This window comes from Haemaphysalis longicornis, unplaced genomic scaffold, assembly GCF_048455015.1.
Source record: "Haemaphysalis longicornis isolate Haplotype H1 unplaced genomic scaffold, Haemaphysalis longicornis Haplotype H1 scaffold_8, whole genome shotgun sequence".
In the NCBI taxonomy this organism is placed as follows: domain Eukaryota; kingdom Metazoa; phylum Arthropoda; class Arachnida; order Ixodida; family Ixodidae; genus Haemaphysalis; species Haemaphysalis longicornis.
The window spans coordinates 136,682,690-136,754,778 of NW_027526445.1; the positions used below are offsets into that span (position 1 = coordinate 136,682,690).

Here is a 72,089-nt window from a genome sequence, read left to right on the forward strand (position 1 = left end):
CGATTCGGCCCGCATTGAGAAGGCGTGCGACGTCGTCCATCCTGGCGAAGCTTCTTCTTCACTTTAGGAATGACACGCACGTTCCGAGGGTGATTGGCCGGGGCTCTGTGGAAAACCAAACTAACCATCCACAAACTCTTCCCATACCTTTTCGCGAGATCACGTCCCCTTGTGGCTGCAAACTCGGCATTTAAAATGTGCAGCTATACCAATCCACTGCTTCTCTGGGAACACTGTGTACATTCTTTTACGGAAATGCTAAAAGAGATCCGCCGCTCAAAGATAACTAAGCTAAAAAACTACTATGACGAAAATGATTTTAAGCATGTTTGGAGGTATTTCTTGCACAGGTGTGTAGTATTTCCTCGTGGTAGTGGGAATTGTAGTGACGGGTTTGTTCGCCGAATTCCAGATAACCTGTTTTGCCTTCTATATTTAGTGTCATCATGTGTAAGTAGGTATTGTATAAATTTTTCCTGCTATTTCAATAAACTACCATGGAAGAAAAAGAGGAAAAGGTAGTGTAGGTATCGTGGGGTTTGGAACGAGCTTCCTGGGTTCGATCCTCGGGAATGCCAACTTTTTTTTTAGATCGTGATTTATTTCACCCCTTCCGGCTCCAGCAGGCCACCTTGCGTTTACCGGAGTTTTATTCAAGGGGGCTTCCTTTGCGCAATTCTGCAGAATATTTTACTAAGAAATTCTAGTGAGTATTTTCAAAGTCCGCTTATTGCGAGAAGGAGGGGCCTCTCACAAGGTTTCGTTAAAGCTCAGCATCACACCGGAAGTGCTCGGGGTACACAGACTTCGAAACAGAATGCTGCGATGACGCCTCTAGAATGCAGTGGTAAAGACGAAGGTTCCAGTTCGCAAGAATTGAACTAACCAAATAAGGATTAGGACCAACTAACTGGAATATTCTTCAATGCTTGTAGTGTAGAGTAAAAAATGGTTACATCCCTTTTGTTCATTAAGTGTTTACAGAGTTTGTTATATGTTCTTCCGTTTTACTCTTTTTTTTTATTACCATCACCACTATGTTTCCATTCTAGAAGGGGGGTTCCGGCTAGTTGGTAGTCTATAATGCTCACATCCCAAAATCAATTAGATCAAGGGCTAAGTAAATAGCCACACAAACAAGCGCTGACTTTTAACTTGTACTGAAAGAGACACGTTCCGAAATATACATTAAAACAAAGCCACCTAACTAGGCGGCAAACAAAAATTGAACAAAACGGAACCACTATGCCCTTACCAGCATGGCCTAGTGTGATTTTTTTTGTTTCAATGTATATTCAGGTGGTAGTCTTTCCGAATAAAAGTAAGTTGTAAGTCACCCATGGTGTGTCACTGTTCACTTCCTCCGTTGCCTGCGTCTGCGCTTTGGGTATTGCGTTTCTAAAGTTAATAAAATGACGAAAACCATATTTTAAAGCGCCCTTCAAAAATCTGGGCTTATTTTTACCGAAAAACTGTGCATCAACGACCTTTTTCTTGGTGCAGAACCATTCACCGCGCAAACTGCGCCAACTGAATTCTAAAAGTGGCAACCGGGGTTTTCCTTTTGTCCCTGTAAGTACTTCTCGTATAACAGTGTAATGAAGCGACCCGTGGGCGGTTAACTGGCTTTTTTTTCGTTGAGATGTTGGAAGCCAGAATAGCACAATAATCTCGGTTGCGAAAAATACCTTTATGAACTCCATCAGCAATTTTCTCGTCCCATGTTATGCAATGCTACGTGGTTCCATGATAAATTGATTTGTACTCACAATGTCGTTCCAGCGTGCGTATGTGCCTTAGCCAGTCGAAATTGTAACAACCTTGCCGCAATTCTTAGCCGTGTTTTCGTGAAACCTTGTGCAGCATCACTTAGGGTGTCGAAGGCGAACGAGAAATTCAACGTGGCTAGTACGTTGTGCACAGCTGGAAACAGAAACTACGAAAATGTAAAAAGGCAGGATACATTTGGCGGGGCTGTTTTAAATAGTGAAGCACTCTTCGTGGTTCTGAGAATTATTTTATATTATCTCACAGGCCCCCACGTATAAGTAGCCGTAGATAATGACTGGAAAAAAACTCTGATATCTGTGTGTGTGCAGATATATGTTCCAAGGTGAGTACAAGCCCGGTTTTTTTTCGTGCCATGCAAAACGTTAATTCCATTTTTTGACATGCAGCACCCCCTTCCTTACTGATTTCTTTGGTAACAAACAACATTAATTGCGGATATTGTGCGTAGACTGAGATAAACTAAAAATGAAGACTAAAAAACAGCACCAAGAACATTGGCCAAGCTTGCACTGTTGTTACGAAGCTCTGGAGAAAGTGTAGCTGGCAGCCCCTCTCCCTCCTTCGGAGACCCGGCTGTTGCACCTGACATTTATTCCCGAATTTTCCACTGAATGTTACCTTTGACTGCCAGCCGAGGATCGTTTCTCCCACATGCTTTTACATCTGTCTCAAAGTGATGGCGTTAGCACGAGCTGGAACCCAATGCCCAATCTAAAGCGGGAGCCCGCGCTACGAACCCAGAGGAAATTCTGTGCGCCCGGAATTACGTGATAAGCATGCCGAGCCCTCGATCAAAGAAGTATTAACTTTGAGAAACTGTGGCATTTGCAAGTGTTGTGTATAATTTTTTTGATCCGACACCTGACTGATTTCCCCTATTTGGCGTTTTTGTGTGTTCGCCTCAATCATACCCAGCTTTCTCGCTCAAAATTACAACCTCTCGGGAACCTATAAAAACCACTTTAGTAAAATGGTATTTGGCATAACGCTAGAGGTCAACGTGGAGATTAAAACGCTAAAAGAATATTTCAGGTTTCTGAATGTTTTTGTGTGTACTTTGCTGTCAAATCTAACTCCCAATGCATTTCTATTGGATAGTTCTCATGGCTCAGGAACACAGTCGCGCAACGTGCGCGACTTGAAACTGTAGCCAAAGCAAGTATTCACCTAAAATATTAGCTGTGCAAAAGAACATTTTAATTTCGCTAAAAAATTGCAAAGTAATCACTGTTGAAAGGACTGCCATGAGCGGGAAAGCTGCACATGTTATGCTTTAAAAGTGTTCTTCTAACTTCAGTGTATTGTATTGATTGCTTGACTATGTTGTCTCATCGTACGGCCATGTTTGAGCGCATTCTCCTATAAACTTCAAAGACAAAGCGATGATAGTTTCATCGTAAAGACGCCGGTTTTATAACGCAAGAAACCCAGGTTTGATTTCGGCCAGAAGAAATGATTTATTATTTTCGTTCGATCGGCTGCAGATGCTATTGATCGCCGCCGCTGATAACGCCGTAACCCTCGGCCTTTGGGATATAAATTTGGGTTGGTTGCCTGTTCCACGACGTAGAGGTCCCGGGTTCTATCCCTGAGACCTCCCTTATAACATTCTTTTCAGTGTTGTAGGTTGTTGGGTAGAATGAAGGAACACAGCTCGGGCTAAACAGCTCTTCTGATTTGAGATCATCAACTACATCACTGTCGAAACGGCAACAATGGAGGCGGGCGGCAAGAAGCTTTCCGAAATCAAGTCAAACACCAAATGAATCAACCCGGAAGCAAGCGGACGCTAACAACGATCAACTGCCTTATTCCGTCGACAGTGCCGGCATGGCATAATTGAATATACGTCGGGTTTATAACCTGAGGGAAACATCTTAGATTCTGACCATGAAAACAGTTTGAAATTTTTGTCACTTAACGCACTACCATCACCATCGTCAGCGAAAGTTGGCCGTCCAACAGTGTGTTTTCGGTGGACAACAGGCGATTTCAGTGATAACCTGGAAGTTTCGACTTAAAATTCAGCTATGGCGACTGTCGAACACGGGCTGTTCGTTCCAAAACCCACGATTCTACACCGAGGCTACTGACACCGAAAACGAAGCTTTTTTTACCAGTTCTATAACAGAATAGATGGAGTGCTCCAGGGGCAGCCGTAGTTGACGGTGGCTGCGGAAGACACACTCGGGGCTCATACAATAACCATAACTCAAAGCAACCTGCCGTAAAGAGTGAAGGCAGAAGCAGTCACCTCTGGGGCCTTGGAACTGCTGTTGCACCTAAGAATTAGTCTTTATCCCCTGTTTCCTTCTCTCCTCTTCCGTTTTCCTACAAAGTTTGTTCAGTCAGTCAAATGCTGAACTTGTACACACAAGGGAACTGAATCCCGCGTGTACGTGTGGTTTTGGCTGCGTGCGAAAGGCAACTTTGATACAATAGAGCACACGGTATGAGATATCACGACCACAGAGACCGGTGGATGTGCCCTACTTGTTAGGGGCTATACTCCTCGGGGAGCTGGGGTGTTGGTGTCTCGTGTCGTCGTCGTCGTCGTCGTTGCCGCTATCGTCGTTCGCTTCATGTAGTCGCGGTACTAAAACACCGGGAAGCTCGTTTTCGCCTCCCGCTGGAAGGTATAGTGCACTAAAAAAACACAGGGACACTCGTTTACGACTCCCGCTGGAGAGCTTCGTCCTTGAATGACAAGAGGCTTTTACAGCAAATTCGCTTGCCTGTACCCTGGAACAGTTTTATCTCCATTGGCAAAAAAGCCAAGGCGCAAACAATACACTGATCCCCTTTATGCATCGCCCCTAAACAGGTTATACAATAGTGGAGATGGAACGTAATTTTTTCTAGCGTCACAAAGCATGCTTTTTGCCGCCGAACCATGCCAGGGTAGTCGAACGTAACACAACCGAAAAAGAGATTGACAATCAATCGCGACGCGCATACATTGCTAGATTAATCTCAATTGTGTTTTAGAAACTGAAAAAACTGCTCCAACCACGCAACCAACTTCGCAAGCATAACAAAAATCGCCTCTGGGATTTTGAAAAGAGTACACAAATCCTGCCTGACGCGTGCCAACAAAGAATCCTCCCCTTCTTGAGCGCTTCCATTATTTCTGGCTTGTTAAAAGAGCAGGTGCTGCATTCCCATTGCCGAAAAACTCTTTGGACGAAAGCTCAACTTCTTATTTCTCGGTAGATCGAGCTTTCCTCTTTTATTTAGGGCTGTGCCAACAAACCTGTAATGAACGTTGAATAATTTATACGCTCCGACCTAAAGATCCTCTCAGTGCTGCTTCTTACAGTCTCCAAATTCTCACAATCAGCATGCACAATCGCCTCATCGTTGCTTTGTTCAGCTAGCTACTAAATCATCATCAGCTCTATTATCATCAACAGCAGCGAGCTGCAGATCTGCTGCATGGCAAAGGCCTTTCCCGCTGACTTCCAACCGCTCCTGTGCTGCGATGCTCGAGTCCACTGTCGGCCATCAAAATTCTTATTTTATTCCCATATGTACGAAGCATAGTTTGATATCCACATCAACTTTGCTTTGTTGAAGGTTACGCCACCTTGGGTTTATTGCCTAAATCTGGTCGATTATCCCCTGCATCATGTTACTGCCTTTTTCTTCCTCTTAGTGTTTACTCTGTCATCGTAATGTTCCACCGGTTGTCTTATGGTCTTATTACATGGCCAACCCCAAGATGTTTCTTTGTTTACTTGAACTACGACATCATATACTCGATTTTGTTCCCTGATCCAGGAACTCGCTTCCTGTCCCCAAGTTTTACAATTATCATTACGCGGTTGATGGCCTGTGAGTCGATCAAATTATGCTTTCAAGTTTTAGGCGAAGCGTTAGTGTTCGCACTGGTCTCGTTGTACACCAATCCACACTACAAGAAACCGAACTTCCTCTGTCGATGAGGATGAATGATCGTGGGTGAATGGAAATAGAAGGCGCTTCCCGTTGCCAGAATTGAACCTAGGTGCCTCTCTTCATGAAGCCGGCGTTTATCCGGCTGCTGCATTTCGACATGGTCTAACCAAACCCCAAGCAACTGGTACCCATTTACGCCATAGACCCCAAAAAAATCAAACACTATGCTACGGTGTGTACACAAAAGAGTTGCTGTGGGTTTTTTAGAAAAGCGTGAGTACATCCAGGGCCGCATATACTCGCAGAATGGAATTGCCCAACCAAAGAATCCATCACGATAAAGCTTTGAGTTCAACCATCGTCGTCGTAGGGCTGGGGATGTTGAGCAAAAGCATTTTAATACGGCGCCATTTCAGCTTCGTCTGTCATCACTGGCTGTTTGCACTGGTTGTGTAATATTTTTTTAGTGATTTAGATAACTTACATTTCAATATTGGAGGGTGCTTGCCGTGTGCTTTCCAGCGCAAACCGATTCGGCGCTGGCTTTCCGTCTCGTGTTTGAGTATTCACGGACTGCGGTAGTTATTTTCTTGCTTTTTCTGGCGTTTCATTTCTTAGGCTGAAGAGGGCGATTTGCATGCGTATCACTCATTCCTTTAAATTTATTCATATTTATTTGTAGCACCACGACCATAGTTTCAGACTGTAGTTCCATAGCTACTAAGCTATTATTTATTCCAGGCCATATATCCATGAATGACTTTGGCTTCCAGAGAAAAAGACGGCATCACCGCCCTGATCCATAGAGTTTCATACTAATATATACTAGAGGGAAATCTGGCGCTGCATTCGCGTGCCGCCGCGGGCGGCGCCATTGCAGCTAGCGACGTTCCTCGCCTCCTTGGCTTGGTTAGCCACGCGGCTTCTTTTTCGTCTTGAAGCCAAATCCACAAAAACTGGTAACATTGATTTTTTTATTCAGCTTGCATGAACCTTCTAAATAATCCCTGGCGAATACATCTTTCTGGAGGTTTAACTTTATAATGATAAAACAAATTCGATTAATCTACTGCCGTAATATTGTTGCATTTTTGCAGCCAGAGGCAACTTTTCAGCCTGTTCGTGAGCCATGCCAAGGACAAGTGGAACGTGCCTGCCCGGTACATGACAGAACGCTCGCCGAAGCGCGGCTCCACTAGACGGTGGCGCGAGATTTCCCTCTAGTGTATATTAGTATGAAACTCTATGCCCTGATCACCCCTTCATGCCTGACAGGCTGGGTCTTCTCGGCCTCTGGACAAGTTAAGTACCCTATTGATCGTTTAGGGTTGACTCTATCTGTTCCACTTTATAGAAGCAACAAATTTGGGGTATGCAAAAAGGGCTACACATAATTGCATTCGACATTTTTTTGTGCTTCGGGTCGCATAGATTTCTGAAGGGTACTAATGATTGGATTTGTAATCATAAAAAACTTTCACTTTACCACCATTGTCTTTCAATAGATAAACTAGTATTTTGAGGGCCTCATGAATTACAGTACGGTATTCAGCCCTGGCCAATCCCCCTTGAGGGTACGGGGCAAAACATTGAGGGCATCATCATCATAATCATCACGGGCTCTCGAGTCACATTACCTTGGTATCTTACGTGTCGTGTGAGCTTCCTTCTGGTATTAGTATTAGCATTGTCATTCTTATTTTAAAGGCAAACCATAACGAGTTCTCGGCTTCCTCAAAAATCAGCACGCTCTCTGTTCTTCGGTGGATCCCTCGCAGGACCTTCCCTGCAGTCTCGCACAATCGCTAGCTTTCTTAGGTAAGCGTTTTCAGCAACGTGCCGGCCCACACCAGATACCTACTTGGTAGTCGTGTTCTTATGGTGCTTTTGCGACCAGCCGCTGCTGGGTTATCGCTGTGTATGTCCAAAGTAACAGGCTCTAGCACAGTTGTTTGTCAGAGAGAAACATCTTCGTTATGAAGACACGTGTTTGTTTATAACAGCTTATGCACTAACTGATTTACTTCCTTCCTTCGAGTTCTGGACTTTCTTGTCACCTCCTTAATGTTGCTAGCTGAGTTAGAAACGCTTTTTCACCGGCAAAGTGCATTAAGCCGCCGAAAGTTAGTTGGCAGATGCCGTCCAGAAGTATGGGGGGATAAATTTGTCGCAGTTCGCACAGGACCGGCATATTTGGAGATCTATGACAGTAGCCTTGCCCTTGCAGTGAACGTATACAGATAATGATGATGATGCTGTCGATGGAAGTGTTTTCTTTCGTGCCTCCTTGCATGCTTTTACATCGCCTTGATTAACATGTCCTTGCTCGGAAACAGCGAGAACGTGACGAGTTATAAATTTTGGGAAAATGTCACGATGTCGAACGTTCACTGATTTATACACCTCTAGTCACGCCAACTCTGTCGCTTTGTATCCGCAACGAGTTAAAAGCGCAGTGTTTGCCCCTTCTTCCGTATTTCTGTCATCCATTGTTCGATTTTCTGCCTGATCTCAGCATACATCATTTTCTGCACTTCCAGGTTTTTTTCCCGGTAGATACCTCATTTTTCCTCCACTATCGTCTCTTCCATAACAGTTGTTTTTTTCTATGTTCTCTCGACGCCTTTTTTCACTGGTCAATATTCTCTTTTATTTCTTGATTCCTCCAGCTTCTCGGCTTTCTCTTCCCTTTCCATAGGCTTCGTTGCTCGGCTTCATTCATCTTATGATTTAAAAACGCCATCATTTCGTCGTACTCCCAATGTTTGTCCGGACACCGATTGATTATACCTTCCATCATATCAACGACGATCTCTAAATGTTCATTGTTCAATTTAGTTTCTCAGGTTACAGCGATTTTTATGTTTGTACGGGTTGCGCCACCAATGTGCGAAATAATCCGCTTATGGTCGCTACCTAAGCTGTCTGTTCCATTTTGATCTATTTTCATTTCCTTCACCCAACGTATACTGTTTCGGAGACTAGACTATAGTCTATGGTGGGCGGTCTGTTACCGCTTTCCCACGTTGTTTGTCCGTCACACTTTTTTCTGTGTTTACTATTACAACCCGGCTTCTCTAATATAGATCTATTACTTGAGAACTACTGTGATCTGTGTATCCATCCAAATCTTCTATGTGGGCATTGATATCTCCAACTAAAGTTATTTCACCAGAATCGCTGAACTAATATTTTTATATCTTTTCTCAAACAGTGCACCATTTCCTCCTTTTCCTATGTGAGCTCGGTTTCTGGTACACAGATACAGAACTCCTAACTATGTATTTCTCAGCTATGGTGCCTCTAACGCATATATGCTCTTTAGAGCTTTCATGTACTCTCTGCCAGTCGTTCCTTGTTTATTAGGCAAGCCAACGCCTCCCTCTCTCCATTTCTGTGGCCCTGTTGCATCGTTCCGTAACGTAATTTTCTATCACAGGTGGGGCTTCTAGGTCTGGTTGGAGGGCCTTGGCTAAAGCGTACACGCCTATTTCTTCCTGTTCAAGCTGATTTTGAATTCCCACCCACTTATCAGGCATTCTGCCTCCGTGCATATCTATGTACCTGAATAAATATTTATTGCATTTGTTTCCCCCCTAGCTTTACGCTTACGGGGTCTGTTTTTGAAACTCACAATATTGCCCGCACTATTGTTTCCACTTTATTCCCCTTTGGCTACGATATCAGCCACGCCTATCTGTTCTTCTCAGCCACGCCCTCACCCACGCCTATATCTCTTCTCATACAGTTCACGATTTCTACTTCTTCCTCGCTACGTCTGCTTCCGGTCCAGAGATACACAACCTCTAACCATGCATTTTTCGCGTTATGGTGCCTCTTACCCATAAATGGTCCATAGCGGTTTCAGGCGCTCTGTGCCAGTTGGTTCCTTGTATAATAAGCATGCCAACGCCTCTCCCTTCCTTCATTCCTGTGGTTCTGTTGCGTCCTTTTTATCACAGGAGGCTGTTCTAGGTTTCGGTTGTGATTCTCGGGTAAAGCGTACACAAATATTTCTTTCTGTCCAAGTTGATTTTAAATTTCTACCCACTTTACAGGCTTTCTGCTTCCCTGCAAATTTTTGTACCTGATTAAATATTTATCGCATTTGTTTTTTCCTCTCACTTTCCGCTTACGGGGTGTATTTTTGTCTTTTATAAAGCTGTCCGCTCTATTGGTTCACTTAAATTCCCTCTGGCTACGTTCTCGGCCACGCCTGTATGTTATTCGAAAAGCTCTAGACTTGATTGGCTCTCAGCGTTCAGTGCAATTACTTCATTCGCTTCCCCTTTGTCGCCTACTTTACCTTCCTTAGTTTCGCCGGGCCCTTAAAAAAGCTACTTCGCTCCCACCTAAGCGCCACCCATCCTTGTGTTCTAGCCTGGGGCTGAATTGAATCCCGTCCCACTGAAAAGCTAGCCTATGGCAAATGGTACCCCCTACCTTGTTCACGTATATCACTTCAAACCCAGGTTCTCTGCCTCGCTTTTTGATCTCGCCATTAGCAGCGACTACTGCTCGTTCGGTGTGCACGCCCTGATTCGTCACCTCCGGCACAGTGCAGACTGCAATGAGTTCATTTGGGGCTGTCACTCACAAATCATTTACTGCTTTCGCTATTTCCTAACCAAGTTTTAACTCTCCCCCTTAAGAACATCGTTAAGCCCGGCGGCAATCACGAGAAGATTTGTAGCTTTACTGCACAGCGCCAACTGCCCCTTCGCTTTTGTCACCACCGTCTGCATCGTTTGACCGGAGGAACACCCAACATTCACGCGCTTACATCCCTGTACCCTCTACACTATAGCAGCGCTGCTCCTATTTACATTAGAATGTCCCGCTATGATTACCGTGCTATCTTAACTTAGCCGTCTTAACTTATCTTTGCTATCTTAACTTGGTTTTGTGGCGCCATCTGTCGTTTGCCAAACCGAGCTTGCAGCATGTTCAGAACCGTGGGAATAGTGCAAGATAGTTTGAGAATTTATGCGATTAGTCCCTGTAAAGTGGACTTTTAGTTCGTTTCTGCTTATAAAATATACGCTGTGCTTGGTTGCGCATAGACCGGCGTTAATAATTTGCCTCCTGTTTTAGTTAAACATCCCAATGTTGGTGCGGCCGTGAGTTTGAGTGGAAAACTTGCTGCGGAGGCTCAGTGGGTAAGGCGTTGCGCTGATGTGCCCGAGGACGCGGTTTCGATTCCAGCCAGCGGTAGCCGTTTTCCTGATGGAAGAAAACAACAAGAATGCCTGTGTCCAAATTTCCGCAGATGTTGAAGATTCTAAGATGGTTTAAATTATTCCTTAGACTTCCACTTCGGCGCGCCTCCCAGCCAGCGTGTCTCTTCAGGGCATGAATTGGTGAAATTTGTATTCTTTGATCTTCTGGTGGAAACATGCTTTTCTGTGATAGCGTAAGTTCCAGACACGGCTAGCGACCGTGTCTGCCAAGCATACTATCGCCAGCGGTGCATAGATCAGACTTCACCACGCAGGCGCGGCACCTGCTGAAAATGCGAGTCCTTTCTTTTGTCTCGGCCGTGGTATCCTTGTCCTTTCCTCTGTTTAGTTGCCGCGGCGCGACATTCCAGATTTGGCGGAACCCTCGATTCTTGTATCCCCAGTCGCAGCTTCCCGGTTGTACCGGCGATGTATTTCTGTGGACGCCTGGTGAGCACGGCTGATCGCGAACCACTAGGAGCGACAGGAAAATGTAAAAATTGAGCCTAATAACGCTGTCGCGTTAAACACTAGCGAATTGCCGAAAGCGTGACCGTGAGCGCAGGCTTTCCGGCGGCCGCCGAGCGTCATCGGCGCGCGTTTGTCAATCCAAACGTACTCACTCAGTGAGATTGGCCAAGATTGTCGTAAAACGCCAGCGTTACCGTAGTCGTTGCAACACTTTTTTTTTAATTGCGATAGTATGTTCTTTGGCATAGGGTCCTACAGGTAAAAGTTTGCTTCCGTTTCCCGGAGAAAACAACGGTGGAGGTGGCCCCACAGCCGTCGCTGAAGATCGGCTGGTCTCCCGGGCTGCAGGCCTGTGCCGCGAAGGTGTGGGATCTGGCGGCACTCAGGGAAGGGCATGTCCATAGCAGGTGATTTTCGTCAGCGTCTTCGGCATTAGGTGTACAGAAGGGGCAGTTGTTGGTAAACGGGGCGTGGTATCGTGGTGGCCACGCCCGGGTTACCGCAGGAGAGAGGCCCCCCCCCCCCCCCCCCCCCCCCAACTCGAAGTCTACGCAGCAGGACCTCCTCCCAGCGGGGAGCCCACTGGGGCAGTCTGTTGCACACAGTGGGATGAGAGCGCGTGTGGCGCGACGTAGATCTTCCTTTATTTGGAGAAAGTGTTCATGTGGCTCAGTTGGTACCAAGGGCAGGGGCCGTGGAACCGACGTAAGGCGACAGGAACTATCCGCCGCAATATGAGCGGTGATAGTATTACGCCGGATCCACGACAGTCGGAGAGGGCAGGGGTACGAGTCCAGAAGGTTATGAAAGTCTCTTAAGACCGACGAGTTATAGGCAGACGAGTTAGAGGCAGACGAGAGCAGACTTGAGACAGCTGAGTTAGCCTCTGCCATTGAAGGACCACGTCGACATTTTTTCACCATAAAATCATCCTTTTCAGGTAAGCTTCATTACGCCTAACCGCCTGCTCCAATACTGGCCGTTCAAACCTTTTAGCTACGGCCACTTTTGGGCAAAGAACAAATCGAGGCTGATTCATTACTTCATTTTCGTTTTTGGTTTTATCTCATAATTTTGCGACTAATTTTCTGGTTCTACCTGGCCCTGCCTAATGATGTTGACCCGCTAGCCTACGGCATACCTTTTTTTTCGATAAAAATTACGCTTTTTACGACACTTTACTCAATATAAGCGTAGTTAGGTTACATTAACTGAAAGCGCCCGTTTTAGTTTTAGTTTTGCCTAATGAATCGGCTCGTCAACTCCACACCGAGAAGCTAGATGTTCCACGCATAAAAATGAACCAGCAGAAAACTGCAGCATGCACCATATGTATTTACTCTGTTAGTTTAAAAATGAAGATTTTAATTGAACATATCTACAGATTGAAGAAACAAGAGCACATGTTTCTCCCGAATAAACGAATGTTCGGGCACCCAATGACAGCCAAATAATACAAACAGACAGGAAAGCTTGGCACAGACGTCACTCTGCCGCAAATTATTGCAAGTGAAGCAAGGGAACTCGGGAGAAATATTTGTAGTATACATCGGCGATGTCTATTCTCGCGGAAGCCGGCTCAATTTCTGAAAATAATTTATTCCGACAGTCACCTCATATTGGCTATCAGAAGTAACATGACAAGCTACATTAAATCTCTTCTGCCGAACGCTGGCGGCCCGTATAGCGTCGGTAATTTAATTCCCTCCCATAAGTATAGCTGGTGATTAAGGTCTTAGAATTTTAGCCATGATTTGTGCACTGCAAGGGACAGCCAAGGAATAACGTGCGTGACGATAGGCTGTCCCGCAATCGCTCGTTCCATCAGACGCTAGGGAACCAATGTACGAGCGTAGCTTTAGAAGTTCACCGATTAACGCCGTTGAATAGCTGAAAATGTGTTTTTATTTATGGGCCCTGTGTAGGGGTATTGTAACATGATTATTCAGAAATATCAATGGCATGATAATACATGAACGGGGGCGAGGTGTTCTGATTGATGGATAGTAGGATTTAACACGCCAACGCAACGGAGGCGGAGGCGCGCTGTAGTGGAGGGCTCCGGATTAATTTGGACCACCTGGGTATCGTCAACGTGCGCCAAAATCTCGTACACACGGGCGTATTTGCTTTTCGCCTTCATTAGAAAAGTGGCCTACACGGCCGGGAATCGAACCCGCGACCTTGTGCTCGAGCCCGCTCGTCGCGAACGTTTGCCATTTCAGCAAAACATCCCAAGGATTTCGCGCAAAATTAGTTGGTGTAGAGGCCACGTGAAACTGACCTCCCCAGAGGGCTCGCTCGCTGGGAGGAGATCTTGCCGCGGAGGCTTCTAGTTGTGGTGGCGTTATTCCCAGCAGTTACTCAAGCTTGGCCTGCCCGTAACTACACCCCGTTTGCGGACACCTGCCCCTTCTGTGTGACTCCTGTGCCAGAGGCAGACCATGAACACCTCTTGTGGAGTTGTTCAGGTATTAGAAACCCCAGAATCCAACACCTCCGAGGCACAGGCCTCCATCCTGGGAGACCCCTCGATCTTAAGCGTTGGATATGGGGACCCCAGTACCGGTCTCTACTGGGCTTTCTGCGTGCAACTGGTGCAATGTTGTACCTATAAACTCCTCTGTTATGCCGTAGGGCAATCTGTCGCATTAAAAATAGAAAAAAAAACCATCACTAGGTATTTAGTTCGCTAATTGGATAACACAATATGTGCTGATTATGCTCTCTTCGTCTGGTTGGTTGCATTCTCAAAAGAGGGAACGAGCCAAATTTAAAGACGAAGTCCTGCAAGCCAATTAGCAACCTTTGCCATTCCGACAACTGCGACACTGAATATGACCTTTGGCGTAAGCAATTGAGAAACACGGACTTCGGCGGAAACCTGATCGATATTCTGGCATTCGCTGGATTTATCCCTCTATCACTCGCTCTCTGTACACGGCCATAATATTCCTCGTAACGGCGTGGTGTCCCTAAAGCGGGATTCACACGACGGAGAAACCCTCTGTTTCTGGCACGCGGGACCCGCTCACGTGACCGGTTTTCGGCTCCGACCCTCGGTGGGGATCACCCGCCGATGCGCCGGGAAACAAAATGCCTCCGCATGTTTTCGCTCGATGGTGGTGGCCCTCGGCGGGGAATGGAACCTCTTCCCCGGCGCTGTCGTCCGCTAGTCACTCCGCGTAGCTCCGCACGTGTGGATGCGCCGCCAAGCTGAATAATCCGGTCACGGGCTGCTGACGTAAGATATCCGTCCGCCTCCACGCGCCTCTTCCTCCCTCGTGTGAATCCCGATTATCGAGCGTTCGGTTACGCGATTCGCAAATTGGCCTGAATTCGGAATTCGCCATTGGCCTGAATTCGGCAGGCCGCCACTGCATTGGAAAAATGCAAACAAGGAAGGGCAAGGAGTGTTCCCGCAGATAACTTGCAACGCGCGTGCCTCTAGACGCATGGTGATTTAATCAGGTGACTGCGTGCAAGGGTGGGTTTTGCGAAGCAAACGAATCTTAGTTGTCCTGCTCGTCACATTATTTAACTTTACATGGTTTTTAGGTCGGCGCAAGACTGTGTCTTTGATCGTGGTTGTATAAAAGGTTGCCGTTATGTATTGAGGTAGTTTTGTTAATAAATATTTTGAAACGGGCTACCCTTCAACGCAGAAAAGTGCTGTCTGTGCTGTTCCATATGATAACCCTTAAATGCTGTGAATGGATTTTTTATATTATTTTAACGCCCTCCCTCCCCGCCTTCCCGGCCCACCTCCAGCCGACTCTCATGCTCTGGCGATGGCGATGGATCACACCCCACCCGTGATTATTGTCGGAGTGTGATCCAGCGCCAGTGAGAAAAAGTGCGTTCGCATGAAGCACTCGAATTCAGATTTGGGTACATTCGATGAGATGTAGATTAAAAATTAAGATTCCATCGTTTCTGCACAACCTCAGTCGACTTTGCCTGATTGCAGTTAAAATGCCTATCGCGCGGTTGCCAACTCGCTTCGCACACACTATTCCAGTGTATCCGTTCACATTGTACTACGCATCCGACCACGTTTGCGAATGACGCAACAAATGCACCTCGTTAAGGAGGAAGTCGTAAGTCAGATCCCTCGAGTGCAAAACTAAGGATGGAAAATTGAAAGTAGCAAGTGCAATCCATTGCTTTTCTGGCGGAACGATGCGTCTCACACGGTTATTATTAGGACCAATACGTACTACCTGGCAGTATCTTATCAGTTGTGCGAGAATACTATCAGAATCTTGAGTTCATCCTACCCTCTATAGTATCACTAGTGAAAGGTTGAATGAATTAAAGTTGAGTTCGTCGTCAGGCACACCACGGAATCTGTGCTCTTCTTTACAGGTACAATTCTTGAACGGAGTGTAACAGAAGGGGTGGACAAAATCCATTCCTTCTAGAGAACGTCGTTGATGAGTTCTTGACACAGTCCCCCAGTGTACTTTCTATGGGTGATTTTGTAGTGACATTCTCTTTAAGCAGACTGGCGAGCTGGCATCGTCGTGAGTTTGCGCACCTGGATAATAGGCGTGCGAACCTGAGTTCGAAAATCTAAGCGCCGGTTCTTTTGTTAAAGTTGTTTTTTTATTGTGGATGTGGTTTTATTTGAAATAGCGTACCTTGCTAACACGGATATTTATTTATGAAATCGCTGTGGATTATAAATGTGATTTTGGCTTGTTTTGCTTTCTTAAGACAGTTTCAGCTATCGTTTTTCGGCGCCTTCGTGGGCTTTTTAAGGGAAGAGAACAGTACCGGCTGTTTACATGTCAGCAGTTTGTGCTGGCCGACCTAGATTCGGTAAGCACATGTGAACGTTAATTTCCTTCCAATAAAATCAGTAAGAATCCTTTTCGTCTGCGCATATTGTTGTCGCTTTCAACCCAGTTGACCACATCGCCAAAATACAGAGAGAAATAGATGTGGGTGGAACATTTCGCTCTTCTTGTAAGTTGTCTTTCATCCGTATAGCATGATTTCCCACACTCGATACGCCACACATCAGGAATGGTACCTTGAGGACATTCCCTCTCAAAGGATGTCTGCAGATCGAATGAAGGCATAAAACAGCGCTGCTGGTGTACAACAGCATCTTTGACGAAAAATCTGGTAGCTACTAGGTAGTCTATTGGGGACCTACCAGAATGAAAACGTGCCTGTCGATTTCCAACGCTGCCATGGCACTACGAAATATCCGAGAAGATGATTAATCCTCTTATTACAGAATTCACGTGAAAATGATAACTGACATTGGCCAAAGTCTTCTTGCAAGCATCGGCTCTTTCCCTTAGGTTTAAGTATGCTATTACAAAGCTTCTTTCCTGGGAGTTGTAAACTGCCCGGCACTTCATATCAACTTAAACGGAAGCGAACACAAAACTAAGGAAACATCCTAATTCTAAAGAAATCAACGTACACATATCCTTACAGAATCTAGCTCAGCCAGCACCAATTGCTTACATTTGTTCACACCTCGTACTGATCCCCCTCCTAAAATGGAGACGAAGGCGTAGAAAAACAAAAGCTCAAACTGCCCAAGGAGAACAAGACAACCCAAAACAACGTTTGTAATATTCAAGGTTCCCCAAATAGGATATTCGCGGTACCAAAATATGGTACTTTGAATAAAAGAACAACGATAACAACAACAAAAGGAACAATAACAAAATTCGGCATTTATTGATTTCGTATTAAGCTTCGCACACCCAGTAGCCACGGACGCATCCTCTCACCACGACGCCTGAGAGCAAGTTCGCGAAAAACAGTGTCACAAATGTCACAAGGGAACCGCTCCCTTACCGGACACGCTGTGTCACTCGGCTGGGCGCAGTCACAAGCATTATACGTGACTAGGCGCTTGTTCGCTATTCATATGCCATAGAGGAACGTGCGTGGCTTTGGGCGCGCTTAACAAAAGAAGCTATTAAAGCAGGTAAAGAGCACCCGTGGTGTAAAAACCAACCTAAGAGACAACAAAAAAAACTAAAACAAGCAAAAAAACTCCAATTAGGAAAAAGAACAATCAAACATATATGGCTACCGCATCTAGCCTTGCTGATACCATTGACACCGACATTAAAATGACAAGACCAACCAACTTGCTAAAAGACGTTTTAAAACACTCCACAAGAATTGCCCATAGCAGCATAAAAGAACCCGACGACAAAATTGTGCACAAAGACCTAATATAGACGGGGCTACAAAGGCAGACACCACCGCTGTAGCCAGGCCGTTCGTCGGCGGAAAGAAAACAGAGGAGGGTCTTTCGAAGGTGGAGACAGCGGAACCAAACCATCATATGTGCTGGCTCGGGGCTACACAACCGCGCGACAGAAGCGCAGACTCAAAAACAATTCGGCATGTGAGCTTAGTGATTCCCATATATACCGATTTAAACTACTTAGCTTTGGAAGTTCGAGAATTGCGAGAAAGCTACGGGAATTTTCGTAATCGCTATTGATCAGATCCACTTGGTCCTTTCGCATTTTGTAAATCCTCATAAAACACATCCGCATTGGTATTCACCAATTTAAAAACGGAGTCCCCTTCATGACAATCAGTGCGCAGAAGGTTGCGTTTCTTTAGCTGCCAGATGCCTGTATTTGGTCTCTGCATTTTGTTTTCCTGCCCTGCAAACCAATCCTTAACGTATCTTTGCCGTATGCTCACTTAATTTCGTAGGGTCCGCGTTGCCGAGCAGGTGCTGTCAAAAAAGTTAATCAAGCCATGCGAATAAAGCGAGCAGTGGACGCGAAGAAGCGCCAAAACAGGCCTCAAACATCTGTCGCTAAAGCAAGAAGGACCATCGAGAAAAGCCTGCACAGCAACAACGACCATTGTGTGTACATATTTGGTGTTGTGAATTGGAAGAAATTTTGTTTTGTAACTAAACATTTTGGAACCCTAAAGGTGAGGCCCTGTTGCATCGAAGCATGACAACATAGCACGTATGCATACAGCTCCCTCGCTTCAGTGCTTGATTCAGAAACTTCAAAAAGGAATGTAACAACCTGAATTTCATAGCTGTTTACCTGGGTACAAGTTTTAGAATACCTCCTTTCACTCTTGAAAATTGAAAAGGTTGCTGCCTGCCGGCTCCCTATCATTGTTGCCAGCAGGGTGTCGAACCGGAACCGGAACCGAACCGAAAACCGGAACCGAACCCGAATTTTTGCCCGGAACCGGAACTGAACCGGAACAGTATTCTTTCCGCCATTTTAGAACTGAACCCGAACCGGAACGAAAAGGAGGAACCGTTCCGAACCGGTTCCGGGGCCTCAAAAATATGATTTATAGTTTTCCATTACGGTACCCTACCTTTATCACTCACCAGACACAACCATGAAATATTTTGCATAGTCTGCAGTTCCCAAGGCCCGTCATGTTCTCTTCTTACTATTTCCCTCAATTTAATGTAAAGTTGTCCGTATATACTATCAGTTTGCGTTAGGTACTGCCCATCTCTCCCAATTCTCTTTTACATTAAGCATAACCTAAGTTAGAACGCATATTCCGAGGCAACATATCATGGAATATTCTCCATGGTTTCTATCTGCATGGTATTTAAAATCGTGTAAAGTTTTTAATGTGTTGTTAATTGGCATGCATCCCTGTCCGCCTGTGAAGGCCTTCAGGGACACCGTCAACAATAAATTCATATATTCCACTTATTTTAGTTTGAATGGACAGTTATATACAAACAGCACTGAGACACAAACACTCGTAGTTCTCAAAATTAACGTCACTTCTTGTATACAGTGCCGTTGTGTCATTTGGTTACTGCTATAAGAGAACATGAGATATAAAAAATGGGGGATCCTAATTTCCACTTTTAAAGTATATTTGATAGCATTTTCATATTATCCCTTAAACTTTAAAGGCGGATGGATTAAAGTCGATTACTGCGCATGTTAGCGGGTAGACTGGGGTGGATTAGTTAGGTGAGTGAATGAGCTAATCTGAATTAGTTGGACTGGTGTGTTGATTAATTTGGATTACAGGAATTAGCGAGTCAGTTAAGGCAGATTAGACGGTGGGACCACTCATGATATCTTTGGGGTCCTTGGCATATGGAAATTTTGCAGCATTCTCTTTCTCGACCAATCACGAAATTTTGTCAAGCACAAAGTAACCGCAAAGTTATGTGACGACTACCTGAACGCTATAAAAGTTCTTTCTTTATGCCCGTATTGCGCTGTTATGTTGTTTCTATATTAAAATTAACATCTCGCACTAAAGTTAATAATATAATTACCTAATGCATATTGTATATTCATCAAAGGGTATTCAAAACGTGTATATATATGAGGTGAGACATTTGGAAAGAAACTACACTGAAAGAAAAAAAGGGAGGAATGACCAACTGGTTTGATGCAAGAGACGCCCGATAGCATGCTTCAATACCTTCTCTTTCTTTGTGCTACCGTTCTGCAGCCTCCCACAGATGTAGCATCTGAAACCCCGAACACAGCCCCCTTCAAGCTGAGGAAGCGGCGCCAAAACTCTCATAACAGACTCTTTGCAGGCGTGGCCCAACTTTGCCAACGATCGATTGCATCTTACAGCACTTCCAATGATCAATCGGAGACCCCCAACGAGACAGTCACGATTATATGGGCACCAGCTCATACTGGCATTTCCGGCAAACAAGATCAACAACCTAGTGGCTCGAGATTTGACCCGCTTAGCCAGCGCTGTTGAAGCCGGGCCCGAGTGCATGCATCCTGCAGTCACAGACCAGGAAGTTACTCAGAACTATAGCCTCTTTCGTAGAACGTAATCCTACTCCGCGCCCTGCGGGCATACAACTTCCCACAAACCACCAGACTCCACCTCTTTGACGGGACACAACACTTTCCATTTCGTCGCTTCTGTGGAGAGCCTGGGAACCTCATACACATAGTAGGCGGCTCTGACAAGTGTACCGTAGATCCACCCAACCTCCATGTTTCCATAGAGATTTGGGAGACAGCCATGGCCAGTTCCGGCCTTCAAGATCAGTTGCTCTTGGAAACGGCCGTCGATTCGGCCTCCTCGAATGAGGACGCCTCTCTGAACCTTTGCCTCGATTTAATTAAACTTCATTTCTCTCTCTCTCTCTCTCTCTCTCTCTCTCTCTCTCTCTCTCTCTCTCTCTCTCTCTCTCTCTCTCTACAAGTGGTCATTACTGCTGCTTGTGACTTCATTTGGCTATCATCTTTCCTAGAGCCCAATCGCTGTCACCGGCCGCTGAAGGGCCATTAGAAAGTTCCTATCTCCGGTGGTTCCCTATCCAATGCCGTCCTATACACGCAGTCCAATGAGCCTATATAGCCCTTCTTTCTTTCCAACAGCTCTGTTAGCAGATAAAAGATGAGCAGAAAGAAATTGCTCTAAATGCCACCTGCCAGGCTTGGCAGTCGGAAATTAACGCCAACGCCGGACTGTTTTCTACTTCTAGCACTGCTAATCATTTTGTGTTAAAGCTAAAGCACCGTTGAAACTTGGTATAAATGAAAAGCGTAGCAGGCCAACCGATTTATTTACAATGCACATTTTTTGCCTCATTGTGCGAAAATAGGGGTGCATGCGTGCGTGCGTGCGTGCGTGCGTGCGTGCGTGCGTAACATTTGATCGATCAAAAAAAAAAAAAGATTGCGGGCGCGTACGATCTCCTCCCGCCAAAGAGACCGCCCGTTTGCCAGTAAACTACCTGCCCGCCTGCCTGTCTGCCTGCCTGCCTGCCAGGCAGAACATTGTGGTGAGGATGCATGATTTGGGGACGAGGGGCGGCCTGTCACGAGCGGCCGGGGGAGAGGGGAAGGGGGGGGGGAGACGCAAAATGCCCCACCACGGCGACACTCAAGGGTACCAAAAACGATTGTGGACGGACGGGTCCTCTGCTTAGTAGGTCGAGGCAAAAGGCAGCCTGCACGGAGGCTGCCCATTGCCAGAAGATTCTGGTTAGGATGCACCGATGGGGGAGGCGCTAGAGGCACCGGGGCGCTGCCCGCTGGCCAGGAGGGTGCATGTTCGCCTTCGAGAAGACTGTGGCGAGGACGCATTATTTGGGACGATGTGCCGCCAGTCACCGGTCGGCTAAGGCAGTGGATCACAGGGCGGCACAGCGGTGGCTATGAAGAGCCATGCGTTAGAGCGCAGCGCTTAAGCGCCCGCTCCTGTGGTTTCGCGTAGTTTCTCAGAGTCCGCCTCGTTGTAACCAAGAGAACAAAGACGCCACCGAAGATAGAGCGAGCAGGAAAGCGGAGGACGAAAGTATGGCGAAAGTGGGAGGGGAGGGCGAAATTTCCAGACCGCGCCAGACATGCTTCACGGCAGCAACGCGTTACGAGATAACGACAGGGTATACCGCATGCCGTCGTGAATTTGTTGAGGACACGATCACTTCCTAAGACACAGCAGCTATGCGCCGTCGCCGAGAAGACTACAGTTCGCGCTGCGCTCAAATTTCGCATTAGCGACTACCGTAATCGTTTGCCATATTTTTTGTTTCCTCAAAAAAACAACTGTGGTGTATAAAATTGCAGTAATATAAGCCAAGTATAAAATAAAATTAAATCATGAAAATGAACGAACTTAAATTAATAAAGGTAAACTTGCGGCCATAAAGAGTAATACTTTCACAATTATACAAATAGGCAGCCTTAAGTGTCCCAACGAACCCATTGTTAGGCTTCAGTTATTGTTGTAATCGTTGACCTACCTGTCCCGATTTGGCCCGCATTCGGGAACGTGGGAGGGTCGTAGTATACCCTCCAACCGAGTGACGACCCGCAGCGTGCTGGTGGTGACGGTGACTGACCGCGAGCAGCTGTGCTCGTCGGTGTTTATTCGCCAGCCGTGCACAATGTTTCACACCGAGCCTGGCAGGGCCACCAAACTCAGCGGCCAACGAAAATTGGGGAGGGAGCGGGGGCGCAACATACTCGTGACACTACCATAGAAAATGTTTTGCAGTAGTTTGTACAGTTAAAAAAGCTACTGAAGACTTTAGCTAAACTCGCCGCGGTGGCTCAGTGCCTAAGGCGTTGCGCTGCTGAGCACACAGACGCGGGTTCGATTCCCGGCCCCGGCGGCCGCTTTTCTGATGGAGGCGAAAAGCGAAAACGTCCGTGTGTACGAGATTTCGGCGGACGTTAAAGATCCCCAGGTGGCCAAAATTAATCCGGAGCCCTCCACTACGGCGCTCCTCATCGTCTGCGTTGCGTCGGCGCGTTAAACCCCCACAATAAATAAATAAATAAATAAATAAATAAATAAATGAATAAATAAATAAACACTTTCGATAAACGATTTCACTCTTCTGTGTATCTGGAAGCACTGCGAGAACTACAGCAATTGCCAGCACAGAGCAACAGTGCGTGATTTGCTCGTCGCTGCGGATGCAGCTGCTGTTTCTGCTTCGCTTTTGTGGCTTTCTTTTTAAAGTGGCAATGAAATGCGTTCTATTCTTCAACTTAAGGAAAGCCGGCAAATAGCCGCTACACCACTGTAATGATGTCATCCAGCGGTCGAAGAACGCCAAGACCGGGAAGGAGAGAAAAATATTTTAAGCAAATTTCTAAGTTATCTGATAAGGGGAGAGCAGTAATTTTTGGCTGAGGCCCTTTGCGACCCCCTAATCTAAGTACAGGATGTGTTGATTGACTACTTTTTGCAAGCATTTAGAAAAAAGTTGAAAACAAGTGTTGCAGGGTCGCTTTGGTTTGGCCAAGGCAAAATATTTGCACGAAGAAACATTCATTATGACTTAGTTTTTATGCCGCTTTGATAAGGAAACTAAACACGAGCACAAAAAAATTAGCAGAAAAAAACACGCCTGCTTTTTTTTCTTCGAACCCGTTTGAACCCGTTTGAACCGGTTCGAACCGGAACGGAATGGTGCTCTGGAACCGAATCTGAACCGAACCGGAAAGGCTTGAACCCGAACCCGAACCGAACCCGAAAAAAGTACGGTTCGACACTCTGGTTGCCAGTATTCGGTTTATGGCAATATACTTGCGGCAGAGTTCTATCAAGGGCGCTGTCAGAAAACTATTTAGGCCTAAGTTGCTCTTCGAAATGCCCTTTAATTTGAGATTGAGAGTTTATCCACCACAATATTGGAATGTCTGCTGGCCAGGGCCGTACCCAGAAATTTTTTTCGCCGGGGGTTATGACTTTTGGGAAGGGGGTAGTTTTGCTGAAAGCAACAGTAAGTATTGTTTACGTGCTGCCTGGAAAAGATTTCGGGAGGGGTTTGAACCCCCAAACCTCCCCTCTGGGTACGGCCCTGTCTGCTGCATTAAAAAAAACAAGAGGCGCTGCAACTCCCGTGTTGCTATATATTTTGTATATCGTTTTATCTCAAGGTAGTCATCTGCCGCAGTGGAGCACTCACTACGGCGTTATAATGCTTAACCCAATGACGACGGCTTGAGCTCGGCCGCGGTTGCTGCTATTGAAATGGAAACCAAAAGCGAAAATTCCCGTGTGCCGAGATTACGATGCGCGGTAAAGGTCACTATGTGGTCGAAATTATTCTTAAGCCCTCCACAAGAAAGGGCCTCATACCCCAAGAGTAGCTTCAGCACGTCAAAGTGCCCCCTAAAAAGAATTCTACGCCATTGAGATAATAATTTCAGACGCAGCATATAGTACCGTTGTGGTAAGGCAATAACTATGTTGAAAAGCTGGTGCATGGCTTCGACCCATATTAAATTGAGCTAGGTTAGTTTTACCAGCTGTAAAACGAGGGTGTATATAGCAAGTGGTCTTTTTTAGTACCACGGCAGGATCTGTGGCTTAAAAAAAATATTCATAAATATTTTTGCTTTGGAGGGTACAAGTACTGGTAACACAGAATAGTTCTTAGCTCTATGACACGACGCTGGCAGTGATGCGTAGAACAAAATTGCGAAGTACACAAATTACGTTGCTCTTCGCCCGGAAAGGCCGTGCGCCCGGGAAGGCAGTGCAGAAATGGAAGAAGCTTTAAGGAGAGTTGCTGATTCAGTGCGGTCTTCACAGAATATATAATCTCAATTATCTATAGAGCAAAATATCATGATAATTACAGCATATCACGGGCCAGGAAAAGGAGAAAAACTCTGTTACTTACCTAACTTTGCCCGTGTATCCCAGTTTCGTGTCCCCAACAAGAGCTTATAATAAATATAGAACACGCCAATGGATCGCAGAAATTCTAAACAAAAGTAGAGAATAATAGGGCTAAGAAGAAAAAATTGCGCGGCGATCTGTGGTTGTTTTTTTAAAGGTCAGTTATGCCATATGCCTTAGATTGTTCCAGATGCGGCCCATTGGTGGCATTCTGGCACACCACACAAAGAATACAGCATCAAAACAAAAGAAACCATCCACACGTGAGCGAACACAAGTTGCGGCCTTTTTACAGCACAGCTCAAATCCGACATGAAAATGGTACGTTTGCCGCATCAATAAAACATGAGCATGTGGCAGCCCAAGCGGACCACCCCTACACCACGGAAGCGAACAATCCCGGAGAATTTGGCATGTCCTGAAGCTGGTGCAGGAAAGGGTACCACAGCGTAGGACTGCTATCCGCTCATCTTCTCGTACTCTGTCCTGTAGAGGTTGCGGAATTTCTTGACACGATCGAAGGGGCCTCCGGGAAGGCACTGTGCCGTGAAGTCTGTCAGGTGCACGTTCCACAAGAACCAGGTGAAGTTTGACCGGATGTTCTTTTCACTCATTATGCGTTTGGCCTGGGGCAAAAGAAGGAAGCCATTTGAAGCGTAGATCGCAGAATAACCGAAAGATCTCAGGAACTCCGAAGAGTGCAGTGTTTCAATTGCAAGTTTAGTAGCTACCGTCATGTGTGTTGAGCCCACAATGGAAAAGCAAAGAAACACTATATTATGTTTGTTTGCAAGGTGCTGGCTAAAGCTATGTGCCCAAAAAAGCACGGTCATTGATAGATTTGTCCGTGTTTCGTTATTTGGCAAAATATGCACATTTTACTCCTGGAACAGGGTCCCGTAGGAGTGTTGAAGGGTCTGGAGTCACACTAACTCCTCTGTGTTAATATTCAAACGCCCCAGACTCCTTGGTCTCTGTTTCCTTAGAAAAAGGCTACGAAAGCAAAAATAAATCGGCTGGAGGGGTCAAAGCGAGTAATTGTGAGAGAACACCCATGAAAACATCCTAGGTAAAACGCTGTGTAATTGGCCATTTTCTTCCGATTCTGTTTGTCCAACTTCTCAGTGACATGTTGTTATGACTGTGTTTTTTCTTACCAAAATTTTATTCAAGAATTCAAGTGTATCTCGCACTTTAAGCACCACAAATTGTGTTCGATTGCTCTTTCCTAACACACCACTCGTAAGAGTCCGAGTTTTTATTTATTACATTATGTGAGGTTTTTGGAGTGCAAAAATGCTTGCAACTGGAATCAGTGAAGTTATGTTGCAGAAACGGTAGAAAAAGCGGAGTCAACATTTATAAAAAAAATTTCTACTCTCAAATGCACTTGGTTTTCACCACCACGACGATATCACAGTGATCAATAATAAAATCATGGTGGCGGCAGCATTTCGGATATTTTGATCTTTCGAGTTTTCAGTTTGGTTATTTTCGAAAACGAAGCGCCTCACTCAAACCAGTTCTTTTGTTTTTACCAAACAGTTGCAGGAGTAATGATTCAAACGGTAGTAGCAAAGGAAAAAACATAACCCACAAACAAAAAAATTTTTGACATTTTAAAATAGTCACACGACTGAGTTATAAATTCATGTTCGCAGAGGTTAGCTACAACTGAGAAAATAAGGGTGATTTATGTTCATTGCTTTGATTTATGTTCATTGCATTGATTTATGTTCATTGAAAGAACTACAACAGAAGTGACCTTTCCAAGTTCAGTACCTTTGTTTCCAGGAGCTCGAAAGTGTTCCAAGTTCTCAGTATGGTTGGAGGGCCCCGACTAATGTCAAAAATTGCATCTTCGATGGTCACAGTCGCTGTAGGTGGCTGGCACACCTGAAAAAGGTCATACACAATATAAATTACAAATATTGCCTAGCGGCTTTAAAAACACGTCAATATTAATAAACAATAAAAAATGATAACGATTTCAAGAAAATACTTGGTTTTGGTCGGGATTGCCAATATCTTTGCATTGTGGGCAGTGGAATCAAGGAGCCGTGCGTTTACGGCTTCAAATTATTGCGCTGCATTGCTCGTTTAGATCAATTAAGACCTGCTGCACGAAGCTAGGTGCACCAGCGCGCTGAGAATAATAGGAGGAAGGTGTTTCTTTGGCTACTTAAACAGACAATTGCCTCTCCGACATCTCTTATGTCTGCCCTGTATTCAGACTTGCGGAATAAAACTTGTTTGTATAGCAATCCTTCTCTACATCAGCAGATCTGTAAACGCACTCAATCTTGTCAGTGTTGGACCTCTGGGTCCTCCAGCTGCGGCGCGATGCTCAGGAAGGGGGGCGACACGTCGTGATACGATGAGGCTTTAATGTAAACTAGAAGAAGTGGAGCGAGCCGACGCAGCCACAAGAGCATGCGGCAGCTCGTGAAGAGCAGCATAAAATGATGATGATCAGTGTCGTCTGCTATCAGCGAGGAAGTCCCTACAGTCTTCCCCGCCGACAGATGACGCTAGGTCCATGGCTTCCGAAGGGTGGAGTACGGCACGCTGGACTGTAGTGCTGCTGGGCAAACGTAGAGAGCAAGTCCTGAGACTTCGTCCCGTCCATCAATCGACTCTTCTAATCGCGGCGTCAAGGTCCACAGTTTTCTATGACAGCGTTTTTCGCCGAGTAGAATGATTCTGTCCTTCCATAAGTGTCTTTTTCTTGGCTGGATTTCAGATTCCCGTGCATCAGTCGTCCGCCGTCAAGAGAGCGCTTCCTCCGCCATCGGTGTTCCCACTGCCTAACCTGTCGCTTCATGCAATTTGTCCACAGTGTTTTGGAAGCCACAGTCGTTCCATCAAAGTAGGAGCAGGAAATGTTTCTAAACCTAAACCAGGGAAAGTTGGTGCAAGCGGAAAGCTTTTCTTGCAGGTGTCGGACCTTCAGGGAAGGTGTGCTTTTGCTGCATTTTATTTCTGTTTTTCTCCATGGACATCTTGCCGTCTTCACTTCTGTTTTGTTCAGTGTTTGCAGCGCAACAATTTTCTCTTGATGTCTCCCTTTGGGCTCGGCATTGCGTCTTCTGGTTCGCTATTTCTTTTTGCGTTTGTGTTTCATTGACTCAGCTCGTTTTGCAGACTTTCGCTCAAGAAGAGTTTCATTTCTCTTTGACTCCTCGATGGAGTATAGGATGTGCGGGAGCTTAAACGAAAGTGCATCGAAACGCTGGTTCCGAAGACTGCTTCGCACTTTTAGTGTTCCCGGGGGCGAGTAGAAGGATTTGCCCTGTGAAGTCATTCTATGCTCGAAGGTGGAAACGACCGCAGTGGCGTTGCTCGGTGGTTTGCAAATTTTCATGGAAGCTCCGCCGGAGATTTCATTTTTGTGCATCCTTATCGATTCGTTATTGGGCTCTGCTTCAATGGGGGGATCGTTCATACAGGTGGAGTCTTGCGGTAGTCGGGCTGTCATTGGGTGCCAGTTTACCACAGATTGAATCTGGTGGTTCAAAGTAGCCCGTAAAATTCCAAGACTCGAATTAGCTCCAAAGGGCACCCGAGTGATTTTTTGTGCGTCTACGTCCTGCTGTGGATGTTCTGCTAGTGGGGATGTGTGCTTGCCTGTTGGTATTGAAAGAACGGTCGCCGGGCGTGGCGTCGAAGACCGGCATTCCTCCATTTTGAAACGTAGACTAGCCGTCAAGGTGACAACCTTGTCGCGGTACTGTCCGGCGTCTAACGTCTCACTCTCTAGCAAGTCGTCTGGTGTCTCCTCGAAAACCGCGTCATCCGCGTTCTCAATCTGTGCATAAAATGCGCCGATTCGGTCGAGCAGTACACTTACTGCCGATTGTGTCACCTCTCGATGTCCTTTTATATGGCCTTCCGCTTCCGCTAGAAGGCAATCCAGTTGCGCCCGTAGTCTGAGGCGTCGTTGAAGTTGCCGCTCTATTCGGTCGCACGCAGATGGGAACCCTCGCCAAGATCGCAGGCGCCGCGTCGTTTCCTCTGCTTTCGCGGCTCCGTGCGTCGATGTGCTTGGCGTCGGCTAGAAGTCCTGGGTTCTCAGCACCATGTGTTGGACCTCTGGGTCCTCCAGCTGCGGCGCGATGCTGAGGAAGGGAAGCGACACGTCGTGATACGATGAGGCTTTAATGTAAACTAGAAGAAGAAGTGGAGCGAGCCGACGCAGCCACAAGAGCATGCGGCAGCTCGTGAAGAGCAGCATGAAATAATGATGATTAGTGTCGTCTGCTAGCAGCGAGGAAGTCCCAACAGTCAGCATTGTTAGGGAAAAATACAGCACTATACTTCAATACGCCCATATGTCAATACCCATAACGACCAGACTGCAATACATTTGGTATTTGAATTACCCTTTTCAATAAATACAGACACGACTACTTAGTTATTGCCATATTAACGAAAAATAGGCGTTAAAACGTGCTGCACTGCAACACCCAAACAGCGCTCGCGCGATGCTGGATCTCGTGTGACGGTTTCAAGTTTAATTGCAACAAAAGGTTTAATAGAAGGGGCGAGCAGCGGAACGCGGAAAAATTGAATTGACTTTGGAAAACCTTCGAGAAGGGTAGACTATCAGAGAGTAGAGGTGGAGACGCGACTGGTATTTGCGTGGAACGGGCGGCAGAAGGCCATCGGGATTTGACGATATTTCCCGCGAATTGACGAAATATGTGTCGAGTTGTTTTTTATAGCTGCTGGCTTCGCCCAGACTATATTCCGGCAATAGCCTGGACCACTGCATGGTTTAAGTGATGCTCATGAAGCGAATGCTCGGCATAACAAAAAAAAAACACAGACAAGCAGTTTTCACTGTCTGTAGATACACTTTGACAAGGTGTATGCCATCTGTCAAGGGCAATTCCTTGAGAAGGGATGTACCAAGAACCCCAAGAAAAGAAATTGAACTGCGTTTCAGGAACGGCCCAATCCACGAGCGCCGCGACGGAGCACCACTGCATCTTGACCAAATATGGTACTGAAATGAGGAGCCAATCGCAGAACGCCCTGAAGGAGCCCAGAGGTATTGTGAGCAAATATAGAAGTGAAAAGGGAGAGATCCAATCCGAGAGTACCGCGAAGGAGCCCAGAAAGTGTAAAAGCGAAGAGTACAAAGAAAGGACAAGGATGAAACAAGGAACCAGGAGGCGGAAGCAGTTTCCGAGCTTCAGGAAGCAGGCAGAGTTACAGGGCCAGGCCACCGGCAGAAGCGGGCCGACCTCGAATCGGCTGTGGAGTCCTTGTCACAGCACCAATTTGCGTATTGGTGGCCCCAGCAGCGATGGTCGGGAACCTGCGGCCAGCGCTCACACCCCGTCCACTTTCCCTTCAACGGCCTGCAAGGCTAGGTTCGGCATCCCCCTGGGTACCTCCTGCGGCTGTGGGCGCCAGAATGATAGCATCCGAGGAAGCATATCGAGACGAGCGGTGCCAAGGCCGTCAACACAACGACAGCGTGGAGACGCCGGCCCCTCTACGAGAGGACTACAGCTACCCCCGTGTCACGACCATGCAACGGTTACGCCACGCCAGCACCGACGACCGAGATAGGCCAATCCAATAGGACACTGTTTGTAGAGGACAACTAGGTACCAGAAGCGACAATTCATTGGACATGATGACATATTATTAGGGGGTGGATAGGGTTTCTTTCTTTCTGGTGGTGGGAGGCAGCCTCTGGTTTGGTCTGAATTGTATTTTGCGACATTTATTTAGGTGTTTTATGGTTGATCGGTTTGGTGCTGTTTAGTCTTTGGGTCGTTTACTTCACGTTTTTTTTCCGCAGAACAAATGCGTGTTTTCTTGAACCCACCAACGGCTCTCTTGCGTTCATCTTTGTAAGCTAGTCGACGCACATCACCCTGACACTGGAAACCTAAGCTAATAAGAATACACAAACAATGAAACTTCTAGAAGGAAGGACAGCCTGAATCATCCATAGTATTCAAAAATATTATCTCCTCAAATATTTTGTGGCAAAATTCTTTATATTCATTGTTGCCAGATCAGGGGGAAGTAAAGCAAGAACAAACTTCAGATGTTGTGTACTTATCTGATTTGTTAAAATTTGGTTGCATTTATGGCCAATTCTCGGACGTAATCCCAAGTTTTCCATTTCTTTTTGATTGGAAATATAAAGTTAAAATTCGAAGGTATATTTTACAAGTTATACCACTCAGGTACTGGAAGGGTCTCCATTCTAAAAGTCCGTTTAAAAGAGGTGGAGAATTTGTTACGTTGCGCTTTCAACTGGTGTTTATGTAAGCTGCGTGCCAGAAATTCATTCCCCACAATATGGATGGTTTGTATTAACAAATAAAAAAACCACGGCGGTTTTCTTGTAACATTCATAAAACCGAAGCTTGAGAACCATTATTCCCGCAGGCCCATTTTTCTCCATAAAGATGGAAACATTCAGCATAGTACGGACAAATATTTAGTGTGGCAGCGCTTCAGACACAGGCGCTGAAAAACGTTCAAACATAGTGGCATACCTACAAACTTCGCAATGTTCAGTTTCAAAGCTCATGCCGACCCTATGCAGTTGGGAACAGCAGTCCACTGGTTGGGAAAGGGGGTAACATTTTCAGTTGTTTTGGCCGGCATTCACTGTTGCTCTGAGAGTTTTCATTGCTCATGCAAGCCATAGACTTGCACAAGCTCGTAACCGCGATTTTACACCCACGACGATGATTTCGACGCGTCTTCGTAGGTGCAAACGCGGAACGTCAATCTTGTTCGGAGTAACCTGACAACGATTTGCCTGGTAATAACGTGGGCGCAATGTAACATGTACGACTGGCTTGAGGTCGCATGTGATTCGCTTCCCCAGGGGGCGACTGCACATTTATCTACATTGTTTTTCTTATTTTTTTTTGCAGTGTACTTACCTCCGAGTAAGGAAGGAAAGTGGCATTGTTGCACCCCTTGTTCACTGCGCGTTCCATGTTCTCGTAAACGGCATCCATCAGGTATCTGGCCACACCCATTTGTAAAGATATGGCCACTGTCCTTGAGAAGTTGAAATTGCGAGCTTCCTTCGGTATATATCCCAAGGCACGTTCCTGCAGCAGGTGGTCGCCTTAACTCAAACTTGCAATTTTATCAATCTCGTACTTTTATTAATTTTCTGTGCAGTCGTTTAATAGTACACAATGGAAGGTACCCTGAAACATTTTGTATACTCATCAAGCGTAGTTAGAAGGCAGTTTACCAACATGCCCAGGGGCATACACGAGTCAGATGTTACTCCTCTACGCAACGTAACGACTGGTGTACACATTTTTCCTCTTTTTCTATCGAATATTTGTTTTCCTTTTTGTGCTCGTGTTAAACGCCGCACAACAAAAATAAGCGCAATAGCGGACTTTCTTCCTGCTGCACAGTGAAGACAAATGCACCACTTCTCTTAAATGCGCTACAAAAAGAAAGCCATTATTAAGAAAGGTATCAAGCAAGTTTTGCCGACAGTCGAATGCTGCGCATCGAACGTCGATACTCACTAGCCGGTTCACCATGCGCCGCTTCAATGAACGCCGTTTGATTGAAGAACATTTCATCTGAACATTTTACAGAGTCGTGGAGTGCACACTATAGCAGATAATTTGTCCTGCATGGTCAGAAAATAACATGATAGTTGTTCTTCCGCAAACTACGACCATCCGGCTGAACGGGTTCGGTGTTTATTTGTTGTGTTCGAGCGTATATCTGTGTATTTTTATTTGCCTCAAAATGTGTACGGGTGTCTGCAGAAGCTTCGACTGCATTAACATTGTAAGGTTACTCTGATTTTTTGGCCTCTGTCCGACAGCATTGTTATTTGTTTGCTTTGCAGTCATCACAGAATTCGAGGGGTACATCACAGTGCTTAATTTCGCCAGCTACCAGGTGTTTCAAGAACTAAAAGAGGAGTTGCCATCAGCTACGAGGTGTCGTTGTGCTTTTATAGATGAATTACGTAATGGAAAAACCATGCCATAGTCCTGGTATACTGATGTTCTACGCGCCACTTTGGAATTCCTTATCTTCGGTCGGTGAGATATTAAAAGAACAAGGGGTGCCAAAAGCAATAAATCAATAAAAAGCTGGTGCGAAAGCCTTCAGAAGGGATCGGAATCGCACATCCTGGATGCCTGCGATTCTAAGCTGATTGCAAATTTTTGCAATTAACCGCTGGAAGCACTTTTACGAATCAAGCTACCGTGAAAGTACAGACAGGCTGTGTTATCCAAATAGGACTGTAATAACCGGTGGAATATGCCAGTAATAACGTTTAGACGTGGATTGCGGACCAGCTAATACAATACTGGCGCTCTTTTACGCTTTTATGGCGCTGCAATACGTACATCTACAGCTCATTCCTTCCTTGTAAAATATTCACTGCAGTTTCTTCGAGACGGTTATGAATTTTATGTGCTTCCTACCGATGCCTGCTTGCTGGTAAAAATTCTTTGTAAGAAAACGGTTTCAGAACTCCGAAAAAAGAGTCAATATAAAGGCGAACTTGTGTAAATGTAACGCAAATAGTAGGACGACCGCAGCAGGCTTAATCCGCTGCACATATCCGGTAATCGGATAATTGCCATAAAAGTGAAATGGCTAAGATTGTGCCTAAAAAACGCGTATTTTCTTTGCACTCGAGAAATTTATAAAGTATGTAATTCTTCATACAGGCCTTCGATACGAACGGAATCAAGATTTTCGAGCAGCAATACTTATTTATCGCCACTAAAGCCTTTAAGCGAAATTCTATGAACGATAAATACCTTCGAAATAACTGAGATTGATGACACTATGTCTGATACACTGTCTTCTACCAACAATGCAACACCGAGAAAACTGCAAAATGAAGTTCTGTGGTGGCTTTACCTAGACCTTTGACAGCGCTACGAGCAGTAAGAAAATGAAGGAGCTTCCCAGTCTTAGCGCTGACACTTTTTAAATATACCAAAGGACTAATGACCTGTTTCGAACAACATAAGACCCTTATCGTACCTCGTCGCATCTTCTTGATAATAAACTCGCTTTTTAGTATGAACTTAAAATCAACAAGGCTTGCATTTCTCTCCCGCCTACTTTTGACGTTTTCTGAGGTGTATACTGGCGAGCCGTAAAGGTTGTCAAATTTTACCCTCGAATTTGAGAGAATATTCAGTGAACTCTAAGCGACCACAATACGTGCACTGCACCAACGTTATTCAATATATACCGGTTGGGAAACTCTTTATAGACTTCATGTATCTAAACAAGGTCCACGGTTGACCCTCATGCACTGCGGTTATGCAGGGGAAAGTTGACGGATGCGCCAAATGTTGACAGCAAGTTGAAAGAGTAATGAGCTCTTCTCGATTTCTTCCCGTTGGGTCCGGCCGGCGTAGAGAATGATCCGCTAGTCCTGGCTCTCCGTATCCGCACTCATAGTAATTATAATTAAGATTGTTTGCACTACTAGTAGCACACAACTGTTTTTCGGCTTCTTCGCGTTCCTAATTACTCGCGTTCCTCCAGCTCGATTGCAGCGCTGATTAAGACGTGGTCATCTTTTGTTTGTTTTTATTTTGTTTTATCTTGCATTGCAGCTGTTTCTTGCAGCCGTGGTCTCGGTGAAACGAGCTCGAAGCGGTAAAAGTCACGTGCGGGTCTCGCATCCGTCATTGGTTGCCTGTCTGTGTGTTAGGTAAAGTAGATGACAGCAACAGTCATGGGGAGCTGATGGGACATTCTTTACCGTGGAGGAATTTGTAGGCTGGTATTGGCGAGGGCCTAAGGCGTGTAATGGCAACCTTTCATTATTTTTACCAGGAAACGAAGTGTTGCTCTAATTATTCGCACTTCTTGATACTGGGCGTTTTGCATCAGTAGCAAATTTACCTGCTCAAGAGTGGTTACTCAAAACAGTTCAAGGCACGTTTAAAATTTGTGCATCGCGCGACCGGTGGCTTCAAAAGGACGCCTGTGCTGCCAGTGTGTGCTGAGCTTTGCATGGTGCTGCAAATGATAACGAAAACTGCCATCAGGAGCTGGTTTTTACCCGTTTGAAGCGCGCACGTAAAATGCGCTAAACTATTGGTTACAGAATCACGTTACATTCACTGGGAGAGTTGTGTACGCAATTACTATGCCGAGTGCATTAGTAAAATTGCGCGAAAGAGACACGGACGAAGGATAAAGCACCACGCACGTTATGCTTTATTGCTAAAACGTTTTCTCTTATTTTAACACAACAAATATTATTTTTAACGACTCCACAACATGCATTCCTTTTTACTTGCTTACCGCTTTTACAGAAATGGCCATAAAACAGAGACCAGGTCAGCAAGTTTTCCGGTAGGTATATCTATGACTTAGTGGAGATATGAGTGACTGAATTGAATCTTGGCAAGAATACACTAAACGCGCTGTTGTGAGCTAAGTAGCGGTATGCGAGATATTGATGTGAAATGGCAGAAGGCATCATCATCCACCAAGCTGTGAAATAAATGCTGTCCGTGTCAAGGAAGCGGGCGTATTTGTTTTGCATAAAGTTTACACGTGTTCAGTATTGAATATCGTTACATTATAGCACGACCCCGAAAGTGAACCATGTAAGATGCTAGCAATGGATTTACACAATTTACGAAACGCCGGCCAAGGCAGAGCTCAAGCACGATGAGTTTCCCGCGCAGCTTCATCTTCATCCGGATGTTGGGCCCACAAACATCTCCTTCCTATGACAACATTATCAAGTTGAGTTAGTAAATTTATTAGCTCAAATATATGGGTAAGATACTGGATGTTACTAAGCAAGTGCTTCGTACTCTTTGAACTGGTTTTCTGCATTAAATAGCGGTGGCGTTTCTTAGGGAGTCCGTACATTCTGCAGGTAACGCCCTCACCCAACCACTTCGTTTCATGCCGAAATTAACACTGCCAAGCTAGCTGCAGAATGCATGCGTGCCACAACCACTCTGCGGAGATCCACTGTAAGGCTTTGCGCTTCCGTCCAACCACCTCCGTAAATGGGGGTCACACTTAACCCGGTTAAGTGGTGCGGTGATGCACGAGTATTGGAGAAGCGGAAACTGTGAAAAATCATCCGGTCGTTTGCAGCTCCAAGAAACAACCCTTATTTTCATTGGAAGATGAGGAATACTAAACACTGAAACATTAGGTTTTGGCTGAAAAATCACACCCCTGATTTTTTTTGGAAGAGGAAGGTCGTTCTTTTTTTATCAAAAGAAAGCATTTCTTCGAAGCAGTGCGTTACATTGCGGAGACCGATGAAGTTAAAAGTGGCGCGTTATTGATAGCGGCATGACTTCTAAGATTGACCTTTTTAACTCGAAGAAACGTGAGTGAGGTGTAAACTTATTCTTATTTAAAAACAACTTCGCATCTGGCATCGAGGGTACAGCGCCGATTCCCTTAAACACATCGCCCCTGAAATGATTGACTTTTAGCTTTTAATAATAATTTCACATTAAGAGTAGGGTTTCTGCACAAAAATTTAAACTTGCACGAATTAGGCCAATTCACAAAGGTGGTGACGATGATCGGTTGTATAATTACAGGCCACTGTCTGGCGTGACTGTCTTTTCAAAAATATTTGAAGATATAACGCACAATACACTAACAAACTTGTAGAACACACCCGAGGTTATTTAACTGTATCAGTACAGTTGAAAAAAAAAACAAGTCATAACAGGAGGCTCTACTTAATACTTAGACAAGTATAACAGAAAATATAGAGGGAAAAAAATTGCACTCGGGTTACTCTTAGATCTAAACAAAACATTGGCTCTATCAATCGAAAAATATTCGTGAGAAGGCTTAAATAAAAGTGTAGAAATACGCCCAGCAGCGGCTGACCAATTAAGGAGCTATTTAAGTATGAGAGCACTTTGTTGAATATAATGATGTTTAACCTGGTTTATTCGAAATAGGGTGTATGCAAGGGTCAGGATGTTTTTCAAGGATCAAAGCTGGGCCCATAGCTATTTTGATACAGTCGGCCTACCATATACACCCCAGATAGCCATGCATGCAAATGACACGAACATGTCCTTCTCCGGTAGCAGTGTAAGCGAACTCCGGTATGACGTAGATAGATATTTAGAATTCTAAAATTCGCTGCAAAAAAAAACAACTTCCAGCTACACGCATTGAATTTGACGCTATCACTTTTAAACCAATTAATACCAAGATAGATCAAGACATTGATGTTGATCACAAGGTTTTAGGAGTTTGGTTTCATTAATTATCTTGGGAGCCTCATATCAAAAACTCCGGCACGGAAATTTAAAAAAAATGGCGTTCTCTTCAGATTGTTTTTGTTTATTAGTTTGGGTCAAAAAAACTGTTTTATACCACTGTTGTCTATTGGAAGCTTTGTTACTGATTATTAGTGTTGGAAGCCAAAAATAAGAGAATTTACAAACGGTTGATCCTCTTACAAAGGGTTCTCCATATATTTGCCACATTTCACTGACACTATTCTGACTTAAGAACGGGTGCACTATTTCTGCAGTACAGTAAGCTTAAAGCTGACCAAATTGTTTATAGGAATATTTTACAAGTTGTACACAAAGAAAATATTCATGGCAAATAGCGACGCTAACAGAATATAGTCTTTTAGATGTGCCAAAATACACGCACTGAAATTACGAACAGACGACGGCGGGCAGTCTTTTCTGCTTGAACACATCGTCATAGTGCAGAAAGTTGGGGACGAGACTGATTTCAAATATAGTAGAAACAAATTTAAACCCCAGGGGATGTATTATCTCTTAAGTCAGAATTTCTGCTTTAAAGGCTAGAACTGCAGATGTTTAGACTTGTTTACTGCGGAGGCTTTGTGGTTGTGTGTATATTCAAAACGCAGTCAAAGGTCTACTCTGATTCTGGAATATTACTTCAATTTTCATCGCTCTTACGTACTCTAACGTGCCTAATTGTACCTTTCCCTTACTGTTGTATTGTCTACTGTTCCGCATGTTGTTTGAATCTGTTATTACTCAAAGATTTGGTTCTCAGTTTATCAAGTTTGCTTACTCATTGAACTGTGTCGAAGGGGGCTTTTGAAACGTTTACGAACAGCTTGCCTCCTTGTACTCGTACGCAAATAAAAACTCAAAATTCGTTTTTGTTTCTTTATTCAGGTAACCTAAGCGGCCAGATGAGCATTACATAGGGGCGGGATGAGTTGAAGACCGCCGAAACATCGAAATCGCAAAAGAAAAGAATCAACGCAACAAAAGTAACATTGGAATACCATCAAAGCACAAGAAGTATACAAAAAAACTACACATTCGATCCCAATACAGTAAGTGTAAAAGTGGCAGAAGATATGGCAATTCATTAGCCAGAACAAACATTTTCAGCCTAAACACGATAATTATGATAAGGACAAGTGACAAAGAATTTTAAATCCCTAAAAATGCAAGGAGTGCGGTCTGGAAAGAAGAGGTTTATGGCGTCTGTTTGATCCACTACGGTACTTGGCAAACAATCCCATTCATTGATAGCCAATACAAAGGGTGAGTTCTAATATTTGTTTGTTCGGGCAAACATTTGGCTACCTTGGTGAGCGTTTTCCGTACGTGCGGATATAAAGGATGCCCTAATGACGATTTTGCAAGCCAATTGTGTAGGATGACGGTACAGGATGTTAAAAAAAGTTCATCTTGAAAACTGCCTGCGTTGGGTGAGAGAGGAGACATTGCATTGGTCCTTCAAGGCCGATACTCTGGCACCCTGAGTACGCTGACATAATTTAGCGCGCGGCCTTGTTCTGTACTTATTCAAGCATGATATTCAAACATCTGATGTGGTTGCCAAATCTTTTGCCCATATTCTAGGGAAGAACGGATAAGGGTATTGCGCGCTTGAAGCCGTGTCTCGGAATTAGCTAAGTAAAGTCGACGCTTGATCAGGCCGAGCTTTTTACACGCTTTTAGTGTGATTTTTTTCTATATGGGGGACCTAGTTAAAGTCGGAGGTGAATGTAATTCAAGGGTCGTTAAAGAATGAAACTGATTCCATTTTGGCAGTATCTATAATTATAAGTTCATAATTTTGCCATGGAAAAAATCCACATTTTTAATTTTTTCTACGTTTATTTTCATCAGCCATTTTTTGTATTCTTCAGTTAGAGTAAATAAACCATCCCAGAGTGGAGAAATGTCATGGCAAGTTACTATTTCTTTGTAAATTACACAGTCGTCGGCAAAAAGACGAATTGATGAGTAGGCGTTGCACCCTATGTCGTTTATATGAAATAGAAATGGTAAACGGCCGTGGAGGACTACCCGTGGAGGACTCTTGTTGAGACACCCACAGGGTTGGACACGTGTTCGCTTAATCATATATATTAACAACGGTTTGTTAAAGTAGTTGCGAATCAAGTGGGTCGTATTTTCTTCCAGATTTATGTTAGAAGTTTTAAGCATCACGAGATCATGTGGAACCCAATTAAAAGCCTTAGGCAAATCGACAAAAATAGATGGGTAAAAAGCAATCTAGGCTGCCAAACGTGGAGATGAGTGACCAGCTAAAAAGTTGTGTCTGACCTAAAAAATCTTTGCTCAATCTGTGTTGGTTGTTTATAAAGAAGTTATTCTGGTTAAGGTGGGTTACTACATGCGTGAAGAGAATATGTTCTAGTAACTTGCAGCTGATTGAAGTAAGTGAAATAGGCTTATAGTTAAAAAGATCAGACTGATCGCCGGATTTCAACAATGGTGGTGCATCGGCAAATTTCCAGTCGTACGGAAAGCAACCTGAATCTGGCGTTTTTGAAATAACCACGAAAGCAGGTAAGCTGAATAAGGACCAGTTATTTACAAGAGCGTCGCTGTTATGCCGTCAGGACCCGGGTTAGTCTTGGAAGCTCGGTGGTCGATAGCGTTAGCCATGCCATGGGCTGAAATTACAATGGGCCTAAGAATTGAAGGCATGTATGGTTGCGACCTCCAAATAGTCACTGAAAAGCAGCTCGGTAGTGAAAACTTGGGCAAAGGCTCTGTAAATTCATCGTCACATTCGTGCAATGATAACTTGTTCCCGGTTGCATTGATTATGACAGGTGCCGTGTTTGTTTTTCTTCCGGTTTATAGTCTTCCACAATTTGCCCTGGTCTGTTTTCGTTATACATTGGAGCGTAACATTAAAATACTTGTTTTGCCTCACGTTTTTCACCTAAAGTGCAAACCTGTTTGTAATTGTGCCAGTTCAATCGTTCGTTCTACTTGACTTTCTGTATTCCATTTTTCCTTATAAAAACATTTTGACATCACGGGTGAACATGGCACGTTCGTATTAGAGCTTATCACTGTTTTTGGCACGCACGATGCTTCTGTTCCTTTTAGCTTGGCCCGACATATACATGAGTTTTTATTATTCGTACAACCCGGAAACCCAGTTTTAAGAACAACAGGTAATGTTTCCAGCATATGGTTCATTTTTTGCACGTCCGAGCGTGCATAGTTAGTTTGTTTTTCTGTTTCATTTTTGATAATGTGTGCCACTGAAAGTGAGAAATGTACGGCCTTATGATAACGTACTTCGTCTAGAACAAAAGTGTTAGTAATTTCAGATTGATTTGTTAGAATGAGGTCAAGTAAGTGATCCGCCCGCGTTGGTTCACGCACTTTTTGCGTAAGTTGGTGCTAATCAATACGGTGAAGAAACATGATGCATTCGAGGAGGATATTTTTTGCAGTGACTAAGTTTGTTGGCCAATCGATAACCGGGTAGTGAAAATCACCACCCATGGTGAATAGACTACTTGGAAATTCGTACAAGATGCCGCCCATCGTGTCGTTTACAGTGTTGACAAAAGTTGCGCGACCATAGCGAGGACGATAACACGCGCCTAAAACACGGGGTGTATGGTCAATGTGGGCACTTAATCAGATCATTTCTAATGGTCAATAGACGTCTATTTGTCATGGGGGATACTCTTCTTTAACTACGATTAATACGCCGCCCCCGAGAGAGCTGCACCTGCCCTTGCGGAAAATTTCAAAGGTTAAAGAAAGAGTGAGATCTTTATGCGCTATTTTATCGGAAAGCCAGGTTTCTGAGCCGATTATGATATCGGCTGAGCACGCGTGTATAATATCTTTAACAGTATCATGCTTTGGAAAAATAGTGGGGAAGTTAGCTCGGAGGAAGGAAACCGGGGCAATTGTTTGTTAGTTGCGTGAGTGGCCAGCAGTGTGTCACTTAGCAAGGAACTGATTTTTTGAAGATGTTTGTAGAAGAACTAGGGAATCTTGCATTTGAGAGCTAATATTACTCAACTGAACACTGAATACAAGGGCTGCAGAGACTCTCAATCCTACAGTATCTAACTAAAGACATCTTTTCCTTCGAGGTCCTCACTTTCTCCTGTAGTTTGAGGCTTGAACGGGACTGAGTGTGTCACACATTTGACCGCCTTACTTCTATAAGTCCGACTGTCTAGCGGGCGAATTACAAGCCAAAATCTACGCAACACACCCCGAAAACCTGCGTGTTGTCGATAAGGTAACTTTAAAGCCTTACCAAGAAATCCGAATTCAACAAAAATAGAGCAGACTACGACACCCTTGGGTTAAGTTCGAGAATCCTCACAGGTCATTGCGAAATGTGTTCCAAACGCTAGTGCGCGGTAGCTGGTTTTTGGAGCCATCCTATATAACCAACACTTGTTCTTCGTTCGAACAGCAATAACTCTTTGTCATATAATATTTAAAGGCCATGTTTGAACGAAAAAACCGGAATGCATACGAACGCCGTAACCGCGTGTGATGATTTCTCATTTTGAGTGAGTGTGTAATGTGTTGGTCCTGGACATTTATTTCAGAGCATGACTCCTGAATAAGTTGAAAATCCGGCGTCAAAGTGACGACGCTGCCCCGAAAATGGTAAAATGATGCCACACAAAATGGCAAAAGATGGCTAAGAAAATTGCCGACGGCAAGAAGTATTTTTAATTCTTTTTAGAAGTATTTATATTTTTTACAGGGGTTTCACAGGGTCTACTGTGGGATGGGGAAGGGGGTAAAGAAGGTAATGGCGCCTACATCATCTTGTGTATCGTCATTGTACTTATTTATTTATTTATTGTTCGATTGATTTATTTTTATTTATTTATTTATTTATTTATTTATTTATTTATTTATTTATTTATTTATTTATTTATTTATTTATTTATTTATTTATTTATTAGTAATACCCTCAGGGCCAATGGCATTATAGACGGAAGTGGCTACAATCAAGAGCACAACAAAAAATGCAGCAAAGGTAATACACGAAAAAATACATCTTTACACAAAATAAGAAAAACAAAAAACGCACCACCAAACTTAACTGCACACAGCAAGGAATGGTTTATACAATGTTGACTACGGCATTTTGGAAAAGCGTATCTTTAACAATGGTTGTTATTGATGAGGGAAGGCGATTCCATTCTAAAGATGTCTGGGGAATAAATGACGGCGAAAATGCATTCGTTCGGCTCGATGCTATGCCGACATTGTGAGCATTGTCAACGTGAGAAGAAACGTACAATGGAGGCGAAATCAGTTCATGGTGCAGGCGTTGGTGATGAAATATTTTGTGTAACAAAGAAAGTCAGAAAATTTCACGTCGAACTGGTAAGGATTGAAGGTTAAGGGTAGATTTCATTGCAGCTATACTGGTGGTTCGGTTAAACGTAGACGAACTGAGACGTGCAGAAATATTTTTAACCAATTCCAGTGAGTTGATGACTTTGTGAAAGGAAGGATCCAAAACTGGACAGGCGTATTCAAATTTATACCGGATAAGCGTTTTAAGGGATGATGGTGCCTTGGCAAAATTACGTCTGTGGTAACCGAGCATGCGATTTGCATTGTTAATAATATAGTCTATGTGAACGGACCAGGTGAGATTGTTAGTGATGTTAACAGCGAGATACTTATAAAAAGAAACAGAGTCTAGGGCAATGCCATCAAGTCAGTAAACAGGTAGTGTGTTATTTTTTCTGTATACGCGCATGAATTTACACTTATTAACTTTACGCTCCATTCGCCACTTTAAGCACCAACCCAAAATAGAATTTAGGTGAGCTTTAAGGTTGGTTAGTTTGTCATGCCTAGGTAATTCCCGAACTATTATGCAATCTTGCGAAACAAACAGGAACATGAAAGCTTTTTTTTTGGTGAGCCCGGTCCTAAGGAGGCGATGGCCCCAACTGCAGGGGCAGGAGGTTGGGCATAAGATTTGCTCTTCTCTCCGCCGCGAGCCCCGAGCACTCTACAGCATGTGCTGTATTGTGGGCTTTGTTGGCGCGTGACACGATGAGCGGGTCTCCGTGGTCGTGTTCCTTCAGTTCTGGCGGGTTCATTCGGGTGTACTGAGCGACGGTGAACGTACACCGCCACTTTCTAAGCACGTCCCGCGTAAGAAAACCCTGCTTTTTTTGTGTACCCGAACTTGGGCCCTCCCGAGGAGTCCTTCTGGCGGTGGCCTAGGGCCATCAAGTGTAGCGGCACGGAGCTTTGCGCTGCTCTCTTGCTTGGCGACGGCTCTGCTATTCGCAGGGTCGGAAAGTGCCGTTTAGGGAAACAAGGTGTGGTGAGTCGGGGCGGATATGTGTTTCGCCTCTCACCCACGCGTAGGGGGCTAATTCTCGACGGCGCCCGCGTGTCCCGGCACCCAGTCTACCCACACTAAAATATATGTCATTGTGCGAAGTCTGCTCGCAATTGTCTTGATGGGGTGGCTAGTGGATCAGGCGACTGGGTTGCTACCGGTCTTGAAACGGCCTGTCTACTGTTAGCAAATACGCTGAACGTCTACTGTTGGCGTATACGCCTAACTGACCTGTCGTGACGACACATGACTGGACGTCTGTAATGGGGCCTCTAGTTCCACTTAACCCCATGACTTGAATGCTAACGTACAGTTAACGCACTGAAAATTGTTTTATTGTTGGCCCATATGACGTCATTCTTTCTCATAACACGTCACTCTGGCGCAAAATTTGAAAGTTTTTAAATACTTCTTGCGGTTTTTTTCGTTACAAAGCATGTTTTGTGGCTGTAATGGAGCTGAGTGAGATACTGAATCCTAGGGCTTTCGAATTAAACAAACTTTTATTTTATCTTCATGGCTCCTTTAACTTATGACTGCACAGAAGCGGCCCAATGCTCGAAAATCGGGGCTAAGTCCGCACAATGTTGCTATTGTTGTTCGTGCCTTTATTACAAAAATACATTTTGGAGAGTGCCTCGGAATCTAGTGTTTTGAAGGGGGCGGGACGCCACTTCACAATATTCCAAGAACTCTGAATTTGAAGCGGAAAGGTTGTAGAATTGAGTGTGACGAACGCCACCTGAATGTGATGGAGTGTGAGTAAAGAAGGTGCACATAAGCCGTGTGAAATTTTGAATGTAGGGAAGCAGTGTTATGTGCCAACGTGCGTACCACCGAAATTCACACCTTGAAAACAATATACGAAAGCGAAAAAGGAGCCGCATACATGGTGTTGCAGGAAAAAATCCAGTTTAAGTAATTCGCTCGCAAACGCCAGGGAGCGAAAGTGAAGAAAAGTTTGTTGATTCTATGTAGCAATGGGACAGTTGTTAATACGTGTCGCTGGGTTGCACCTTGACACCACTTAAAAAAAACTCAGCCTTTCAGGAATTTCTTACTTAACTCATTAAATTGGCAATCATTTTCGTCATTCCGCAACAACACCAAAAACTAAAAAGATGAAGGCGCCTTCTCGCCGATTGTGGCACCTAATGATTTTGCCTTCAATAAAATTCACATTCAAATAGCGTCGGGAGTGACGCTACTTGCTTAGACAAGCTGCCATATGCAAAAATTGAATAGGTCACACAAGACATTGAGTATATAGTTTAGAGTAGTACTTCAGTGCCACGACTCAATATTGCGTCATAAGAATGCATTCTTATACCACGTACGGTGGATTCGTGACTATAGATGAAGTAAGGTTGATCTAATTGACCCGTTCTGTCGTACTGCTAGAGACCTGTCTTTAAGATTTACTTAGGGCAGTGGGAGGGCTTTCAGCATATAATTGCAGGGGTAGGAAATACTGACATGCAAAGCATGTTTTCTGGTGTACCATATATGTTGGACTAAATAAGTTGATTGACAAAGCATCCCTTTTCATAGAAACGAAGAAAAACAAAAGGTGGAAATCGATAAGGTGACATGTATTTGTAAGCTGTCTCGAGTAAAGCCCCTTAAAATGCGGTGATACGTGTACCTGCAGGTAGGTTCGCAGCTTTGTCTCTACATTGCTTGGTGCTCTTGAAAGGATCGCCAAATTTAAAAAAAGAGGTATGTGAAACAAAAACGTTAGAAAAACTGAGAAAAGGAACAGCGACACGCGCTCGTCTGGCTTTTTTCTGTACGTTGAGTGCCTTAGATTTGGATATGGCTGTTATATTCACAGGCTGTCACAAACAGGAAAGCAGAAGCAGGGCTATTATTCTAGGGGCCCCTTTTGAGTGGTTTTACGTTTTCCTTTTTATCAGAGTCAGAGAGCAGAGAACACGAAATTATGCTTTCGTGTTTTGCACGTGACCCTCCAGGAAACTTACCAGTCTGGGCAAGTCGTTCGCGGGCCACGCCTGACAAGGGGGCGGATCAGGATCCGTGTAGGCGACATTCAGCATCACCATGATGTCGGTATCTTCACTGCAGCAAATGAAAGTGTGAAATCACGTAAGCGGTGCTTCATTGAAAATAAATGTCCTTGCCGTGTAACGCTCATATCCACATAAAGTACGGCAATTTTGCAGCCCAAGTACTTAAAGGTTGTTGGTCTAGGATGAGGATTTTTAAACCGCACTGTGAAAAGACAAAATGCACATTGCCTACCACAAATGAGTGTGGAGGTGTCTTACAGTGAGCTAAAAAATATTATGTTGTTGGAACAGCACTAGGGACGACTAAACTTCGTTATAAACCCGAAGTGTCTGCGTTTGTTAGCAGAGGTATAAAGCAGTTTTAGCAGGTAGCGTTGACTACAGTTACGACGATTTCGGTAAAAATTCCGCACTCTCCAGGAAGGGAACTATGTGGTGATGCACAGCATGCGTTGACGAGCGGCATCCGGATCCACTTGGCGACGTTGGCGTGCGAAGCGGCTTCGCTTTCTCGCAGTGTGGGATCCGCTGCTCGACGCTGGCGTTTCGAAGCGCCTACACTTTCTCGAAGATTGGCATCGGCTGCTCGACGTCGACGTTACGAAGCGGCGTCGCGTTGCCGAACGCCATCTGGATCGGCTGCTTGGCGTCGACGTTTGCAATCTGCATCTCGAGCTTTCCTCTGCGGAGTATTGCTTCAGAGGTGCAGGCAGTTCTCGGAGTGAGCTGGCTGGCGCTGGTTGAAGGTGTGCCAGCCAGGTCGCTGACAGAATGGTTGGCGTCCATTCAGTTCATCGGAAAAGCAGCAACTGAGGGAGCGGCGCGCGGACATGAGGAGAGCAGGAGCAGCGCGCGCTCTATCGCACAGCTGGTGGGGAGAGGAGAGGATGAGTTGCGCGCGCGCTATAGCACAGCTGGTGGGGAGGGTGCGGGCGGACGCCAACGGACATAGCCCCGAGCAAGAGATGCTTTGCATCTAAAAAGTAAACATCAGTGTTAGGACGGACAATGTGTTTGCTCTCCTGCAACATACATATTGCAAAAAAATACGTAACCCATTTCATTTCGGAGCACTTTGGCAGCCGCTACTTGTGTCTGGTTTCAGCGACGATGTGGGCGTTGTAACCAAGCAATCGAAGACTGAAATATCACGACGGAGGAAAGTGTGATGAAAGTGTGAGGGGGAGGGCAGTATGCTGAGCCCGCACGAGGCGCTTGTCGGAGCGTGTAGCGGAAGTGTGGGGGGCAGGGCAGAGCACGTTGCAATGACATCATCGCTTTCAAGTCCTGCTTCTCACAATTTGGCCCTCGTCATCGTTGCGGAGCGCCCTCCCTCTCACACTTTCCCCAGGCGCTCCTCTTACATTCGTGGCTTATCCGAGCAACGTGTAATTTGGACGGTAGGATCAAACACGATTTTCAGCAACATGCTCAGTGGAGGCTACGCGCGCTGAGATAAGTAGTGTAGCGCGCACCGCCGTGCATTCGATGATCACGTGATCACTTCCTGAGGCGTAGCATATATACGCAATGACCGAAAAGCGTGCATCTCCGCTGCGCACTAATTTCGCATTATAAAGCTTGTAATCGGAACTGCTTTTTCCTGGTCCCTAAAAAGGCGATGTTTCACGTACACCTAAAAAGAGAACGTTGATTTTAGTGCATTCTCGAGGAATATGGTCCTCTGAAAACCTCAACTGCTCTTTTTAAGGTACAGTTTTAAAGAAAATGTTTTATCGAGTATGATAACAGCCATAATTGAACGTACAGTGACAAGGCACAAACCAACTTCTGCTGAGATTTTTTGCACACGGGTAAAAGATGCATCTGACTGCAACAGCCCTTATGTTTACTAAACCTTTTAAATGGAGATAACTTGCTTTGCGAAGTTAAAAGTATTGAATAGCTACAACTCTGTCAAAAGTGCTGTGAACTGAACACTGTTTTCGTACTTGGCCCACCAGCCAATGCAGCACATTTTTTGTTTAATATTGTTAGAAAGCCTGTCACACTCGCACCGGGTTCTTTGGGGTTAATTTATGTTTTCCCCGCGCATAGACGGTCCTTAACTTTCGGAATTTTTTTGTTTCTTTGACTCTGGAATAGCGCCTTGCTTCCTTCCGTTATTCCGACTGTGATTATTCTGTTATTGTATTATGAATACAGTACGATCCGTCAGAATGTCGTCGTGCTGCGGTATTGATAGCATCAAGTCTAAATTTCTGCATCAGAATGGAGTGTACTCTTCTAACTTTAAGTAAAATATTCGAGCAATCACTTCAACACGACATCTTACCGCCAAGCGGAAAATAGTCAATTGAGTCGCGTAATTTAGCGCCCGTAACAGACATTCTCCACACAAATATCAACCAGTTTCACTAATCATTAGTTTGTAAACTATTCAAGCATGTAGTGTTAATACAAATTTGCAGCGCTTGCAATCAAACATTTTTCATCCGCTTAACATGGTTTTCCCCGAATATTCCCAAGTAAAACACTCTAATCTCCCTTCATTGATCTCTTGCACAAAATACTAGACAAAGGTGCACTGGCATACTGCAATTTTCTTTATTAACGAATGCGTTCGACAAATTTTACTATGCATTACTAATGCAAAGGCTGCGTAGAATAAATATACACACGAACATATAAACGTGGCTTCAATGCTTATAGACTATCCATAAACAGAGCGCATCTATTTATTACAAATATTCCCCATTAACGAAGTAACGTCTGGTGTACCGCAGTGGATTTTCTTCGGCCAATTACTGGTCCGACAGCAGAGCTGCTTAGGCCGGCACAAATGCGTCTGTCATACCCAAAACATTCCAATACTCCAAGAAAAGTTTAGCTAGGGAGTTCCTGGGATTCGAAGCCGGGACCGTTACGGCGTTTAACCGGCAACCTAACCGTTGGGATACCCCAATTGCCAGAGGGTACGCATTATACGTGAGCAGGAAGAATAACATGTGCAGCCAATTGGAAAAAGAGAAGGCTTTCCAATGTTTGAATCGTTGGCTAGGTTTTCTGCATGGTGGGCAGTTCCGTGTGTGGCGGCTAAGCCGACAGCTTCTCAAACAGTTTTCTACATGTCGTTGCCTCTTCATTCGCACGGGCCCTCTGGCCCTCCAAAGCACGTTCAAGTCGGCTGCTAGAAAGGCACACTCTTGCTCCTGTAGAGCGGGATTACCCGTCGCGGGAATCCGATCTTTGTGGCCCGCAGATCCCCCTCACGTGACCAGATTCAGGCTCCGCCCCTCGGTTGAAAACGCCCGCGGATGCTCCTGGTACGAAAATGTCTCCGCATGTTCTCGGTGGACGGTTGCGTACCGCCGCGTGGAATGGAACCAGTTTTTAGCACTGCGGTCAGGCGGTTTTAGGTTGTACCAGGTGCGAGGGCGACTTTTTAGACGTGGCGTGGTCCACGCGTACGGAAGTGACTGATGCACGCGCTGGAGAAGCGCGCCTTAAGGTTTGGGGGTGCTGCGGGTGATACAAAGCTATGGTGCGTCGTTGTAAGCCTCTGGAGAGCAGCCTCGTTCCTCCGCGCTGTCGTATGCTAGTCGCTCCGCTCGTGTGGATGCCCCGCCGAGCCGAATAATGAGGTGACGCTTTGTTGGCCTCACGTATGTGCCCACCTCCGCGGGCCTGCTCATCCGCCATGTAAATCCCCGGTAACGCCTTTTTTAACAACCCTTCTACAAACGGCGGTCGTAAGCAAGAACGACGCCACCCCCCTTGCTTTGTCATGCCCAGGCTTCCGGGCTTCAACCATGAGACCTATAGAAATTATTTCAAACATTTGTGCTTTGTGGCAGGCGTTACTCGAATACCCCCCGCCGACCGTTAAGAATCCCGGAATAAAGCGGTCCGGAATGTTTACTTAACGCAGTCTCATCGAAATCCAGTTCATCGAAGCCGTTTTACTGTACGCAGGTTTCTCGACTCACGTTCCATCGAAGCCGTTTTATCAAAAATGTTTTCACTCTTTTTATTTCAGAAAATAGCCGTACAGTTTTTTTAAGTTTCTTCCATGTTATGCAATTAGGATGCTTGTCCCCACAACGGGTCTTTTTAACTTACAGGAATCTGTAATATTTAAACAAGCCGTCTTATTTCCGGCATCATTTTATGTTTTTGAGATGCCCAAAGTTTGTTTCCACATTTTTTTTGTTCGGTTCATTACGCAGGTTGAACTGCTATAACAATCCTCAGTCTCCCTCACGTGCCCCCTTTGATCCGCAGCATACCACGTCATTGTACAGTATAGGCTAGAATGCTCTGATATACTTTTATTTCTTCGTACTACGCTTTTTTATTGGGAAATAAAGAATGATTTTATGACGTCTGTTTATGTAAATAGGGCACGTATTCGTTCTTACCCCTACCCCGCCGTGGTAGAGCGGTGTCTCAGGCGCTGTTAGTGGTTCTACGTTGTGCTGTTCAGCCCAAGGTCGCCAGTTCGATCCCAGCCGCAGTGGCCGCTTTTCAGACGAAGGCGAAAAGCAAAAGCTTTCTGTGTCGAGATTCCGGTGCACGTCAGAGAAACTCAGATGGTCAAAATTATTTGGCACCCTTTAACGACAGCGTGCCTTATACCCCATAAGGAGATTCGGCGCGTTCCACCACAAAATAATTAAAATTACAGTTTGCCCGCCTAATGAAACAGGAGAGCTAGTAAGAGTCTCGTCCGATTTCTGCATTTTTAGCTCTTTATCGGAAGGCTTTTGTCTAATAAGTTACCAATTGTTGTCCTAATGTTCTCGACGGCTTCCTGGATAACAAATTTTATTTTATTTATTTATTCATACTATAATTCTAATTAAAGTCTCATACAGGAGTGGTACAGTGCAAAAAATACGACACTTTAACAAATCTCTTCAAAGGTGTTAGCATACAAGGGCGATGTATGTTTATATTTCACAGGTCAAGACACTTTCATTATTATTGAGAGTTATACAATATTTCAACTTTAGCAACAAACATGTCCACAGAACGCGCTTCAACAATTCCACTAGGTAATTTATTCCATGTTTCTATGGTTAGTGGAAAAAAGGAAAATTTGAATGTGTTACTACGAGGAACAAAAGGCCTGATATTACAGCTATGGCTGGTTCTACGTGAATGATAAAAAGGAGGCCCGATATACGAGTCTTTGTCTAAGTTTAGGGAGCCGTGATAAAGAAGATAAATGAACTTTAACATCAGATAAAACATCAGATCAAATAAAAGGAGCTAAAGGACGATTAAATAATTATGAAGTTTAACGCGTCGATGCTACACAGGCGATGTGGCAGGCCGTAGTGGAGGGCTCTGGAACAATTGTGACCTCCTGTGGGCATTGTAGCATCAGCTGCACTGGCCGAGGTTGAGCAGTTTCACGTGACTCCTGGAGATCCGTGATCCGCATGCGCGGGCATCAGTGACGTCACACGGTGCACCGAACGTTGCTCGCTGCCCAGCGTCTCTCACACACCCCACGCTCCCAGCGTCTTCGCCGACCTCCGTTCTGCACGTGGTGGCCCGGTCCCCTTAATGATCATGCGAGGAGTGGCGGGTGTGTAACCCGTGTCTCGTGCGGCGCAGCAGCACCGGCGTGCGCCTGTGGAACCGGCTTAGCTCTGGGACGATTGGCCACGCTGCGGCGGAGCCGGTTGATAAATGTACATGTGTCACATAATGCGTATACCGTGTAGGTGTCATTGAAGCAGAATTAAGCAAGATGATCAAGCTAATCCTAGACAAACAGAAAATCTAAGAATACCCAGCTGAACATTAGCTCAAGCTACATACATCCTGGCATAGCCGAGCAAAGCCACTGCTATTTTTTTAAATGCGCAGAAATATGGAATGCAAGGGTGTTTTCGCTTTCCACCGACATCAGAAAAAGAAACAAGAAGGATCGTAATGTTTGCCCCCATACTGCCGGTTGATATGCCTTCCTATCCTCCTCCCTGCGTTTGCCCCTCAGAATGTCACGGGTTTTCAGCCAACACGTTTTTTTTGTTCATTCCACCTGTTCCCAAAAAAGATTTCATTGATTCGTTCAGGTGACCTATTCTATTTTTTAACACAAAAGTGATTTATGCCCAGGTACAGAAAATATTGTCACGAAGACAAGGCCCATGCAGTTGTCTTGAATGAGAAACACGTTTATTGGAGCGAACTTGTGCTCCCCGAACAAATCAAAAGAATACAGAGGCGGCTAAGCAGCGGTCAACAAAGTGACTTGCACAGGCGAGTGTCGTCGAATCGAATGCCGCGGCGTCGGCTGTGCAGGCTTCTATCTTTCGGCGCGAGAGTTTCTGGAACCGTCGATTCGCATCCAGAACATTGTAGATCACAGAATATTGTTCTGGGTATCTTGCTCCGTGGTTCTGGGCTACCGGTGTTAGGGCGAAACACTCTGCTTATATGAATGAGATAGCCCGTGCGGCACAAAAATAAAGAATAGAACACGCGCTTCGCATGCGACACAGATAACAGAGCCGGGCGCTTCCGGGAATTAAAAACAAACAATAAATAAACAAACCCGAACATGGTTTGCGGCATAACCCCCCCTCTAATGGCGAATTCCATTGGGAGAACCGGAGCAAGTGGAGCGAGCAGCCAGAGCAGCACACGGGAGTAACCAGGACGTGTGCTTTCGTTCCGCGAATGAAACATTCGCGCTGCTCCGGGAGCAGTGAAAAGAGGGGGAGGGCGTGATGTCAAGATTCATGTGACCAAAATTTTCCTGCTCTCGCTTCCCGGAGCATTTCGCGCGCTCGTGTTGTCCGCACGCTGTTCCTCGCCAGTTTTGCCAGATACGTGCCGGTGGTTTTGTGTCTGCCTACGGCATGGCGACGAATCAAGAAACCGAGCGGATGTTCATGTCCATGATAAGGTCACCATCGTATCTCCCAAAAATTAGCTGCGAATGATAACAGCATCCGCCGCCTTTTCAAAATACGACTCTACCTTCGGTCGCTGTTCCGGGGGGGTGAACAGGTGCTCGAACATAAACTCATGCAATGTCAAATCGTCGTCGTCGTCGCTGCTGCTGCTGCTGCTGTCCGATGATGAGTTTGTGTTTGAATCTGTGGTGCTTTCATCATCTAAAAGTAGCAGCATCGTCCAGACGACCGCGCTTACCTGCTGCCGTATGCACTGAGTGACTATCGCGGCTGCTGGATTCCGCCATTTTTCCTCCGCCACCCGAGGACAAATCCAGAAATGACGTAAAAGAGGTCATGTGACTTCCTGAGCGTTCCCTGTTACTCCGCCGCTGGCGACGGAGCACCGAGAACTGCTCTCGGCTGCTCTCGGCGCCAAAAAAGTGCTCCTCCGCGGCCAATGAAACACAACGCCCCTGCTCCTGCCCGACCACTGGAAGACGCCAGAACTCGCACGAGCACTTTGGGTGCAGTTAGAAGTGCTTCTGTTCGGCCAATGGAAAGCGCTATAAGAGTGCATCGACCCGATGCTAAAATAAAACGACAGTACGAACAAACGAACAAACAGCAACAACAGAACAACAACAAACAAATTTCATCATCTTGCGAAGTACGGTTTGAGCAGAACCACGTGGACGACTTCGGGTAGCGTGCGTCGTCGTGATGTGCCGGAATCACCACTGGGGATCACTTCGTAGGTTACTTGGCCAACACGTCGTAGAATCTGGTAGGGTCCGAAATACCGTCGCAGAAGCTTCTCACTGCGTCCGCGTCGTCGAATGGGAGTCCAAACCCACACACGATCCCCTGGTTGGTACTCGGCGTCTCGGCGTCGGAGGTTGTAGCGGTCGGCATCCACCAGCTGCTGGTCCGTTATACGAAGTCGAGCGAGCTGGCGGGCCTCCTCCGCACGTTGAAGGTATCCTTGGACGTCAGCGTTGAGGTCGTAGTCTTCTACATGCGGAAGCATGGCGTTAAGCGTCGTAGTCGGCCGTCTTCCGTAACCTCGAACGGTGTCATCTGCGTAGTTTCCTGCGTCGCTGTATTGTAAGCAAACGTGACATACGGGAGGACTTTGTCCCAAGTCTTATGTTCAACGTCGACGTACATAGACAGCATATCCGCAATCGTCTTGTTCAGACGTTCCGTTAGTCTGTTCGTTTCGGGGTGGCACGCCGTCGTTCTTCGGTAATCCGTGTTGCTGTAGCGTAAGATTCCTTGCATCAGCTCCGCGGTAAAGGCCGTTCCTCGGTCCGTGATTAGGACTTCAGGAGCTCCATGTCGCAGCACAACTTGGTTTCTAAAGAACTTAGCGACTTCTTGTGCAGTCCCCCGCGGAAGAGCGGCGGTCTCTGCGTAGCGCGTCATGTAGTCGGTAGCTACGACAATCCACTTGTTCTCCGACAGTGACGTCGGGAACGGGCCTAGAAGGTCCATTCTAATCTGTTGAAAGGGCCTCGACGGGACAGTGATCGGTTGCAGAAGTCCGGCGGGTCTTGTCGGCAGCGTTTTTCGTCGCTGGCAGTCACGGCAGCTCCGAACGTAGTGGGTGACGTCGGATGTAAGGCTGGGCCAGAAGTACTTCGCCTTAATTTTTGCAATAGTGCGAGCTGTGCCGGGATGTCCGGAAGACGGGTCGTCGTGGGACGCTTCCAAAATTTCGTCACGAAGGTCTGCGGGGATGACAAGTAGATAATTCGTTCTTGTTCCGGGGCTGAAATTCTTCTTCACGAGGACGGAGTTTTTGAGGCTGAATGCTGGTAAGATCCGCTTGAACGCTCTAGGCACGGCGACGTTTCGTCCTTCGAGGTAGTCGATCATTACGCGCAAGTCCGGGTCGGCACGCTGCTGGGCGTCTAGGTCGCTCTCCGTAATAACCCCGAAGAACGCGCTGTCTTCATCGGTGTCTTGTGGTGGTGGGTCGACAGGGGCGCGGGACAGGCGGTCGGCGTCGGAGTGTTTCCTGCCGGATTTGTAGACGATTGGATTGAAACGTCGAACTCCTGCAGGCGCAAACTCCACCGCCCAAGACGGCCAGAGGGGTCCCTCAAATTTTCGAGCCAACACAGCGCATGGTGGTCTGTTGCAACCTTGAACGGTCTGCCATACACGTATGGGCGAAAATTTGAAATGGCCGATATAATAGCCAGGCCCTCTTTTTCGGAGGCAGAGTAGGTTATCTCCTCCTTCGACAGACCACGGCTGGCCTAGGCGATTACGTTTTCGCACCCGCTTTGTTTTTGGACAAGGATGGCACCCAAGCCTATATCACTGGCGTCCGTGTGTATTTCCGTTTCGGCGTTTTCATCGAAATGAGCGACAAGCGACGTGACATCTGGTAGAGGTGCTGGGTACGCACCCTTCATGCCCACTACAACCTCTGGAAGCCGCCAAGCCAGTCTAACAAGAGCTAGCCTCAGCCTGCCAGATTTACCACCCGAGTTCGGTCTACTACCGGAGAAGACCAAGAAGAAAGACGTCGCAACCAGCACCATGCTCAACCAAGCCAATCCTCCTGTCGTTCAGCAGCAGCCACGAGAACCGCCATCATTCCGAGGAGCCCCCGCAGAAGACCCAGGAGAATCGTTGGAGAAACTGGAGCGCGTCCGGAAATTCAACAGATGGGGCAATGCAGAAACGTTCCGGCACGTTTTCTTTTACTTGGAAGATTCGGCTCGCACTTGGTTGGAGAACCACGAGAGCTCCTTGACAAACTGGGCTCAGTTCAAAAGCGAGTTCACTAAGACCTTCACTACCGTGGTCAGAAAAGAACGCGCAGAGCTTTTACTTGAAACTCGAACGCAGCACCCCAACGAAGGGGTAGTGATCTTTGTTGAGGAGATCAAGAGGTTGTTTCGAGACGTGCGGATCCGGAGATGACAGAAGAAAAGAAACTAAGGTTTCTCAAGCGAGGGGTAAAGCAGGAGCTTTTTGCTTGCCTTGTCCGCAAACCTCCCAAGACGGTGGCCGAATTCACGTCTGAGGCGGCCGCGATGGAGAAGACGCTGGAAGTTCGAACGAGGCAGTACGATCGCCCGGTCAACGTGCTGGTTTCCGAGACGATCGGTGCCGGGGCTACAAACTCCGACACACTGCGTGAGACCATCCGAGCAGTGTTCAGGGAGGAGCTTCGGAAGCTTTTTCCGACGACGCCGCAACCTCAAGTGTCTTCCTTGACTGACGTCATCCGCGAAGAGGTTCAACACTCTTTGGGCACTTCTATGCCATCCGAGGCACCTTGCGAGCCACAGGCGATGACATACTCCGCGGCTGTTCGTCGACCCCGCCCTGCTCCAAGCCGTCTACGAGAAGTTCCACCGTACCGCCGTCCACTCGCGGCGCCGTCTCCACTCTCGTAGCCGTCCCCACTGTCGCCGCCGTCGACCGTACCGCCGTACACAGCCCAAACCCAGACGCCGAGGAAGACTGACGTTTGGCGAACGCCAGATCATCGTCCGCTGTGCTACCATTGCGGAGAGGCCGATCACATCTATCGTCGCTACCCGTAAAGGTGACTCGGACTGCGTGGTTTCTCCGTCGACGCCCCACGCCCCCGACCCGGCCAGTGCCCTACTGGGATCGACGAATACCTGTCCAACACCAACCGAGGACCAGCCCGCTCACACCGATCGCCGTGGCCCTACCCAGCACCTTGACCAGATGTCACGAAGACAAGGACGATGCAGTTGTCTTGAATGACAAAACGTTTATCGGAGCGAACTTGTGCTCCCCTAACAACTCAAAAGAATACAGAGGTGGCGAAGCAGCGGTCAACAAAGTGACTTGCACAGGCGAGTTTCGTCGAATCGAATGCCGCGGCGTCGGCTGAGCAGGCTCTTTCGGCGCGAGAGTTTCTGGAACCGTCAAGTCGAATCCAGAACATTGTAGATCACAGAAGATTATTGTGGGCTAGCGGCGTTAGGGCGAAACAATCTGCTTATCTGAATGAGATAGTCCGTGCGGCATAAAAATAAAGAATGGAACATGCGCTTCTCATGGGACACAGATAACAGAGCCGGGCGCGGCCGGGTATTAAAAACAAACAATAAATAAACAAACCCGAACATGGTTCGCGGCAATATTACCGGAGTCAAATCCGTCATGAAAATGACCTCGCCAGAAAAAGTTCAATTGACGCGGCTGCGCCAGCATTTTAGCCGGGACCTGTCTCAACGCAACCGGAAGTACACAGGGATCTGCCCACTGCGCTACGAATTCAAGCGCAAGTAGGTCAACGAACCAGCTTTATATCTTCTCCACTACTTTCTTCATTCAGATGCCGTCTGGGAGATACTGCCGTCTCGGAGAAGTGAAGTTAAGTAGTTAATTATGACACTAATGAGCGCCGACAGTTGGCCCCTCGATACCAGTGTCTTCTCTACGCGGGACGCGGGTGAATTGACGCACACACCGTCACCTACTGCTTTCGCTATCGATTTTGGTTCCGTTTCGTTCGAACGGTGTTCAAAGGGCTGTGGTTTCAGGCGGATTTACGCAATGTTCCGGCGCGTGCAATATAGTGACTAACCTTTAAGCGTCTAACGGTGCCGTACCGTCGTAATATAAATAGCGACGTGCAAGTTCATACGGATGCACAATAAATGCACCTGTGAAAGCACATTTCACTTTCGTGTTTTACCGATTCCTATGAAAGAGGCATCAACCACATTTTTTTCTCTGACACCTCTACTCATGCTGCTGTCACCGCCCTACGCCTACTCAGAACTGCGCTTCCAGAGACTGCTTCAAATCTAACTACAGGGTTAAAGATATAGTTCCCTAAACAAATAGTCCGTCCTACATTGGTGCCCGTGTTCCATCGAAATTGATTTTGATTCCACTTATTCTACCATTTCAAAGCGTTTTTGGTGTTTGAGGAGTGAACTAAGATGGTTCAAGATGTAGCTCAGAATAGCGCCGGCCGTATAAGGAATTCTTCCGAAGGGCTAGCTTTGGTCTCGAAGTAAGTGTCTCGGGCGGATCACAAGAAAGGGGACAGCGGCTACCGTAAACAATCAGTGAATGTGGCCTCCCATGTCTTTTGGGACCTCACTTTCACCATCGTTCACTGCCCCCCCCTGTCCATTCATGTAGGAACAATATTATCAAAGTTCTTGGAGCAGTATTTCTCCAGGGTGCAAAACTTCTTGCTACCACATAGTCAGAACACAAATAATTTTGGGAATAAGCGCGAAAAACGACGACGCGAAGAAAAGAACACAGGACGGCTCGTTACTGGCAACGGGATTTCATTTGGATAGAACAGGCGTTCATAATACGAAAAAAACACCAACTCCTCGACGTTATCGCACGGGTACCGAGAAACAAAAAAAAATTAGTAAGAACACCATGAGGTATGCAGCATGGTCACTTCACGTGCGGTTCCAGAAATTCCGACTCAGCAGTGTGCAGTCTCAGCGAAGGTTGTCTAACGCAAACGGATGCATCCTCGCCTTATATATGGTACGCTTCAATTATCTCTCTTTGGGTTCTTCCCTTGTGGCTGTGCCTGACTCTCGTTGTTTCAATGAGAGACCTGCACCCATCATTTTTGCACTCCTTACAATGCACTGCTCAATGCGTGTAAGGAGTTCCCTTCAAAGGACATGCCTTACACGCAACCGGAAGGGCTCAGTGTGCGTTAGTCAACCTTCGCTGAGTCTGAAGACTGCTGAGTTGGAATTTTTGGAGCCGCACTTAAAGTTACCATGCGGCATATCTCGTGCTGTTTTTACTGTTTTTTTCTACGTACTTCTGCCAGAACATCGATGAGTTGGCGTTTTTTGCCATTATAAATGTCGGTTCTTGCCAAATAAAATTCAGTTGCCAGTAGCGCGTCGCCCTGTCTTTTTTTTTACGTGTCATCGTTTCTTCGCCTTATTCCCAAAAGCATCCCCAACTCGCCCAAGTTTCAATTTTGTTGAATAGGAATCGCGTGCAGACTGCGTGACTGGAAATAGTGGTGAGGGACAAGAGAACAGATCATGTGATAAGGAATGTTGGCGAAAGGTGTAATACCAATATAAATGCACCGAATGCAAACAAGAGATATTGCCGACGGGGTTGGGGTTGCTCAAATAGCGACTAATATTGTAATACAAGAAATTGGAATATACACGCCCATGACCTATCCATTAACGGACAAAAAATTGAAAGTTATTAAAATAGATGATCCAGAAAATAGCAAAAGGGCGGGAAATATGCGCCAAAATATATGTGCACGTTCTTGCCTATATTTCACGGCAGCTACACTGTCGAATAAAAGGAGAAGCAGATTAGGTTAGGGAAAAGAAAAGTTACGTAAAAGCAAAATAAACACGGATGATGTGAGTGCAATGAGAAAAATTCCGCTTTCGATTAAACAGACGTAGGTTGTTCAATAAAATTCCCTTCGATAAAACGGGCATTTCTTCCATAAAATGGAGTTAGATAAAATGGCGTGTGATAAACAGTCTAGCAACCACTATAAAAACTCCCCCTTACGCGAGCGCAGAGAAGTGCGTCGTGGGGTCTAGGAAATTATTTTTTATACCCGTTCTAGAGTCCCGTTGAAATCAAGCCAGTACTCTGCTTCCTATATGATCGCTATTCTCTACTAGCCGTGGCTTATTGCAGGTAAGATTTACTTGGGATTTTCATCATCGGAACGCTGGCTACTCCACAGCACGCCACTCGTCTACCATCATCTCGTTCTTAGGCACCTTCGCCAATAAAACAACTGATACGAGTGGTGTGGATCCCGTTTGCGGATTTCCAGGCAGAATGACCCTTCGCAGTATTCACGGTAGTCAGTACCTAATGCATGACCTTTGTTCGCAGAGTTTTGCTAGGGTTGAGATGATAGTTATTTAGAATGTGCGTCTTTGTCGAATGGTTTCTTCGGTAAACACAATTTTGATTGAGTGAGAAAGCCGCACTTCAGACAGCCATAAATTTTGGAAAGTTGAAAAAGCCACGGATGGTGCAGATTCCGAAAGTTGCACTGGGATGATTCGCCCTTGCACAGGGTGCGAAGCACTGCGCGCTGAACAGTAAAAACGGGTCTTTTAATACCCGTTCTCTTTATGTTATTGGGCCGTTGATGTCACGCGTCAAGCTGTGCAGGGCAGTGCATTGAGAGTTAAAATTTCGAACATGAGAAGTGCTGCATAATGATGTGCGTTGTCATTGTAGAATGGTTTACCTCAACACGTAACACATCTTGGTGCCGAACTTATCGCAGCAGTAGGTAATCACACGAAGTGGGCATGTGAGCAGTTAAACAAAGGATTCTCCAGCAATGTCTAAATACTGAAAATGGCATTCACTATACCACTTTCTAGTTTAGCCGATACTCACTTGCCGAAAGATTCCATGGCTTTTTTCAGATTAAAACCTACAGGAATGTTGTAAAAGCTGCCGATTCCATAAAATAGTTTGTTTTTCTCTCGGTTTTGACCAAGTACTGACCGGAAATTCTGAAAAGAATAAGTGTGGTTAGGCATCAGGTCAAGCAATATCCCATCTGTAATTTGTCTACGCATGTTTGTTCTGCCTTTGTGGCCTTTCCGGTCTAAACTATTTCCAAAGGCACAAAAGGTTCACAATACGCTATACTGCCGTCAGTACTTCAGAGTATCTCGCCTTTTCTTTTGCTTCTATTGCATTCCGTTTGAAATGGTCTGTAAGTAAAACAAACACGTTCTCTATTTTACTCTATTCTAGTTCAAAGTTGTGGAGATTGGGTTGAAATGTAAGTTTAGAGTTTTGCAAGGTATGAGACTTTTGAACAAACTTAAATTCAGGCACCTCACCGAATAACGAAAATCGTCCGGCATCTTGCATGCCATGCGATTAGCGTGTTTCCCTTTGGTGTGTTTTGTTGTTTTTATGGAGACTGTGTTGCCTTGTGTGAGGGATTTGAAAGGCTGCTGCAGGGGACTTATTTGTTCATTTTTGTGTTTTTCCCGGCAGTACGCCGGAAGGGGACCGCTGTAGGACTGCTGTTCCCCAAGCTAGTGATCAGCGCCAGTTCCCTGTTTTGACGGATGCTCCCCCTAGGTTATTTTGTGAAGCCGGCCAACGAGTGTGTCTCTAATATCAACTGACGGTGACGGCAGTTCTTGGGGAATCTCGAAAAGGAAGGATATGCGCCTCCAGCCAATGGATATATACGCTCCTGGCAGAGCTAACTTAGCTGCGAGCTCTTTCGATGGGTCGTGGTTTTAAACGGGGAAACAGGTGGCGGTGTACATACGGACCACAGTAGGGGGGGGGGGGGCATGAACCTTTAGCAGGTCTACGGTTGTGGCCAAAGCGGCTTAAGTGAGTCGAGGAAGCACTTTTCAACGAGGCACCCAAGGTCCTGGAATTCGATTGCGTGCGTGAAGTGTTGACGAAAAACACAAGTTTGTCTTTGTGGCACATGAAACCTGGTTAAATCGTAGCAACAATGTTTTTAATATGACAGTTCCGAGCTTTGCTTCTTGAACGCAGCGTTTTTCTATTTTCTTGCGCATTCGTTCACGGGTGTTGAGGAATAACTTAACATTTGTGCACGAGAATGATACTGTATCAGGTGAAACTTTGTGTACGAAACTATAATTGAATGTTCTGTGGCCAATCTCTGGCCTAGTGAGCAATAAATGCTAGGCCTTGCTTACTCGCTGTTGCTACATCACTTTGGTTGTTGGGTTTTCACGGTAAAACCAAAAATTTTGGTGGTTTAGGGAGAGGGGAGCACGCTTGATGCGGCAACTACTCGAAATCTTTTCTCTGATGGGCGCTATCAGTTGCAAATGCTTCGGGTACACAAATTGTACATTTTTGGACCTTAAAGTAAACTTTCATCGTCATTGGTGCATGTGAACGAGGCAGGAATGACGTTCATCATCTTTGACTATAGATTTTGTTCCACTGTCATCATCATACACAGAATAAGTAGGTACACTGCTGGAGGAAGGCCCATCCAATTGGCTTCAGACAGCTTCTGTTGTGATCTGCTCAAATCCATGATTTGCCTCCAAATTTTGTTATTCCGTCCATCCATCAAGTTACTGGCCTTCCCCTTCTTCTACACCTGTCCCGCGGTACCCAGTCCGTTTGCGTGGTGGTCCACCCGTTGTCCGTTTGCCTGACTACATGTCCTGTCCTAGTTAATTTTTCCTTTATTCAAAAGATGAAATCTGGTCTATTCTGTTCCCTCTTTCAAAAAGCTCGTTTGCTGTCCATAAGTGTTACTTCTATCGTTATTTGTTGCATTCTCCGTTCACCCGACGTAACTTGGCGTTGCAGTTGTTTAGTAATGAGTTACGTTGCCGCACATTATGTCATGACGGGTAGGGTGTATTTGTGGTATATTCTCCTTTGAGTTATCAGGGTAGCTTGGTTTTCAATACGTAGGACAGTCTGCCTAGTGCACGCAAGCCGATGCGTTTCCTCCGTCAGATTTCTTCTAGTTTGGAGCAGCACTAATGCTGTTACCCGTCGATATTGAGTGAAGATGACGAAGACGAGGAACTTTTGTTGGGGCTCTTGAAAGAAGACGAGGTCCGGTCAGATTCCCGCCTGTGTTGCTATCTACAGTAAATACTTAGAATAGGGTGAATACGTTGTGTTCGCTATTTGATCCTTGTAACATCTTTTGGTAGAGTGTGCGGACTCATTCCCCTCCGGAGCTTCAGCTCAGCGTCGTCTCTCCTTGGTCCCAAGGGTGCAGTTGGGGTTCCAAGCTCTACTACCCATTACGGAGTCACGCAGCGCGCACACATATTCTGCGACAACGATGCAGCAAGGCACTCAAACATCCCGCCAATGGCTCTACCTCCCATTGTCATCTTCCAGCCGCGTGACCCCAGCCGCGCATTATCGGAGATCAGGAAATTTCTCGGCCAGTCTACGGGTCACCAGATTGCTGCAAAAAACGAGCTTGCTTCCCGAGCCTAGTCTGCGACGGAACCGTATGTTTCGTACATACTAGACGTCCTGGATTTATGCCAGAAGGTTGATCGCAACATGCCCAAGTCAGAAAAAGTCGCCAACGTGCTTAAGGGCATTGCCGACGATGCTTTCAATTTCCTTGTCTTTAAGAACTGCGCAAATGTGGATGCAATGATTGCTGAATGCCGATGCTTTGAGGAGGCAAAAAGCCGCCGGATCGGTCAGTACTTCGCCCGCCTATCGAATACCACCCCTACATCGACGTGTGAGGAACAGCCCCTGCGACATACCGAAGGGCCCCCGTCTCTGGCATTAACACGACTTATCCACCGGGAGGTCGAAGCCATGTCCCTTGCTACTTGGCCACTGTATCTGGCTGGACCTGACGTTGATACTGTGCCACTCATTCAGACGGTCGTCCGTCAAGAAATTGACAACTTGGGCGCCCGGTCTATTTGCGCTTTTCATGATACCGGCAACTGCAATCCTTGCCCCGGCCAACCTGCCAGGCGTGAGTATTACTGTCCTCATGCGCGCAGTCCCGCAGAATGGCGCACAGCTGACGACCGACCAATCTGCTTCCGCTGCCGCGGCGTCGGACACATCTCCCACTACTGCCGCAACCACTGGTCCTCGCCTCTACGTTCTGGATTTCCGAATTATCGGCCTTTTGGAAGTCCCTCGCATTGATTTCCGTCCAACCAGGCGCTAGACACCTTCCCTGCCGATGCGTCAACGTCCCGACCTAGCCGCTCCCCTTCCCGTCACCGCCGCCAGTCGCCTTCGCCGCAAGCTCGCCGCTCGCCTTCTGCGGCCATCGTCGGAAAACTAAATGGTGCAGAGCCGAGAGGTAGCACTGCGTCGAGGACCACACCGTCAAATCCTCTGTCGACTGAATCTACCCGACACAATCTTCTCAATGTAAAAGTCGATGACGTCCCAGTTAAAGCATTAGTTGACACAGGGGCGCACGTATATCTTATGACTGCAAGACTTCGCAATGAATTGAAGAAAATTATGACGCCAGCTCCAGATAGCCTGGTGCGTGTCGCCGATGGAAGAGTCCCTCCTATACTGGTCCTGTGCACTGCACCCGTACAATAGACGATCGTGCCATTTCTGTTTTGTTCATGTGCTGCCGCAATGTCCCCATGACCTCATACTGGGCCTGGACTTTCTGGGAGAACACGCTGCCCTCATTGACTGTGCTTCAGGTTTCGTGCGCCTTGAACTTCCGCAAGCAGCTACAATGGTCGACTAGTCGCGATGCCGCCTCCGCTCTACAAAATTCGTTAAGTTATCGCCACGAGCTGCCCCATGCGTGCGTTTGTCACCTTGACCACCGGTTGAAGACGGGGTCAAGGTGACAAGAATCATCTCGCCAATCATGGACATTTTGCTCGCACGGGATGTGAACCTTCCTCATACCGTCCTGACTGTTCAAAACAACCAAATTTGCACCGCTGTTCTCAGTTTCGGCCGCATTCCCCAAATCTTCCCAATTCGAATCTCTATTCCAACACTTTCGCACTTGAAATGCTCCGATATCTTCAGTTTGTCTGCGTCCACGTCCCCAACATATCTTCATGGTCCACACTCTTCTGGGTCTCAGGACGACCCTTTGGCCAAATTATTGCCGCAGATCTCCCGTCTGCACAAGCGGGAGACCTTCGCCTCGTGTTAACCATTTATCGTGACATTTAAATCTCGGCAACCGTCCCTTCGGCCGGACCACTCTAGTGAGACACCGCATTAACACGGCGCCGGTGACGCAACCCGCATCCGTCGATGCCCTTACTGTGTGCCTGTAAGCGAACGCCGAGTTATTCAACAGGAACTTGACAAGACGCTCGCGAAAGACATTATCGAACCTTCATTTAGCGCATGGGTGTCGCCAGCCGTCTTACTGAAGAAAAAGGATAACACCTGGAGATTCTCTAAAGATTATCGGCACCTGAATAAGACAACCAAAAAAGACTTTCACCCGTGTCCCAGCATCGATGATGCTCTCCATTCGCTTCACGGCGCTCAATATTTCTCATCGATCGACCTGCGTTCAGGATATTGGCAAATTACTTTTGACGACATGAACCCTGAGAAGACCGCTTTTACTACACGAGACGGACTTTACCAGTTTAAAGTCATGCCTTTGAGGTTATGCAATGCTCCAGCCACATTCAAGCGCATGATGGACTCGCTCCTTTATGGCCTTAAGTTGCATACGTGGTTGTGCTATCCTGATGATACCGTTTTCCCCCAACATTCGAAAGCCACCTCCAGCGCCTCTCCGCAGTTCTGGAGATTTTCCGTTGCGCCGACCTTCAACTTAACCCATCAAAGTGTCATTTTGGATGGCGACAGCTTACCATCCTCGATCATCTCGTTGACGCCACTGGTATTCAGCCCGACCCTGCTAAAATCCGTCCCGTCAAAGATTTTCTACAACCTATGCCTGCAACATATTTCCGTAGCTTCGTCGAGCTGTGTTCTTACTTTCGGCGTTTCATTAAGAACTTTGCTGATGTTGCCCGACCCCTAACGGACCTACTGAAACAGAACGTTCGCTTTCCTTGGGGACCTCAGCAAGCAGAAGCTTTCTCTACTCTCATCATTCTTCTAACCACACCTCCCATCGTGGCACATTGACCCTTCTGCTCTTAAGGAGCTCCGCACAAACGCAAGCGGCTACTTCGGAGGTCTCCTCGCTCAACAGCAGGCCGGTCACACCCATGTGGTTGCCTATGCCAGTCGCCTTCTGTCTGTCTCTGAGCGAAACTACTCGATAACTGAACGCGAATACCTGGCTCTTGTGTGGGACGTAGCTAAATTCCGCCCATACCAATACGGTAGAGGCTTTTTTGTGGTCACTGACCATCATGCACTGTGCTGGCTTTCGTCGTTACGATACCCTACCGGCCGCCTCGAACGTTGTGTTCTGCGTCTGCAGGAATACACGTTCTCTGTTGTGCACAATTAAGGAAAATTACACCAAGACGCAGACTGTTTGTCCCATTATCCCGTCGATCAGCCCGACATCATCTGCCACGACACCGACGCCGTCGTTTTTTCGATCTTAGATTTGTACCATTTAGCCGATTACCGATTCCGCTACGAGTCATTACGGTCCCTAATCGACACTCGCTCCTCTAACTTCTCGGATCCATCGTGCCGCCTTTGTCACCTCCAAGACGGTACGTTATATCGAAGAAATCTCTCGTGCGACGGACCTGAGCTGTTACCAGTCACACGAAAACATTTTCGCCTAGCCATACTACAACAGTTCTACGATCAACCCACAGCTGGACATCTTGGTGTAGCTCGCACCTACGACCGTATCAAGTGTCGTTTCTTTGGCCGGGTTTATACCGTAGTGTGAAACGTTACGTTAACGCCTGCGGCGAGTGCCAAAGCCGCAAAACACCAACTTCTCTTCCCGCTGGGCCCCTTCCACCACTGGACGTGCTGTCCGAACCATTTTTCTGAGTAGGCCTCGACATCTTGGGGCCTTTCTCTACATCGACCACAGGTTACAAGGGGGTTGCGGTGGCCCCTTATTATGCCACCCGGTATGCCATAACCCGTGCTCTTCCTACCAGCTGCGCCACCGACATTGCAGACTTTCTGCTCAACGACGTCATTTTCATCCACGGAGCCCCTAAGCAGCTGCTTACTGATCGTGGCCGCTACTTCCTTTCCTAAGTAATCGATGACATTCACCGCTCGTGCTCAACCAAACATAAATTCGCAACCGCTTACCATTCCCAGACAAATGGCTTAACGGAGCGGCTTAATGAAACCCTGACCAACATGTTATCTATGTACGTCGCCCTCGACCATTATGATTGGGACGTTGCTCTGCCATACGTAACCTCCGCATACAATTTCTTTTTCCACCACACTGTGGTGTATTCCCCGTTTTACCTGCTCTATGGTCGACACCCCAATGTGCCATTGGACAGTTTGGTTCCATCTGCTGCAAGCCCCACTGAATATGCCTGCGACGCCATCGCCAATGCCGACGCCTCTCGCCAAATACCACGCACCCGTTTCACGACATTCCAGGCCTCCAGCAAATTTCGCTACGATACGCAACGTTCCACAGCCACATTTTATCTAAGTGCCCTCGTGCTTTTTGGACACCTACCCGTCGTGTGGGCATCAAAACTAAACTCTTCCCGCGCTACTCTGGCCCTTATCGATACGTGCGCAAATTCACTGACGTGACGTATGAGATATCACCACTCCAGCGGTATCCTGCAAATCCACCAACAGATATTGTGCATGTACGTTGTCCGCCTCAAGCGATATGTTCGCCCCAGCCTAACAACTCTGTAAAGGGCGCCAGGACGGTGCCTCGTACCGGGGGTTATGTTACCCGTCGGTGTTGTGAGTGAAGATGAGGAAGGCGAGGGACGTCTTTTGGGGCTCTTGAAAGAAGACGAAGGTCCGGTAAGATTCCAGTCTGTGTTGCTATCTACAGTATATACTGAAAATAGGCTGAATACGTTGTGTTCCCTCTTTGATCCTCGTAACAATATCTTGCCCCAGGTAGATGCATTCTTCTACCCCAACTAGCGTATCGCTATATACACTGTAGAAAGTACTCTCCCCATGTTTATTCTAGATTACTTTAGATTTTTTCCTATTTCCTTTCAGCCCTCTCGGAACTTCATTTCTTGAAGGAGAAAAAAAGTAAAGTGCTGGCGTGAGTAGAAGAGGAGGTTAAGCTACGGTGGCGCGATCGCACGTATTACGTGTGTGTTGTGATGTGAATAGTTGTTTTCCTTTCCGAAAGCGTTGCAGTCATGACATAGTGGTGCCGAAATTCCGCGGGATGAACAAATGACCGAATGTACTCAACTGTTGCGACCAATGCCTTAAGAGAACTGACACCGACTTCATCATGACATAACTACGATCATCGGCAAGGGGAGATCAATACCACAAGTGAACTTTTCAGGGCACTACTATACGGACGCTGATCTCCCAAGATAAGGTTCCCATTTTTAATTCCGACACAACGAATGAATAAATTTCCGCCATTAGCGAACGTTTGCTACGAGTCCCCACTTGACTACGCTTTGACGGCGGAGAACGGACTGCAACATAGAACCCTTTGTGAATGGCAACTACGCAGAGAAAGAGTTTATGGACAAAGCTGAGTTTCCTGACCTCATCGCGAAATGGAAATGAAGCTTAAAGCTAGTGGCGCAGTGCGCGCGAAACGAATACTTTGGTGCCTGTCTCAGATAAGTCCATGTCGCGTTGCAGATTCTCATCGAACCGATACATGCAACTTCCATTGTCCCGGTGACGCATCACCCGCCAACATACCTCTTAAAGACTCAAGCAGCAGACTCACTGCATACACTCGTACCCAGGACTCTAGCAAAGCCCCCCGATACACGAAATGTATGCGACACCTTCCGTCCAACTTGAACCAAACCCGCAGGGTGTGCCTGCGGAAAGGATGCATGTCTTGACGACAATCACGACCTCGAAGGGAAACCGTGTGGTGTACGTAATTTGTTAAAGAGCGGCAACAGAACCAGAAGTGGAGCCATCGCTTCTAAAGACATGTCCACAATAAAGATATGGTATCGATCTTACAGGAAGGTTGCCAAACCAATGCGGCACCTAACTAAAACCACGCTGACTAATCTTACACAAGAAAATAAGGCAAGGCATGAAGTTAGGATTTACATGAAGCACATGCGTTGGTTTCGATTTGGCTCATACACAAAACGCGAACGCCAACGAGACTTCTCGCACGAGCCGCACCTGGCGCACACCAGTTTCATTGCCATGACCATGAGAAAGTCTAGTTTTAAATAAAAGATAATGCTAACGACGACAAGAGGAGGACATCGTCACTCCAGATTCCGTCATTATTGGAGGTACCTGTGGAAACAAAGTCAACGAGGCTACGGTCTTCGGCAAGGATAGGACGACATAGGAAACCTCTCCCCAGCTGGAAGCAACTGCAGAAGAACTTGTTGCGACGATGACACCACGAATCCCCTGCTTTCTCTATTTTCCCGAAGACAAAAAAGTGACAGCCGATATTGGTAGAACGGGAAGATGAGGAACGATGGCTGTAATCAGAGGGATTCCCTGTGTGATATAATTTGAACACAGTTGTTCCCCTATCGAATGCGGCACAGTCGAGAGACACAACAATGGTTTCTGATTGAAGGTCCTCAAGTACGTTTGAAAGTCTTCTGCAGACTCTCAGCAAGTGTGTCTCGTCTACAAACCTGGAAAGAATAATTTAGCGTTGATCATTATACTGAGCTTCTCTTTGTGCCTACACCAAATGAGCATTCCTGAGGACATCTGAATTCCTTCGAAGCAAAGAAAAGCAGGATGATCACAATTGTAGTCTTCGTTTTTGTTTCTCTTTTCTTTTGCTTTTTCGTATGGCTCTCTGGGCACAACACATGTTGGTATGGAGTTCTGCATGCTGCGGAAGTAAGAGTCATCCAGGATGCAAAATAGGATAAAAGAGTAAAAATTCAACCACACTAGAGACGCTGTTTGGTACACAAATGTATCGCTTCACCAGAAACGGATCTGGCTGCACTGGTATAGCAGTTGACACACACCTCCCACGACTGACCAAAGCAAGTATACGCCCTCAGTCCCCAGCCGCAGTATTGTACCCAATCAGAGCAACAGTCAGGCTAGTGATACAGCACAGGCTGCTTATAATATCGCTGTCCGGACAGTCCACCTTTGAAACTTGAACCTGGTAATGTTGAACTCGCAAACCCAGCGAAGAGAGAAAAACTTAGCTGTACTATTAAAAGACTTTTCGGGCGTTTATTATCACGACACGTCTTTGGACCACTGCAGAAAAAAGGCCTGTCCCTTCCACCTCCAATCACTCCTGCATTGAACTACTGGAGTCCACGTTTAACCCCGAAGTTCAGACTTTCATCCCTCCATCGTGTAATTGGCTTTCCCATTCTTCTAAACCCAACTGTTCGTGTTCCCTCTGTTACATAAATTGTCCATCGGTTCTCGGTTTGTCTCAACACTTGGTAAACCGAAGTCAATTTGTGTTTCTTTATTGGAACTATGGTATCCTAAATTGTAGTTTGTTCTCGAAGATCGGTAGCTGGATTGTTGTCTCTGAGTGTTTTTTTTCGGCAATATTCGTTCCAAGCGACGTCGAGCCGACTTAAGCTTTCTTTCTAGTTGTTAAGCAAAGCGCCGCGTTTCCGCTATGTATGTCATCACCGGTAGTATGCTCTCGTTGTAGATTTTCCTTTACAATGTCAAAGGCATCAGACGTTTCATTAAACCAGCACTCGCCGAGGGCTCCACAGCCCATTCATAGTTTGCGCTAGGTTTCTCTCTTGTCGCTAGCGTCAGCATAGACCATCTCTCCGAAGTAGTTATAGTCTCTTACTTCCTCTGGCGTTTGCTTTCCTGAGCTAAAGAAAACGTTCCTACCAAGCTTTCTCCTTATTATCTTTGATTTATCCATACTTAATTTTAGCCCCGTGGTCTCGCTTTCTGATTTGAGCTGGTCAAGCATTCTTTGCATGGGTTCTGTAGCCTCACTCAGCAATACTACGTCGTCCGCAAACCTCAAACGGCTCAAGTAGTCCTCTTTTATCTTTCATCCTGTTTTCACAGTGAAGCTTTGAGAATACCCCCTCCAGATATGCTGTGAAATGGTTCAAAAAGGTGGTATATCTATTTCTTACTCCGTATCAGTTCAGACATTTATCGCTTTGCTTGTGGAGGGTTATCCTGGCCGTACATCCCTTTATATGTCTTGAAGTCTTATGTTCTTTTTCTCTATTCGTTCGTGTTTTAGTGCTTCTAAAAGGGCAGCGCTGAATACGGAATCAAACCCTTCCTTGTAATCTTTAAATGTCATATAAAATGTTTAGTGTCATCTGCGGATTCTTCTATCCCTTGGTTGACGACATAGAGTTTATCCATGATAAAGTACCCTTTCCTAAACTCAGCCGGTCCTCTCGGTTGGTTGCTAACTATAACTTTGGTGAACAGGTAATAAACAACTGAGACAAGGCTGATGGGTCTGTAATTCTTAGGTCCTTAGGATCTCCCTTACGAATTTCAATGATGCGAATGTTTTTTCAAGCTATGGGCACTTTTGACTTTAAGCGTTTATAAAACACTACAGCAAGCTTTTCCAGTACATTATCGCGTCCGTCATTTGAAATAACTATAGTTATGCGGCTCCCACCTGCAGCTTTTCCTATTTTCTGGCCTTTGAGAGCCTTTCGAATGTCCTCTTTACTTAGTAGTTGGACATCGGAAGTTGAGCTCGTATTCTCAGTAGTTTCCTCTGGTGTAACATCGCTGGCGTACAGCCTGATATGGAATCATTCTGTTGCAATTAATTATCTCGTCCAAGTTGGGCGCAATGTTTCCCTGCTCATCACTGATATCGTACAGCCTGCCTGTTACAATGTCTAGTTTTCTCTTAGTTGCTTTCAAACGTTCCCCTATTTGCAGCGTTTCCTAGATCACTGTCATGCTATACGCACGAAGGTCCTTTGTTTTATTTCTGAAAATCAGTTTTGACAGGACGGCCAACTGAATCCGATCCACCGAACTTGACACGCTCATGTTCTTACGTTCGGAAATATTTTTCTTGGTTTTCTAGTATCCCAGTTTGTTCTCTACATGTCACTTCTCCCACGGCTGCTTCTAATGTACTGAGTGCCGATGCTATGTTGTCCATTAGCCGGTCTGCGCTGACCCCGTTCTGCTTGTTCCGAAGCGCGAATTGGTTTTGAAGGGTTATTTTAAACTGCTGTGATCTGGCGCTGACTGATTTTATGCGTGGTTTTATAGTTTTCACGGGTTTCTTTCCTTCTCTTCTGCGGATAAGCCTTTGCTTGCTTCTTATCATCCCGTGATTGGTGCTCTGAATCTTACTTATCACCTGTACGTCGTGCACGATACCCGAGATGTTACTTAAAATGAGGTCAATTTATTTTTTGGGTGTACTTTCAGGGGAACATGTTTATTAGGCTCAGATTAATTCCCTTTACAAATCGCTCCCGTGTATCTTCTCGAGTGTTTCGATTGTCTATTCTCAAATTTACCGCTCACTATGCAGACAGAATAAGGACATTATTGAGTAAGTGAAGTTCGGGTTAAGTGAAACTCGAAGAACTGTACCGGCTTCTCGGAGGTGAGCGGGATTTGTCTGTCCTAATGAGGCCTTCAAAAAAATAAAGCAGACCAGGTGGGTACATGGTTGGAAAAGCACTTATTTTGGGACACAAGGGACAAACGTAGAGCGAAGAAAACCAGACAGAACGAATGAGGCGCTACTAACAACTCAAGTTTATTCAACAAGGAAGAAGGAATTATATAGATGATCCACCACTTATGCCAATGCTGTGCGCATGCGTCAAATTTCTTTGTTTATTTGTACCGGAGATACTCCTTTTCTTTCTCTAGCAAGGTAATGGAAGGGGAGCTCACACCCTCTCCTTTTAATCCCGATGTTATGCAAACCAGGTGGGATTGAAAACAGACTTAAAAATGGAAGAAATCGCGTAGAAATTTGGCAGCATTTATGAAAGAGTCGCATTCGTATTCAAGCGAAGTAGGCATTACAGGTAAACGATACTACAAGCCTGCACACCAACACCTAGCTACGATAATGAACCCGCGCACAGTTTTACAAAGACGTCGAAAGAGCACTCAAAAAGGGAACGACACAGTTCATGACCATGATCGGAGGGTTACCGCAAAAGTTGGCGAGAAAATAAACGAGAGAGAGAGGGCGGTGGGAAGCTTTCAAGTGGGCTCTCGAAAATTCGGGATAATAATACACTGGTGTCTTTTGTGTACGGGAATTACCTGATGGCCATGACAACATTCCTCTACAAACGAAAGAATAGAAAATAGGCATTGCAAATGTCCAATGTTTCAATAAAGCTAAAGCTAAAGTCATTTTAATTGACAGCCCAGGTGTTATGCAGTACCTGGAGGTGCTAGGCAAGATTTGGGGAAACGTGGATAGCACGGTTAGATGCGAAGTCCAAACCACCAAACAAAAAGAGACTCCTGAAAACTTAGAG

General features: G+C 46.0%; 1 protein-coding gene across 2 annotated transcripts; it reads right to left on the bottom strand.

Annotated features, from left to right (window-relative positions):
* Window positions 1–24,635: 24,635 nt before the first annotated feature.
* On the bottom strand, window positions 24,636–45,200 carry LOC144149852 (uncharacterized). Of its 2 annotated transcripts, XM_077681553.1 has the most exons (4): window positions 45,110–45,197; window positions 31,421–31,594; window positions 26,283–26,396; window positions 24,636–25,126 (listed from the first exon to the last, which is right to left on the bottom strand). In XM_077681553.1, the coding sequence occupies exons 1-4, from the start codon at window positions 45,188–45,190 to the stop codon at window positions 24,959–24,961; spliced, it is 537 nt and encodes a 178-aa protein (XP_077537679.1). In that variant the 5' UTR covers window positions 45,191–45,197; the 3' UTR covers window positions 24,636–24,958. The 2 variants fall into 2 exon arrangements, with proteins under 2 accessions (XP_077537679.1, XP_077537680.1); XM_077681554.1 differs by lacking the exon at window positions 31,421–31,594 and having other exon boundaries at window positions 45,110–45,200.
* Between the last annotated feature and the right edge of the window lie 26,889 nt (window positions 45,201–72,089).

Bases quoted from the DNA above. Each gene is read 5' to 3' on its own strand.
- LOC144149852 (XM_077681553.1), bottom strand. From the start codon at position 45,190: ATGGTGATGCTGAATGTCGCCTACACGGATCCTGATCCGCCCCCTTGT. The intron at 31,595-45,109 runs GTAAGTTTCCTG...CACCTGCTGCAG, and splicing joins CGAACGACTTGCCCAGACTG to GAACGTGCCTTGGGATATAT. The intron at 26,397-31,420 runs GTAAGTACACTG...GACCTTTTTCAG, and splicing joins CTTTCCTTCCTTACTCGGAG to GTGTGCCAGCCACCTACAGC.